At 34.9% G+C, this 72,089-nt stretch overlaps 1 protein-coding gene and 1 non-coding gene across 2 annotated transcripts in view; both read left to right on the top strand.

Moving 5' to 3' along the window:
- Nucleotides 1-33,546: 33,546 nt before the first annotated feature.
- On the top strand, nucleotides 33,547-33,653 carry LOC139903266 (small nucleolar RNA R71). Its single transcript, XR_011778098.1, has one exon. It is a non-coding gene; the product is annotated as a small nucleolar RNA R71 (small nucleolar RNA).
- A 37,514-nt stretch (nucleotides 33,654-71,167) lies between these two features.
- Nucleotides 71,168-72,089, top strand: part of LOC139900606 (uncharacterized) — a 2,313-nt gene continuing 1,391 nt past the window's right edge. Inside the window, exons 1-3 of the mRNA XM_071883371.1 lie at nucleotides 71,168-71,482; nucleotides 71,588-71,837; nucleotides 71,952-71,995. Coding sequence (XP_071739472.1) covers nucleotides 71,168-71,482; nucleotides 71,588-71,837; nucleotides 71,952-71,995 — 609 coding nt within the window. The remainder of the gene's footprint in view (nucleotides 71,483-71,587; nucleotides 71,838-71,951; nucleotides 71,996-72,089) is intronic.

Here is a 72,089-nt window from a genome sequence, read left to right as displayed (position 1 = left end):
CCGCGAGTTGTTGAGGTAACTCAAGTCGGTAAGCTACTGGTCCGACACGATCAATAATTTTGAATGGTCCAATATACCTTGGATTTAATTTCCCTCGTTTACCAAATCGAACAACACATTTCCAAGGTGCAACCTTAAGCATGACCATCTCTCCAATTTCAAATTCTATATCTTTTCTTTTAATGTCGGCGTAGCTCTTTTGTCGACTTTGGGCGGTTTTCAACCGTTGTTGAATTTGGATGATCTTCTCAGTAGTTTCTTGTATTATCTCCAGACCCGTAATCTGTCTATCCCCCACTTCACTCCAACAAATCGGAGACCTATACCTTCTACCATAAAGTGCTTCAAATGGAGTCATCTCAATGCTTGAAAGGTAGCTATTGTTGTAGGAAAATTCTGCTAACGGTAGATTTCGATCTCAACAATTTCTGAAATCAATAACACATGCTCGTAGCATGTCTTCAAGCATTTGTATCGTCCTTTCGCTCTGCCCATCAGTTTGTGGATGATAGGAAGTACTCATGTCTAGACGAGTTCCTACTGCTTGCTGTAATGTCTGCCAGAACCTTGAAACAAATCTACCATCCCTATCAGAGATAATAGAGATGGGTATTCCATGTCTGGAGACAACCTCCTTCAAATACAATCACGCCAACTTCTCCATTTTGTCATCTTATCTCATTGGCAGGAAGTGTGCTGACTTGGTGAGATGATCAACTATTACCCAAATAGTATCATAACCACTTGCAGTCCTTGGCAATTTAGTAATGAAATCCATGGTAATGTTTTCCCATTTCCATTCCGGGATTTCGGGTTGTTGAAGTAGACCTGATGGTTTCTGATGCTCAGCTTTAACCTTAGAACACGTCAAACATTCTCCTACATATTTAGCAACATCGGCTTTCATACCCGGTCACCAAAAATGTTTCTTGAGATCCTTGTACATCATCCCCGTTTCAGGATGTATTGAGTATCTGATTTTATGAGCTTCTCTAAGTACCATTTCTCTCATATCTCCAAATTTTGGTACCCAAATTCTTTCAGCCCTATACCGGGTTCCGTCTTCTCGAATATTAAGATGCTTCTCCGATCCTTTGGGTATTTCATCCTTTAAATTTTCCTCTTTTAAAACTCCTTGTTGCGCCTCCTTTATTTGAGTAGTAAGGTTATTGTGAATCATTATATTCATAGATTTTACTCGAATGGGTTCTCTGTCCTTCCTGCTCAAGGCATCGGCTACCATATTTGCCTTCCCCGGGTGGTAACGAATCTCAAAGTCGTAATCATTCAACAATTCAATCCACCTACGCTGCCTCATATTCAGTTGCTTCTGATTAAATATATGTTGGAGACTTGTGTGGTCGGTATATATAATACTTTTGACCCCATATAAATAATGCCTCCAAGTCTTTAATGCAAAAACAACAGCACCCAATTCCAAATCGCGAGTCGTATAATTTTGCTCGTGAATCTTCAATTGTCTAGACGCATAAGCAATCACCTTCGTTCGTTGCATTAATACACAACCGAGACCTTGCTTTGATGCGTCACAATAAATCACAAAATCATTATTCCCTTCAGCCAATGACAATATAGGTGCTGTAGTTAGCTTTTTCTTCAACAATTGAAACTCCTTCTCTTGTTCATCCTTCCATTCAAATTTCTTCCCTTTATACGTTAATGCAGTCAAGGGTTTTGCTATTTTGGAAAAATCTTGGATGAATCTCCTGTAGTAACCAGCCAATCCTAAAAATTGACGTATATGCTTCGGAGTTTTTGGGGTTTCCCACTTTTCAACGGTTTCGATCTTTGCTGGATCCACCTGAATACCTTCTTTGTTCACTATGTGACCTAGGAATTGAACTTCTTCCAACCAAAATGCACACTTTGAAAACTTAGCGTACAGTTTTTCTTTCCTCAATACTTCTAGCACTTTTCTCAAATGTTCTTCGTGCTCTTGATCATTCTTTGAGTAAATAAGTATGTCATCGATGAAAACAATGACAAACTTGTCAAGATATAGCCCACACACTCGGTTCATGAGGTCCATGAACACAGCTGGTGCGTTAGTCAATCCAAACGGCATAACCATAAACTCGTAATGACCATAACGCGTCCTAAAAGCAGTTTTTGGAATATCATCCTCCTTTACCCGCATTAGATGATATCCAGAACGTAAATTGATCTTCGAATAAACCGACGAGCCTTGTAGTTGATCAAACAAGTCATCGATTCTCGGCAGTGGATAACGGTTCTTGATGGTAAGTTTGTTCAACTCTCTGTAGTCGATACACAACCTAAATGTACCATCCTTCTTCTTGACAAACAAAACAGGAGCTCCCCATGGTGATGTGCTTGGTCGAATGAAACCACGTTTTAATAGTTCTTGTAGTTGTCTTTGCAGTTCTTTCATCTCGCTGGGTGCGAGTCTATAAGGAGCACGAGCTATTGGTGCAGCTCCTGGTACAAGATCTATTTGAAATTCAATAGATCGATGTGGAGGTAGTCCCGGTAATTCTTTCGGAAATACATCGGAAAATTCTTTTGCGACGGGAACATCATTGATGCTCTTTTCTTCAGTTTGTACTTTCTCGACATGTGCTAGAACAGCATAGCAACCTTTTCTTATTATTTTTTGTGCCTTCAAATTACTAATAAGATGTAGTTTCGTGTTGCCCTTTTCTCCGTACACCATTAAGTGTTCTCCTTCTTCTCATACAATGCGAATTGCATTTTTGTAACATACAATCTCTGTTTTCATCTTCTTCAGCCAGTCCATGCCAACTATTACATCAAAAATCCCTAACTCTACTGGTATCAAATCAATCTTAAATATTTCGCTACCAAGTTTAATTTCTCGATTCCGACATATATAATCTGCTGAAATTAATTTACCGTTTGCTAATTCGAGTAAAAATTTACTATCCAACGGCGTCAATGGACAACTTAATTTAGCACAAAAATCTCTACTCATATAGCTTCTATCCGCACCCGAATCAAATAAAACGTAAGCAGATTTATTATCAATAAGAAACGTACCTGTAACAAGCTCCGGGTCTTCCTGTGCCTCTGCCGCATTAATGTTGAAAACCCTTCCGCGCCTTGTCCATTCATATTCTCCTCGTTCGGGCAATTTATAATAATGTGGCCTGGTTTTCCACATTTATAACAAATTACATCGGCATTACTTGCCCTGACACTACTTGTTCCGCCATTACTCATTCCGACACCATTTGTTCCTTTTGTTCTATTAACCCCTGGTCCATAGACCACACACTTCACCGCGCTATGACCATTTCTTTTACACTTGTTGCAAAATTTGGTGCAGAACCCCGAGTGATACTTTTCACACCTTTGGTATAGCTGCTTCTGATTGTTGTTGTTGTCGTTGCGGTTGTTATTGTTGTTGAGATGATTGTTGTAGTTGCTGTTGTTGTTGTTGTTGTTGTTGTTGTTGGGCCGTTTGTTGTAGTTGCGATTGATGTTGCGATTGTTGGGATAGTTGTTGCGATTATTTTTGTAATTGCTGTTGTTGTTGTATTGGTGATTCTTATCACCGTTTTCCTCCCACTTTCTTTTGACTTGCTTTACGTTGGCCTCTTTGGCCGCCTGTTCTTTAATTCTTTCCTCAATTTGGTTCACTAGTTTGTGAGCCATTCTACATGCCTGTTGTATGGAGGCGGGCTCGTGTGAACTTATATCTTCTTGGATTCTTTCCGGTAATCCTTTCACAAATGCGTCGATCTTCTCTTCCTCATCTTTGAACGCTCCCGGACACAATAGGCACAATTCTGTGAATCGTCTTTCATACGTGGTAATATTAAATCCTTAGGTTCATAACCCTCTAAGTTCTGTCTTGAGCTTATTGACCTCGTTTCTGGGACGGTACTTCTCGTTCATCAAGTGCTTGAATGCTGACCATGGTGGTGCGTAAGCATCATCTTGTCCCACTTGCTCTAGATAGGTATTCCACCATGTTAACGCAGTACCTGTGAAGGTATGCATAGCGTACTTCACTTTGTCCTCTTCAGTACACTTACTTATGGCAAACACCGATTCGACCTTCTCGGTCCACCGTTTCAATCCGATTGGTCCTTCGGTCCCATCAAATTCTGAAGGTTTGCATGCAGTGAATTCCTTGTAGGTGCATCCTACACGATTTCCTGTACTGCTAGATCCAAGGTTATTGTTGGTATGTAGCGCGGCCTGTACTGCGGCTATGTTTGAAGCAAGAAAGGCGTTAAATTCCTCTTAGCTCATATTCAAGGTGTGTCGAGTAGTCGGTGCCATTTCCTTCAAAATAGTCAAATGAAACAAGTTAATCATACAGAATATTGAGAGTAGTTAATAGTATTTCGTAGCATAATATGAACTCATTTATAAAAGCCTTTTCTTCATATTAGCGTTTTATAAGTTTTAAATTCGGGTAGTACCTACCCGTTAAGTTCATACTTAGTAGCTAATATACAATTCAACTACTACAATTCTATATGAAAAACTGATTATAATAATATTTCGCGTTCAAACTTTTACACAATATTTTACAAACTTACAATACCGCTTATTTTACATATAGCATGAGATATAGCACACAATAAATTTGATACAAGATAGTTGTGAACATAATTCTAGCTAGTACACAAGTTGTTCAGCAAAGGCAATAAAGACACGTAATTCATACGTCTAGAAACAAGTCATGCATTCTGGTTTTATTAGGACTACTTCCCATCCTTGGTCTTGTGGAACATAACCGTTATGGCCGTTGATAAGACAGCGTGTTGTAACGTCGTCAAAGGGACGAGGGTTACGTAATGTCCAACAGTCCCGTAACAATTTAAAAACCTCATTTCTTACCCCAATTACCGACTCCGTCACTTGTGGGAACGTTTTGTTTAATAGTTGTAGCCCGATGTTCTTGTTCTCACTTTGGTGAGAAGCGAATATTACTAACCCGTAAGAATAACATGCTTCTTTATGTTGCATGTTAGCCGCTTTTTCTAAATCACGAAGTCCTATATTCGGATATATTGAGTCAAAATAATTTCTTAACCCGTTGCGTAAAATAGCATTTGGGTTCCCCGCAATATATGCATCAAAATAAACACATCGTAACTTATGGGTTTTCCAATGTGATATCCCCCATCTTTCAAACGAAAGTCTCTTATAAACCAAGGCATTCTTGGAACATTCTTCGAATGTCTTACAAACTGATTTTGCCATAAATAGTTGTGCCGAAGAATTCTGACCGACTCTAGACAAGATTTCATCAATCATGTCTCCGGGTAGGTGATGTGTGAAATCTAGTATATAATTTATCTCTGGAAAATGCTGGTTTAAAGATTACTACACACTAACGGGCAGTGTACCCGATCGTGTAATAGTATAAAATTGGTAATTCCGAAATCGTTCCAAGGACAGTTTAAACGTGAGAATTAAGATTGTATTAATAAAAGTAAACTAAGTTAAACTATGAAAATCGAAAGTACGAGATAGTTTGTTTTCGGTGGCTATTTAATGATTAGCCAAATAAAGATTGATTAAAAGTAAAGACAATATTTTTGGGTTTTTAAGTTTAAATAAATCAAATAACAGACTCAACGGAAAATAAAGATAGTTTGAATTCAATAGATAAAAGAATGTTCGCCTAGATCTCCTATTTGCAGTGTTGGATGATTTGTTATTAAGCACTAGTTCTATTTATCAATGCATGCAATTACAGAGTCGGTTTACCCAGAGTTCTCTTTTAGCAAACACATCAAACTAGGATTTATTGGCGTAGGGTTCCCTTTTACCAAAGACCTCTTTCGTTTGTGACTTAGTAACTAGCTAATTATAAGATTAAGATTTAATTGGTTACGCGTTCGCTCCACACAATTCACCCCTGCTTTGTTCAATCAATGTTACCCGGTTTACCCCCTTGGTCCAGTAAGCACCCAATCGGTTAAGACAAATCAATTGGAAATTAGATCACTAAATTGGAACAGGGTTCCCTTTGTCCAAACAAGATTCACTAATCAACCTAGTAACAATAATCAACTCCCACAAGAATGGTTCTTAATCAAAACTCATAATTATCATGTATTAATTAATAAAACTACAAAGTATCATCCAAACACATGCAAATATTCAATCTAGACAAACATTAAAAGTTTAGCCAAAAATCATGGCTAGAACAAAAATCACAATCAAAGTAATAGAAGAATTCATTGTTTTAAACAAAGAGATTAACCTAATTAATGATTGAATCTTGAACGATAGACGGATCGAGACTTGTTTCCGGAATGATTGATGTGTTAGAATGACCTTGAGAAACCCCAAAAATCACCTAAGTTCGTCAAAAAGCTGCTGGAAATCGTCTGGATGCGAAAGTGATAAATTAGGGTAATTTTCGGGCTTTAAATAAGTGGAAATCTGAACCCGGCTGACAACCCACGCGACGCGCAATAATCCGCGCGGCGCGCCACTATCTGGATAACTTAAATCTGGCCTTTTTTAAAATGCTCGAACTGAATTTTATGCCTAATGGCACGGCGCGCGCCCTTTTGAAGCGGCGCTCCAAACCCCATTTGCTGAAACTGAGCTGAAAACCTGCTAAAATCACCCAAAACTCGAATCGGACCAAACCCTTTCACTCGTTTGCATAGAAAATCATCCAAAACCATCAAATAACTTCAAATTTAACCTTCTTGGTCTTGGAACTCAAACTTTCATAACTTTCACCGAAATAACTCCAAATCGTATCCAAAAAGGACCAAAATGTACCCGATATCGCTAAGGAAAACTCGTATGAAATATGCGATATCAAACAACCCCAAACTAGAGTTTTGCTTGTCCTCAAGCAATTAAACTCGATAATCATCTTCTACCATATAATAACGTCTTCAAACATGTATGTAGAACCAAACGAACAAGAACCCAAACTAACAACTAGCGTGGGCACGATTTGGAGTAAATAACCACCATGGTTCCCACTTGCATTCCCCTAAAATAACTTCCCAAACCGCAAACAATATGTAACTGATATAGCAACCAAAATTAATCTCGATTAACGTACCATACTAATGAAGTAGAGAATCTCGAAAAATAAGTCTTCAAAGTAAACGGGAATCAAGTGGAAACCAAACACCAACAAGTATAGCAATCGAACAAATGTGCCAAAAGAACGTACGGGCTACCCCGCAATTGGTCAAGCCAAGCCTCCCACAGTACCTAACATCGCGAGATGTCGGTAAGAAAATAATGTGCTTAGGAGGATACACATTACGTCCAGATATCATCGATAATCATGAGGTGATCATCTAATCCGTTAAGTCAATCATAAAGATTGAGGTTCATCAGGCTTAAAAGCTGATATCTTACCTTTCCGGAGGTTATCCACTGGGAATCTGATCAATCACTGACATTTTGTGTATCATGGTGCGCTTCTCATTTGGCTAGCAAATCTCCCTCATTGAGATAAGATTTGACTACCAGCTTCCTTGTTTGATGTTGAGGCCTGGTAGATTTCCAGTCGATTTTAGCAATGACTTTTCAAGACTTTTCGTCACCCTACAACTGGTCTGGACTACATCTTCTGAAACAAATCAGCAAGTGTGTCATTCGGGAGACTTGACTCCCTTAAGGATGGAAAAGATACATCCTATGTGGTTAAATAAGGTGATCGGGCGCAACATTGTCCTTGTTAGGAGAAACAATGAGGATCGCCCTATTTGAGTTTTCGATCTAGCGTATGGCCCGGTTTCGACTACACGCCACTATCACCGTTCATACGGTTGACCCCCGCCTTGGTGCAGATGACCTACGTATGAATTTTTATGTTCATGTAGGATTTCACATTCAAAATAATGAACATGTTTTGAAAGTTCAAGACTTTCTCCTCTAACAGTACTTCATCGTGAAATGATGGGTAATGAAATGGCACGCTTAAGAGGTATACGTACCAAGTGAAACGGTCAGAAGACTTTACTTCCTTAATGAGTGGATCTGAATCACTCAGAAGTGCCAATCTGTTTCAATTGTCACCAGTTTGTCTACTTCCCACATGACAAGCTTTTCTGCTTGTTTTAAGAAAGGTAAGAAGTAGATACTACCCTTCCAATAATTCCTAAAAACCTTTGGGTGCCATAGCTTTTGGCTATGGGTTGTGTTGTCTAAGCAAACACAAGCACGTAGCTATTGCTCCTAAAAAGGACAGCACTGTTGAAACTCGAGGTTCGTCTTCCCACAGTATCACACCATTAGATGATGTAATAATAAAATGATATAGTTTCGGAAGTCTGCTATACCAAGTAACCAAAATATTTTGATCTGGCACGTGATTCGGTCACAATCACGCTATGCAATCACCGCTCTCTCACGGTTTACACCCGTTTTGGTACAGGTGACCTACTATTGAGTTCTTTGAACTAGTAGGATTTCATGTTCAAATGGTAATGAACATGTGGAACACTTTTGGCTTCTTTGAAAACACGAAATATACCATAAAATACCAAGCCAATTTTCAGAATAAAGGTTTTGGCCGAATTTTTAATTGTTTTTCTATTTTTTTTATTTTTGAACTAACTTTTCTATTTTTTTTTATATTTTACCCTAAATTTTTCAATTTTTTTTACGACCAAAACCCCGTGAAACGTCAAGTCTTTTTTAATATCAAAACTAATATGATGATGATTCCATTAACAACCAACCCGAGAGATTTTACATCCCCACCCCACACTTGATATCAAGTAATGTCCCCATTATTTGAGATCAAAAATTAGATAAAAATCGAAAGGGTAAGAAAAATAAAAACTTATCGAGTTAACCACTGATCGTGGAATGACAGAGACAGATGGCGCTGAACTTACTACCAGCATAAGAACATCGTCCATTCCCGATCCTCACACCAATATCATCACTCAAGTAGTTTTGCTGAACTTAATGCTAGACTTGAAAAACCGTTTCACCAACATACCTAAGAAAAAGAAAAACAAACAAACTACATAAATGGGACAAGGTGGCACCACCCGGTAACCTAAACGCCTTGCCCCTAAATAAGGTTTCAAAGTACATAATACGAAAAATAAAATTATTTACGTACAACCCAACCAAACGGAAATAGTTTCAAACAAATTACAACAACAATACGTGCAATAAATCAATCACTTTGTGGCCAAAAATCTCTCATCGGGTCCCAATCCACGCCATAAGTATTCTGGCACGCCTGATAAGGGTCGTAGTATGGATCCGGTCTCGGAGGAGTCACGGCTGTATAATCCGGAATGGTAGCGCGTGTCGGAATGTATGCTTCCGGCACCTGACGCATCTGCCGCTGAATCTACCTCTGATGGATTTCCCACTGATTGTGGGCCCGAATCCCCCTAACATCATACTCAATCCTGTTAACACGTTCGCCCAAATTACCAACCTCCGTGCGAACCTGACCCAACGTGGTGTTAAGCGACCCATAATTACCCTGGTGCCAAGTCATCAATTCCTCATTTTGACGGCGCTGCTCATCGTACATCCGCTGATTGTGCCCAACCTGAGCATCATAAACTGATCTACTATTTCGGAACTCAAGATGCAACCCATCAACACTATTAACCAAAGAATTAAAAGTCTCCTCATCAGGAGTCCATGTTCCCTGAACATTAGCACTTGAACTCCCCGCTTCATACGTGGACCTACTAGCACCACGTCCTCGACCTTGACCTTGACCCTGACCTTGACCCGGTTGTTGCTGTTCATCATCCACCAAAACCCATCCTGATGGACCTCGTCGAATAAACTCAGCTTTCAAGAAAAATAAAATATTCGTGGGCATTGCTTCAGCCCCCGACACAGTGCAGCTATCAGTAGGGACTGAAAATGCCCTAGCCAACTTGTCACTAAGTGACCCCCTAACAACGGGCGCTCTGGACGGTTATCGATGCCAATTTCTTGAAACCAAGCCCCCAACATACACGGAACATCTATTGACTCTCTTGCTTTAATATGTTGAAGAATCAAAAGGTCTCTTCGCTGAATCTTGTTTGTGTTTTTACGGGCCATAAACATGCTAGCAATCATCTTAAAAATAATCCGGTCCTCAGGACGTCGAAGCATTGATTGAATACTTCGACTAGAACTAAAAGCACCAACCCCTGGATTTGCCACCATTGGCCAATAAAGACTTTCACTAAAAGCTTCCTCACCAAAAACTCTGCAACCCATCAAATGGTACTGTAAATCAGTATCATCAGTCAACTCGGGATATAAACCTAATGCCCTTGCCAATCCTATTTTACTCATGCGGTGCTCCATCCCACCAAGCCTAAATGTTAAGAAGTCCGACTCGGTAGGAGAAGCTCTAGGCCGACAACTGATAATGCTAAAAACGAACATATATTTCATAGCATTATTCCTCAAGAAAGACAAGCTTTTAGTTGCAATTGTTCTATTTACAAGTGATATTCGTTTAAATAATAAAAGGTGAAGACAAAAGACAGATTCGACGAATTGAAGACGCAAACGACCAAAAAGCTCAAAAGTACAAAAGACAATCAAAGAGGTTCCAATTATTGCCAAGAAACGTCTCGAAATTACAAGAGTACAAGATTCAAAACGCAAAATACAAAATATAAATTTGTACGCAAGGACGTTCGAAAATCCGGAACCGGGACATGAGTCAACTCTTAACGCTCGACGCAACGGACTAAAAATTACAAGTTAACTATGTATATAAATATAATATAATATATAATTAATTATATTAATTATATATATATTATGTTTATAAATAAAAACCGTCGGCAGAGAAAGACTCGAAGGGACTGAGCTGTAATTTCATTCTCCGCGACTCGCGGAGTTTGAAGGCAAAAATGCCGCGAGTCGCGGAGCCCCCAGTTTTGAAACTCCCTATAAAGCAAACCGAAATCTGATCTTTTTCATGATCTTTTTCTTCTTCTCCTCATACGTAAAATATATATATATATTTATATTTTAATTTTAATTTTAATTATAATTCTAATAATAAGGGTATGTTAGCGAATGTTGTAAGGGTGTAAGTCGAAATTCTGTCCGTGTAACGCTACGCTATTTTTAATCATTGTAAGTTATGTTCAACCTTTTTACATTAATGTCTCGTAGCTAAGTTATTATTATGCTTATTTAAAACGAAGTAATCATGATGTTGGGCTAATTACTAAAATTGGGTAATTGGGCTTTGTACCATAATTGGGGTTTGGACAAAAGAACGACACTTGTGGAAATTAGACTATGGGCTATTAATGGGTTTTATATTTGTTTAACTAAATGATAGTTTGTTAATGTTAATATAAAGATTTACAATTGGGCGTCCCTATAAATTACCATATACACTCGATCGGACACGATGGGCGGGGTATTTATATGTACGAATAATCGTTCATTTAACCGGACACGGGAATGGATTAATAGCCACTAGAATAATTAAAACAGTGTAATTATTAAACAAAGTATTAAAATCTTGTTACAGTTTAAATCCCCAATTAGTTGGAATATTTAACTTCGGGTATAAGGATAATTTGACGAGGGCACTCGCACTTTATATTTATGACTGATGGACTGTTATGGACAAAAACCAGACGGACATATTAAATAATCCAGGACAAAGGACAATTAACCCATGGGCATAAAACTAAAATCAACACGTCAAACATCATGATTACGGAAGTTTAAATAAGCATAATTCTTTATTTCATATTTAATTTCCTTTATTTTATATTTAATTGCACTTCTAATTATCGCACTTTTATTTATTGCTATTTAATCGCACTTTTAATTATCGTACTTTTTAATTATCGCAACTTTATTTTATCGCACTTTTATTGCAATTTCATTATCGTTATTTATTTTACGCTTTAAATTAAGTCTTTTATTTATTTAATATTTTACATTAGGTTTTAACTGCGACTAAAGTTTTAAAATCGACAAACCGGTCATTAAACGGTAAAAACCCTCCTTTATAATAATAATATTACTTATATATATGTTTGTATTTTTATAAAAGTAAACTAATATAGCGTTGAGCTTTGTTTAAAAAAGATTCCCTGTGGAACGAACCGGACTTACTAAAAACTACACTACTGTACGATTAGGTACACTGCCTATAAGTGTTGTAGCAAGGTTTAAGTATATCCATTCTCTAAATAAATAAATATCTTGTGTAAAATTGTATCGTATTTAATAGTATTTCCTGCTAAAATTAATAACTATTTTATATACACCCCGCTGCACATCAAGTATTTTTGGCGCCGCTGCCGGGGACATCTTCTTAAAAGCCGGAAGCGCAACGCTATATAAAAAAAAAAGATTTTTTGTTTACTTTTATTAAAATTCGCTTTTGTAAAAATACGTTTTGAATATTCGAAAATATAAAAAGAAAAACAAAAAAATTTATATATTTTTAAGAGTTTGTTAAAAGTTTTATAGTTTCTTTATTTTTATTTTAGTTTATAAAAATATAAGTTTTATTTAAATATCTTTTATTTATATTAAAACAGAAAATTAAAAAAATAAAAAAAAAATAAAAAAACGCGTCGAATTTAAATAAGCTGTCATCTGAATTTCTGAACCCCGCGACTCGCGGGGTTTGATGTTTTAAATACCGCAACTCGCGGAGTGACTCTGACACGCGACAGAACCCTAATTCAGCATTAATTACGGGGTATTTAATAAATATTATTATTATTAACCCTAATTATTATTATTATTATAATTAATTTTATTTTAACTTTTACTTTTTATTTAATTTATGTATTTAGTATTAATTAGTTTAATTAAATTATAAAATTAATAGATTTAATAAACAAATAATATAAAAATAATATTTTTATAAAAATTGTATTTTTTACAACTTTTTGTATATTTTTATATTTTGTCCCTTTTTAATCGTTGTAGCGTAATATTTGTATTTTTTCGCTCATATTTAATTTTAAACTTAGTTTTTGCCATAGTCATTTTTACTCCTAGATTTTTAGGCTTTGCCGTAAAACCCCTTAAGTGCTTTTTCTTTAGACTAAGATTTAGGTACTTTAGAATTTTGCGACGCCTTTTTAAGTTTTAGTTTCTTTTTAAGTTATTTCCATTTGGGATTTAGTTTTTCTTGTAAGCTTTAATATTTTTAGACGACTTTTACCTATGTATCAATTATCATTCCAATTAGTAATTTCAATTTGCGATTATAATTTTAAGTTAGTTGTAGTAATAAGGTTAGGTTAGTCAAGTATTTTTAAGTTTTTATAAGTTTCTTTTATTTTTCCGTCACCTTTTATTTTTTTTCAACCATTTTTCTTTTTCAATTTTTTTTCTACGAACTCTTTTTCTTTCTTATTTCTCGCTATTCTAGTTTTAGGACATAGATTTTTATTCTACTTCTTATCTAAATTTCTTAAAATTACGAAAATTTATTTTAAGTGGTTAAATTAATAGACATCAAAATTTTCTGGTTCGTAGTAATAGTTGGATTTGTACGTGGACCGGGTTATTGGAGCCAAACAGTCCTCAATTATATTGAGACCAAACGAATCCTGCCCCTCTGCTGCATCTTTTGGCTATTCGAAACGTGGGCAAAATCAGAAAAGTCTATTGATTGGATAACTTATTATAATTTTTCTTTCCTTTTAAAAACTAATAGGATATTCAGTGAATGCACCGAGCAAGACGTTCATCACCTTTTGTACGTTCACCACCTGTAACTCGATCAAGACATCGTTTAACAAAAATCGCCGCCGTTGATTTTTCTTTAGAATCGTCATCCAGTCGACCAAGTACTTCAGTTCAAATTTCCGATAATCCATTTTTTGAACCCGACCTCACAATTGAGAATCCGGAAAATATTCAGGAACGGTTCGTAGATCCTGAACCATTAAACTTTCCCCCGGAACCACCAATTATTCAAACAGAGATTGTTGAGGAACGAACCATTAAATCAGAATCATCTAGTGATACCGATTCAACAAATTCAATTATGGAGAATCTGGAACCTTTAAGTATGGAAGACCGAATGAGAGCTAAACGCACTGGCCAAGGAAACGCAATTACTCATCCAGACATTAATGCGCCAGATTATGAAATCAAAGGACAAATTCTACATATGGTGACTAATCAATGCCAATTTAGTGGTGCACCGAAGGAAGATCCAAATGAACATCTACGTACCTTTAATAGGATCTGCACACTATTTAAAATCCGAGAAGTGGAGGATGAACAGATATATCTCATGTTATTTCCCTGGACTTTAAAGGGAGAAGCCAAAGATTGGTTGGAATCGTTACCTGAAGGGGCGATTGATACATGGGATGTTTTAGTTGACAAATTTCTTAAACAATTCTTTCCTGCATCTAAAGACGTAAGACTTCAAGCAGAAATTGTTACGTTTACACAGAAACCAAATGAAACTCTATATGAGGCATGGACAAGATATGGAAAGTTGTTAAGATGATGTCCGCAACATGGTTTAGACACTTGTCAAATAGTACAAATATTCTACCAAGGATGCGACATCACTACAAGAAAAGACATAGATATAGCAGCTGGTGGTTCTATTATGAAGAAAACCGAAACTGATGCTTACAAAATTATTGATAATACTGCTTCCCACTCACATGAGTGGCACCAAGAAAAAGACATCGTTAGATCATCTAAAGCAGCTAGAGCCGATTCTAGCCATGACTTAGATTCCATTTCCGCAAAGATAGATGCTGTGGAGAGACGAATGGAAAAGATGACTAAAGATATTCACTCAATACGAATTAGTTGTGAGCAGTGTGGAGGACCACATTTGACAAAAGATTGTCTCAGTATTGAATTAACAATGGAACAAAGAGAGAATATTTCATACATAAACCAAAGGCCTGGAAATAATTATCAGAATAATTATCAACCGCCAAGACCGATTTACAATCAAAACCAGAATTATAACAGAAATATTCCATACAACAACCAACAAGGTCCTAGCAATCAACAAGTATCCAATAATACTTACAATCAGCAAAGACCTAATTTTCAAAACAAGCCACCACAACAAACCGATGATAAAAAGCCGAATTTAGAAGATATGATGACGAAGCTAGTTGAAACTCAAACGCAATTTTTCACATCTCAAAAACAAACCAATGAACAAAATGCTCAAGCATTTAGAAATCAACAAGCTTCTATTCAAAATCTAGAACAAGAAGTAAGTAACCTAGCAAGGTTAATAGGTGAAAGAAAACCGGGAAGTCTACCTAGTGATACAAATGCTAACCCCTGGAATGAAACAGCTAAAGCTATTACCACAAGAAGTGGTACAACACTTAAACCACCTGAAATACCTGTAACTTCTGATGAAGCTATTCCTACTCCACAAGAACCACAACCTGATCAAGATAAGGAAAAAGAACCGGTAGTTGAAAAGGTTAATGAAGATAACACAGTTAAGGATAAACATTATGTTAAACCATACCAACCACCACTTCCTTACCCGAGCAAAATGAAGAAAGAGAAACTTGAAGCCGAGCAATCCAAATTCTTGGATATGTTTAAACAGATAAATGTAAATCTTCCTTTCATTGATGTGATTTCAGGAATGCCTAGATATGCTAAATTCTTGAAAGATCTAATCTCAAATAGAAAGAAAATGGAAGAACTCTCGGCTGTTACTATGAATGCTAATTGTTCAGCAGTGCCGTTGAATAAGATACCAGAAAAATTATCTGATCCAGGAAGTTTCACAATTCTATGTTTTTTGGGTAATCTTAGTTCAATAGAAGCATTGGCAGACTTAGGTGCTAGTATAAATCTAATGCCGTATTCACTATACGCTAAACTAGACCTTGGAGAATTAAAACCAACCAGAATAAGCATACAACTAGCCGATAGATCAATAAAATATCCTAGAGGGATAATGGAGAACATGCTAGTTAAAGTTGGTACTTTAGTATTTCCAGTAGATTTTGTTGTTCTGGACATGGAAGAAGATACTCAAGTTCCTCTCATATTAGGAAGACCATTCTTAAACACGGCTAAAGCAATGATAGACGTGTTCGGTAAGAAACTGACCCTAAGTATAGAGGATGTGAGTGTTACCTTTTCAGTTGATAGAGCAATGCAACAACCACAATCTGCAGATGATACATGTTATTATATTCAAACTATAGATGCACATGCAGAATTATTAGAAGAATTTCCAGAATTACAAGGAACAGGAGAATGTTCTTTAGGAGAAGGTAATGAACCAATTGATGAAGCTGAAATGTTAGCTACACTTATAGCTAATGGATATGAACCAACAACAGAAGAAATTCAAATGCTAAAAGAAGAAGACAGATATCGATACAAATCATCGATAGAAGAACCTCCGAAATTAGAGTTAAAGCCACTTCCAAACCATTTGGAATACGCTTATTTACATGGTGAATCTGAATTACCTGTAATAATATCGTCTTCTCTTACTGAAAATGAGAAATCACAACTCATTTCTATGTTGAAAGCTCATAAACCAGCCATTGCATGGAAGATTCATGATATTAAAGGAATAAGTCCTTCGTATTGCACACATAAAATCCTTATGGAAGAAGGTCATAAAACATATGTGCAACGCCAACGAAGACTAAATCCTAATATGCAAGATGTAGTTAAGAAAGAGATTATTAAACTGCTAGATGCAGGTTTGATATATCCAATTTCTGATAGTCCATGGGTAAGCCCAGTTCAATGCGTACCTAAGAAGGGTGGCATGACTGTCATTACAAATGAGAAAAATGAGCTTATTCCAACTAGAACCGTAACAGGATGGCGTGTGTGTATTGATTATAGAAAATTAAATGACGCCACCAGAAAAGATCACTTTCCCTTACCTTTCATAGATCAAATGTTGGAAAGATTAGCCGGAAATAGTTACTATTGTTTTCTAGATGGATTTTCCGGATATTTTCAAATTCCAATAGCACCCGAAGATCAAGAGAAAACCACATTCACGTGCCCTTATGGTACTTTTTCTTACAAACGCATGCCATTTGGACTTTGCAACGCCCCTGCAACCTTTCAAAGGTGTATGATGGCGATTTTTCACGACATGATAGAAGAATGCATGGAAGTATTCATGGATGACTTTTCAGTCTTCGGTGATACATTTAAATCATGTCTAGTTAATCTGGAATGAATGCTAATTAGATGCGAAAAATCAAATCTAGTACTTAATTGGGAGAAATGCCATTTCATGGTTAAAGAAGGCATCGTTCTTGGACATAAAATTTCAAAAGAAGGAATTGAAGTGGATAGAGCTAAAGTAGATGTAATTGCTAAACTTCCACATCTCACCAATGTTAGAGGAGTTAGGAGTTTTCTAGGGCATGCCGGTTTTTACCGACGTTTCATAAAAGATTTTTCTAAAATTGCCACTCCTATGAATAAACTCCTAGAAAAGGATGCTCCATTCATCTTTTCAGATGAGTGTATCAAATCTTTTAATATTCTTAAAGAAAAACTCACTAATGCGCCGATCATGATAACACCAAATTGGAATCTACCATTTGAACTAATGTGCGATGCAAGTGATTTTGCAATGGGAGCCGTTTTAGGATAAAGGATTGAAAAACGATTTCAACCTATATATTATGCTAGTAAGACGTTACAAGGAGCACAAACAAACTATACAACTACTGAAAAAGAACTCCTTGCTATTGTCTTTGCTTTTGACAAATTTCGATCATATCTCGTTCTAGCAAAAACGGTGGTCTATACCGACCATTCTGCTCTTAGATACCTATTTTCAAAACAAGATGCTAAACCAAGATTAATCCGTTGGATCTTACTCTTACAAGAATTTGATATTGAAATCCGAGATAAAAGAGGAGCAGAAAATCTCGCCGCTGATCATCTTTCTCGTCTTGAAAATCCCGAATTAGAAGTTCTGAATGAATCGGCCATACAAGACAACTTTCTTGATGAATATCTATTGAAGATAGATTATAAAGAAATCCCATGGTTTGCAGACTATGCAAATTATTTAGTATGTGGATTCCTTGAAAAAGGATTATCGTACCAAAGACGAAAGAAATTCTTCAGTGATATAAAACACTATTTTTGGGAAGATCCACATCTGTTTAAAAGTTGTCCCGATGGAATAATACGCCGATGTGTATTTGGAGATGAAGCTAGTAAAATATTAAACCATTGTCACACAGGACCAACAGGAGGGCATTATGGGCCTCAACTAACAGCAAGAAAAGTTTATGAAGCTGGATTCTATTGGCCTACAATTTATAAAGACGCACATCGTCTTTGCAAATCCTGTGATGCATGTCAAAGGGCCGGAAAAATAAGTCAACGTGATGAAATGCCACAAAATGTCATCCAAGTATGTGAAGTATTTGACATTTGGGGTATTGACTTTATGGGTCCATTTCCAAAATCTCATAATAATCTATATATACTCGTAGCCATTGATTATGTATCTAAATGGGCGGAAGCACAAGCTCTCCCAACTAACGATGCACGAGTTGTAGTCAACTTTTTAAAACGTCTTTTTACAAGGTTTGGAACACCGAAAGCTTTAATAAGTGATCGGGGTACTCATTTCTGTAATAATCAACTTGAGAAAGTTCTTAAAAGATATGGAGTAACTCATAAAATCTCCACCGCATATCATCCACAAACAAGTGGACAAGTTGAAAACACCAACCGAGCTTTAAAACGTATTCTAGAGAAAACCGTAGGATCAAATCAGAAGGAATGGTCTATTAAATTGGAGGATGCACTCTGGGCTTTTAGAACAGCCTACAAAACTCCAATTGGAACCACACCTTTTAGACTTGTTTATGGAAAAGCATGTCATCTTCCAGTAGAAATTGAACACAAAGCATTTTGGGCTTTGAAGACATGTAATCTTGATTTACATGAAGCCGGACGTCTACGATTAAGTCAACTAAACGAATTAGAAGAATTAAGACATGAAGCATACGAAAGTTCGTTAATCTATAAAGAAAGAACGAAGAAATGGCATGATAAAAGAATCAGAAGTTCAAAAGAATTTAAAGAAGGAGACAGAGTTCTTCTTTTCAATTCACGATTCAAGCTATTTCCTGGAAAATTGAAATCAAGATGGTCTGGACCATTCATAGTCAAAAGAGTTTTTCCATACGGAACGATAGAATTAATAAATTCAAATGGGATTGAATTTAAAGTTAATGGTCACAGAGTTAAACATTACATACATGGTCCGATGGAAGTCGACAACGAAGTTAATCACAATTTCGACACCACAGCTAACGAAGTGTGGGGAGAATCAAGTCTTTAAAGGATAATATGTATTTCTGTTAGAGTTAGATTGTCTGTTTTCGTATAGTTCTCGAAAATGGAACCCGAATGGTCTTTCCCTAGCAGACCCTAAAGAACTAGTCTTCTCCCCCCATTCTGAATTTTTATTTTTTTTAGGTTTTTACGAAATGAAGACTGCCTGTGAACTAAACCATGGTCTAATGCTACACGCTTTAATCACTAAACGTAATAATGACATACTACCAAGTGAAATAGTATCAGTAATCAGAGAAAGAATGGACGGAGTTAGAAAAGAATCCAGACGCGAAGATAATAAGTTACAATTTGGTAAAGGAAAATCAAAATCCGCAGCGAAAAGAAGAGCACGACACCTAGAAAGATGTCACAAATGCGGAAAATGGTCACATGGAGGTAAATGTTCAAATAATCAAACCTATTCAAATACCGAATTTGTTACTTTATGCAGAGACGGACCGTTCATATGTTTAGAAGAAAAGACACTGAATGCTCGAGGTTACGCCTATGTAGCCATGGAAAACCAATTAAACCGACTATCTTATGAATGGGATAGATCATATAACTAAGAAATTTATCTCACAGGTATGTCTGTATAGTTTTTATTTTTATTTTTAACCTTTTGATAATAAACGCTAATTTGTTCGCTAAAAAGTATTAAATTGGTATTGAATAAAATTAGGTTTGGCGACCGAAATTATTGATATCATTCAAAAATTTATTACATCACTGCGAAATTTAACGTTTATTCTTAAGGTAAAAATATCTTTAAACAATCAACCCAAAATATTTCAAAAATTCGTCATGAGTTAAATTAGGTCTTGGAACCGAAATTACTTTACCGAAAAGAGGGGCGCATATTTTTGATAATATTTGATTGATTAAAGTGGGATAAAAAGACAAAAAGATTTTTAATATTATTTTTACCATGTTTTTAAAATTAATATTTGAACCCTTTATAAATATTGTAAACTTTGTAAAATCAATATTTTTAAAATTGCAAATATTTAAAAAAAAATTAATATAAGTTTGGTGTGAATTTATAATATGAATTTTTAAATTAAGATTGGTGTGAACTTTTAATTTTTAAAATATAAATTTTTAATTTTATGCATTTTAAATTTTAAGTTTGGTGTGAATTTTTAATATTAATTTTGAATTTCATATTTAAATTGTGTGAATTTAAAAACAAAAATTTACTTTATCTTATTAAGTTAAAAATATGATTTTTAAAATTCGTCGTAAGTTGAAGACTAGGTCTTTGAACCGAAATTGCTTTACCCAAGGGAGGGACGAGAACTTTTATTATCATTGTTTTTAATCTTATTGAATTAAAGTATGCCAAAAACATTAAAAAAACCGAAAAATCTTAGCTTTTAAAACAATCGCTACAAAAAGACAAATTTTAAAATTTTGTCGAGGGACGGACTAGGACATCGATCCGAAACGACCTCGTCCTAAATAACAAAGGAAACAAAATTTTAAAATTAAGTACTTAATTGTTTTATAAGTTATTGATTATATATAAAAAAAAAATATATCAAACTCCGCGACTCGCGGAGTTTGAAGGGTTAAATGCCGCGAGTCGCGGAGGGACCAAAACCCAGAAAAAAAATAAAACGTAAAAAAACAGATCAGTGCACTCCACAACTCAAAAACACAGCGAAATACCCACGAAAAACCCTGCGAAATACACCCCAAAATCACAATTTTTAACCGTTAATCATCAAATCTTTTGCTAAAATCATGTTGAGAAGGATGATATCTAAGAATTACTCAAGAAAAACGGTAAATTTCTACACCTAAACACCATTTAATCCGAAATTTGGTGTTCTTGAGTCATTTTTTTCCCAATTTGATTTTGATGCTTTTTAGTGTAATTAGGCTTAAATTGTTTATGTATTATGCTTGTATAACCTAGATTGATGCTGTTTAAAATGATTAGAAGCCTTAAACTTCAAATTTTGAGTAATCTAGGGTTTGTGTTCTTGAGCAAATTTGGGGCTTTTTGATATAAACAGGTTATGGCCAATTTTTGTCATGAATTGTTGCTAAATTAAGTAGTGTAACATGTTTAGGTAGTTAAATGATCCAAACTTTGAGCCTAAACATGATTTTGAGAATTAAAGTGGACTTTTTCAAGTCTAAAAATTCATGAACTTGATTTTTGAAAGATAATGCCATTTGAGACTTGTTTGATTGCTAGTAATGATTATTTTGACATGTTGTTTGAGTTGAATGCTTATGAACTTGGCGAACATTTTCGTATATGCTTATTTGAAAAAGTGTAGATTTGATGAAAATATGAAAATAAGTTTAAGTTTGCTATAAATTGATAATGTCATTGTAATTATTTTGATTGATGATTTTGCTGACACTAATGCATATTTGGATGCACAAAAATTGTGTTTGATGTGTTTTGCAGATTGAAAGGGGTGAATCTTCATCCCAAGCCCGCAATGCTCCTGCTGAGAATATGGAACAACAGGAGGTGGATAACTACTACAAGCAGGATATACCTCATCCAGTCATGACCTTTTCTGATATGCACTTGGAAGAGTTGCACCCGAACCTGAGATTTGACAGACTTTGGATAGATTATCCAAAATATCAAAGGGGTTTGCATACTCTTCATTCTAAGGTTGTTGAGGTACCGAGGGTCATAGAATGAGGACCCTTAGAAGCTGTAGAATTGGCCGGGCCAATTAGGGAATTACTTGTACAGAGGTATGGTAATTCTACTTTTAATGACTGGGTACGTTTATTCACCATGCGTAGACCTGTATATAAAGTATGGTGTGAAGAATTGTTATGTAGTATAGAGTTGAATGATCGGGTAGCTAGTTTAACCGATCGTTCTTTTATTAGATTTTTGTTAGGCGGTTCGATGCGCCACATGTCTTTACTGGACATGGCTCAGGCTTTACGTATATATACGCCTGAGGAGTTAGCGTCTGCCGATTGTAGAGGATTGATACTAAACGGTAGAAAGATAGATGAAAATTTTGATACACAAGGTGTGTGGAGTCAAATGACAAGCCATCACAGTTTCAAAGGTGGAAATTACTCTTATTTGGATATAGATAGAGCCGAATTAAGAGTGATACATAGGTTTTTAGCTAATTCGATTACACAAAGGGGTAAGAACAAGGAAAAAGTAAATGAACAGGATTTGTTTTACCATATGTGTATTCGAGACCCACAAAGCGCTGTAAGTATACCATATTGTGTGGGTTATTATTTATCAGCTATGGTTCGGGGGATGCGACCGCATAGCATAATAGGAGGTGGTATTTTTATTACTTTGATTGGTGAATATCTCGGTGTGGATATAAGTCGGGGGGGATTATTAGTAGAAGAACCAGAACCCCGCGATACTATAGGTTTAAATGTATACCATGGTGCGAAAGTTTTGAAGAGGCGAAATAATGCCGCAGTACGATACCATGGTAGACATCCACAGGTGGAGAGAAACCAACAGCAAGGTAATGTAGGAGGGGGGAATGAGATGCAAGAAATGCAAAGGTTTATAGCTTCTCATGAATACGAAAATGCTAGACAGAGAGCATTTGAAGATTGGCAAGTTCATCAGAACCAAATCATAGCTCATTGCCAACATATAGGTAGAAACTATATTCCTACACCGAAACCCATCTTCCCTCCCTGGTCTATAGAGATGCAGCCACCGTATCCTACGTATGACCCTGCCGAAGCATTCTATAGCACCTATGGTTATGCCTGGAACCCCTATTGGTACCAGTATCATCCCTAGTATACTTAGTTTTATTTATTTTGTAATTTGTAATTATTGATACGTTTAATACTTTTGTTAATATTGTAATCATTTTTATAATTATCTAACTTTTATTATTAGATTTTAATAATTTTTGAATGTGGGGTAATATACCAAACTTCAAAAATATGTATATATGTTTGCAGTTTATCTTATGTACAAAACAGGGTAAAACAACGCATTTTCAAAGACTGGCATTAAGTTCAGCAAAAGCAACTAATTTTGACGACAAGATGCAAAATATATGTGAAATAACAACAAGACGGAATGAACAAATGATGTGCACCATTTATCATTCAGCAAACAAACGCCAATATATTTGGAAACTTTGGTAAAAATTTAATCATTTTCACACAAATCACCCTCAATAATTTAAATTGTTACTGATTTCTTGCAAATGAGGGCATTGCAAGATCTTAAGTGTGGGAAGGGGTTAAATTCTTTCGGATTTTAAAAAAAAAAATTTACTTTATACACTTGGTTACCATTAAAAATACTAGTAAAGCAGTAGTTGTATTAGAATCTAGTGCTCTCTGATAATAAAGAACAGCCCTGGTCTTATATACTGACTACCCAATTCTAGTAAAATTTTTCAAAATTTTCAATTAAATGAACTAAAAATCATGTTTATACATATTTATGAACGATAAAACTAGGTTTTTAACACCGAAATTATTGTTACCTCAAAAAGGACATAAATTGAGAAACAAACCAAAATGTTAAAATTCATTTAAAATGGAATAGAGGACGATAAAAAGGAAAATAAAAGCCAAGTGTGGAAAAATTTACCAAGTTATCTTAAACATATGTCACATATATCTGTAACAAATAAAAATACTTTTGCTTTGGACTAACCTAAACTGTTTTACCCGATGAAAGAAAAGAAGAGATGGATCTACACGATGAATCAATTCCATCATTAAAAGGAAGTAAAGTCTTCCGAAAAAGAAACGCGCTTCTTGATTTAGGTCATGAAGTTGTCGTCCAGACCAGCTGTAGGTTGACAAAAAAATCTAGAAAAGTCATCACTAAAATCAGCAGGAAATCCACGGACCTCAGCATTAAACAGGGTCGCCAAGTGGTCAGATTTATCCTAACCATGAGAAGGATTTATCTCGTACAATGGGGGGGCACCATGCAAATTAGCTGGATAAGACTAATGAATCAGATCCCCAGAAAGGATAATCTCCTTAAAGATTAAAAATTAGCTTTTAAGACTGATATTACTCAATCCTAGAGATTGACCTTAAAGATTGAGAATTACAAACTCATGAAATTCAATGATATCTAAACTCGAGCTTGAACGAGAAAATATTTTGATCAAAATTACAAACCGATTTATTTTCTGAAAACCCTATTTTCAATGCGTTCATTACCATTGAACGTAAAATCCTAGGAATTCACCTGGAATTCATTAGGTCACCTGAACTAAAACAGGTGTCAACCGTAAGAACGGTGGTGGCATAGTGGTCAAAGACAGGACCTTGTGCCATACCGAAAAATTATAAGGGTGAGCTTTACTATTGCTCCTACCAAGGATAGTAATTGCGTCCGACACGTTATAGACCATAATTAAAAGCATGTCAGGGGACATTGCCTTAACAGTTGCTTGTTCAACGCTTTCCTTTACAATCGGACGGTAGTTTACCGAAAGGTAATATACGGGACAAGTAAACTGGACGTGTTGCTTTCCAAATACAAGGTTAGCAAGTGGGTGAGCTAAAATTTTCAAATCTGAAACCCACCAAACCCACAAAAATATTTTGCAAACACCGGTAAAGGGTTATCCCGGAAAACTTATCTAGGGAAAAAACTAGATTTAATTTTCAAAAGATCAAATGTTTTCATAAAGATCCAATTTCCTTAATGGATCTAAATTTTTATAGTCATGTGGGACTGTAAACCATATCGTTACTACCATTGTTCATACCACCGTATAGAAATCACTGATGTACAAAGTGTGAAGAATAAAGAAGTGATTCTAGTATTTCAAGACGATATTGCTTGAGGACAAGCAACGCTCAAGTGTGGGAATATTTGATAATGCTAAAAACGAACATATATTTCATAGCATTATTCCTCAAGAAAGACAAGCTTTTAGTTGCAATTGTTCTATTTACAAGTGATATTCGTTTAAATAATAAAAGGTGAAGACAAAAGACAGATTCGACGAATTGAATACGCAAACGACCAAAAAGCTCAAAAGTACAAAAGACAATCAAAGAGGTTCCAATTATTGACAAGAAACGTCTCGAAATTACAAGAGTACAAGATTCAAAACGCAAAGTACAAAATATAAAATTGTACGCAAGGACGTTCGAAAATCCGGAACCGGGACATGAGTCAACTCTTAACGCTCGACGCAACGGACTAAAAATTACAAGTTAACTATGTATATAAATATAATATAATATATAATTAATTATATTAATTATATATATATTATATTTATAAATAAAAACCGTCGGCAGAGAAAGACTCCAAGGGACTGAGCTGTAATTTCATTCTCCGCGACTCGCGGAGTTTGAAGGCAAAAATGCCGCGAGTCGCGGAGCCCCCAGTTTTGAAACTCCCTATAAAGCAAACCGAAATCTGATCATTTTCATGATCTTTTTCTTCTTCTCCTCATACGTAAAATATATATATATATATTTATATTTTAATTTTAATTTTAATTATAATTCTAATAATAAGGGTATGTTAGCGAATGTTGTAAGGGTGTAAGTCGAAATTCTGTCCGTGTAACGCTACGCTATTTTTAATTATTGTAAGTTATGTTCAACCTTTTTACATTAATGTCTCGTAGCTAAGTTATTATTATGCTTATTTAAAACGAAGTAATCATGATGTTGGGCTAATTACTAAAATTGGGTAATTGGGCTTTGTACCATAATTGGGGTTTGGACAAAAGAACGACACTTGTGGAAATTAGACTATGGGCTATTAATGGGTTTTATATTTGTTTAACTAAATGATAGTTTGTTAATGTTAATATAAAGATTTACAATTGGGCGTCCCTATAAATTACCATATACACTCGATCGGACACGATGGGCGGGGTATTTATATGTACGAATAATCGTTCATTTAACCGGACACGGGAATGGATTAATAGCCACTAGAATAATTAAAACAGGGGTGAAATTATGTACAAAGGACACTTGGTATAATTGATAACAAAATATTAAAACCTTGGGTTACACTCAGTCAACATCCTGGTGTAATTATTAAACAAAGTATTAAAATCTTGTTACAGTTTAAATCCCCAATTAGTTGGAATATTTAACTTCGGGTATAAGGATAATTTGACGAGGGCACTCGCACTTTATATTTATGACTGATGGACTGTTATGGACAAAAACCAGACGGACATATTAAATAATCCAGGACAAAGGACAATTAACCCATGGGCATAAAACTAAAATCAACACGTCAAACATCATGATTACGGAAGTTTAAATAAGCATAATACTTTATTTCATATTTAATTTCCTTTATTTTATATTTAATTGCACTTCTAATTATCGCATTTTTATTTATTGCTATTTAATCGCACTTTTAATTATCGTACTTTTTAATTATCGCAATTTTATTTTATCGCACTTTTATTGCAATTTCATTATCGTTATTTATTTTACGCTTTAAATTAAGTCTTTTATTTATTTAATATTTTACATTAGGTTTTAACTGCGACTAAAGTTTTAAAATCGACAAACCGGTCATTAAACGGTAAAAACCCCCCTTTATAATAATAATATTACTTATATATATGTTTGTATTTTTATAAAAGTAAACTAATATAGCGTTGAGCTTTGTTTAAAAAAGATTCCCTGTGGAACGAACCGGACTTACTAAAAACTACACTACTGTACGATTAGGTACACTGCCTATAAGTGTTGTAGCAAGGTTTAAGTATATCCATTCTCTAAATAAATAAATATCTTGTGTAAAATTGTATCGTATTTAATAGTATTTCCTGCTAAAATTAATAACTATTTTATATACACCCCGCTGCACATCAACAACTCACAGTTGAAAAGAATTCTACAGTTAACTGCTCGAAAACGTCTTCATTAACTTCAAACAACCGCTCATAAGGTCTCAACTCAATACCCGAATAAACAACCCATAAGTAACCACTCAATCTTCGAAAAGCATGAACATTTGCCGCTAAAAGTTGCGACCAATCCAAATAGAACGTTTGCTCAATCGGACGAGCAATATTAATCGTAAACCTCTATTCCAAATCCTCATTATTAGCAATGTGGGACAACCATAGTTCCGGATTGTTCGGTGGTTGCTGTGGTTGTCCTTGGTTACCTCTTGTTCTCTACATTCATGAAACAAGTAAAGAAAACAAAACACAAAACTCAAAAGTTAGTGTTAGAAATGATAATAAGCACCGAATACCCTTAACAACCAAACCATGTTTCATGCTAATCCACCTTTTAAAACAATCACCAAATTAACAAATAACTCTTGTAAAAACATGTCAAGAACTACAATCTCAACCATATCACATTATCCCTTAAGACATAACAACTCATGAATCCTACTCATATATCAACACTACCAAAACATGACAAACATGATTACTTATCACTCTTTTAATTTCCAACAATCCAATAAACTTCACCACATTTGCAAACTTTTACCAATTCCAACAACCATTTACAAAATCTTCATCACAATTCAAAATCATATGTTTAATCCATACTAGCATGGCATTATACATAATTAAAACAATATAGCTCAAGTCATTCAAAACAATTTGACCCACCCATATGGACACAACCCCACACTAGCTCAAAAACACATGAACAATTCAAGAACTACCACACTTTCAAGCAAATATCCCCTTTCTCACTTACAAAATTCGGATTTTTAAACCTACAACCCTAGGTTCATGTAAAACTTATAAAAACACAAAATTCATCATGAAATCAAAGCATAGAAAGATAATCTAACAAAACCCATGACTAATTGAATCACATAACCCAAATTAAAGCAACCCACACACTAATTCATCATGATAATCAAGAATTAAACAAACAATTACACATAATAAGATGAAATTAGTTAGAAAGAAACAAATTCGGACCTTGGTGGGAGCCATTCTTGAAAGATTGAAGTTAATTGAAACAAGAAATCAAAGTTTTGAGAATTAGGGTTTTGAAGATCTAGGTGTTGTAGGTGTAAAAATCTTGTAAAGAATGAAAATAATTGAAGGGATTGGGAATAAAAACCTGCTGGAACCCGTGTCTTATTATTTGTGGTGGAGTAAATTCGTTTTTATTTCCATTTAAAAACTAAACAGCTGGCCGACAGGATATCGCGTGGCGCGCCAGGTTATCGCGCGGCGCGCCAAAAGGCGGCGCGGCGCTCCGAATAACTGAAAAACCAAGTCGAGCATATTTGAATATCTGGTACATCAGGTACCACAGGTTTGCGCGGCACGCCATAAAATGGGGCGGCGCTCCAAATGGCTGGTACACCAGAATTTCACATTTTTTTAAACCTTTTAAACCCATTTTCTCAACCTAAAACCAACAAACAAACCCCAACAAAAATCCAAGCATGATTATATTGCACATATTAACAAACAAGCACAAAAATATACAAACTATACAACAATGTGAAGTTTATTACCGAGTCATTCACAAGACTCGTTTCCAACTTCAAGTAAACTTAGGATCGGGTTCAACGTGAACTCCATCATCGATCTCCAATGGACCATCGAAATATTTCTTCACACGATGTCCATTAACCTTAAAGGTCGTACCACTAGCATTTTTCAACTCAATCGCACCGTAAGGGTACACCTTAACAACCTCAAATGGTCCCGTCCACCGGGACTTAAGTTTTCCCGGTAAAAGCTTTAATCTAGAGTTAAACAAAAGCACTCGATCGCCTTCATTAAACTCTTTTGGACCCTTTAACCTCCTATCATGCCATAGCTTGGTTTTCTCTTTATAAATTAACGAATTCTCATACGCATCAAGGCGTAATTCACCAAGCTCATTCAAATGCCCCGCCCTTAGGCGTCCGGCCTCCTTCAAATCTAAATTGCACTTTTTAAGTGCCCACATAGCCTTATGCTCAATCTCCAATGGAAGATGGCACGCTTTCCCATAAACAAACCGATAAGGAGTGGTACCAATTGGCATTTTGTAGGAGGTTCGAAATGCCCACAAAGCTTCATCGAGCTTGTTCGCCCACTCCTTCGGATTCGACCCCACTGTTTTCTCAAGAATCCCTTTAAGAGCTCGATTGGTGTTCTCAACTTGTCCGCTCGTTTGGGGATGGTATGAAGTAGAAACCTTATGGAGAACTCCATATCGCTTCAATACCTTCTCCATTTGGTCGTTACAAAAATGAGTACCCCTATCGCTAATTAAAGCTTTAGGAGTTCCAAATCGAGAGAATAAACGCTTAAGAAAGGAAATCATAACTCGTGCATTGTTTGTGGGTAAAGCTTGCGCTTCGGCCCATTTAGACACGTAGTCAATGGCAACGAGTATGTAACTATAATTCTGAGATTTCGGAAATGGCCCCATAAAGTCAATTCCCCAAACGTCAAATACTTCGCAAACTTGGATGCTTTGTTGAGGCATCTCATCCTGTTTGGTGACTTTACCGGCCCTTTGGCAAGAATCGCACGACTTGCAAATCCGGTGGGCATCCTTGAAAATTGTCGGCCAAAAGAAGCCGGCATCATAGACTTTACGCCCCGTGATTTGGGGTCCAAAATGCCCACCGGTAGGCCCACTATGGCACTCGGTCAAAATACGCATACACTCCTCACCGGAAACGCACCGGTGGATAACCCTATCGGGACAACAACGAAAAAGATAAGGAGCCTCCCAGAAATAGTACTTAAGGTCACTGAAAATTTCTTCCTCTTTTGATGCGACCACTCTTTTTCCAAGAATCCCCCAACCCGATAATTAGCAATGTCCACGTACCACGGCTCGTCCACCTTGTCCATCGCCATGAGATATTCATCGAGAAAATCATCATGGATACTCGATTCGTGAAGGACTTCGAGATTTGGGTTCTCGAGTCTAGACAAGTGGTCAGCCGCTAGATTTTCAGCACCCTTCTTATCCCGGATCTCGATGTCGAATTCTTGCAAAAGCAAGATCCATCTAAGCAGTCGAGGTTTCGCATCCGGTTTCGCAAATAGGTACTTCAGAGCAGAATGGTTCGTAAAAACGATAGTCTTAGACAAGACTAAGTAGGACCTGAACTTATCAAAAGAAAAGACCACTGCAAGGAGCTCCTTTTCAGTGGTAGTATAATTCAATTGGGCTCCCTACAAGGTCTTGCTTGCATAGTAGATGGGTCGGAAATGTTTCTCGACCCTTTGACCCATAACAGAGCCAACAGCAAAATCAGAAGCATCACACATAAGCTCGAATGGAAGGGACCAATTCGGAGCAATTATGATTGGTGCATTGATCAATTTCTCCTTCAGAAGATCGAATGTCTTTTGGCATTCGTCGGAGAAATTCCACGGCGTGTCCTTTTCAAGGAGTTTGTTCATCGGGTTAGCGATTTTAGAAAAATCCTTAATAAACCGCAAGTAAAAACCGGCGTGACCGAGAAAACTCCGAACACCCTTAACATCGGTGGGAGGTGGAAGGTTCTTAATAGCCGTTACCTTCACAGGATCCACCTCGATACTGTCTTTGGAAATCTTGTGCCCGAGAACTATGCCCCCTTGAACCATGAAATGGCACTTCTCCCAATTGAGCACAAGATTAGACTTTTCACACCGTTTCAACATCCGTTCTAAATTCAGAAGGCATGAATCAAAAGTGTCACCGAAGACCGAAAAGTCATCCATGAACACCTCCATACAATCCTCTATCATATCGTGGAATATGGTCATCATGCACCTTTGAGAAGTGGCCGGAGCATTGCAAAGGCCAAAGGGCATGCGTCGGTATGAATATGTGCCATACGGGCATGTGAAAGTAGTTTTCTCTTGGTCCTCGGGCGAGATAGGAATTTGAAAATAGCCCGAAAAACCATCAAGAAAACAATAAAAGCTATTTCCCGTTAACCTCTCTAGCATTTGATCCATGAAAGGTAACGGGAAGTGGTCTTTGCGTGTGGCGTCGTTCAACTTTCGATAGTCAATACAAACACGCCACCCCGTGACAGTCCTAGTGGAAATTAACTCATTTTTATCATTGGTGGTAAGAGTCATACCACCTTTCTTAGGTACATAGTGTACCGGGCTAATCCAAGGACTGTCATAGATCGGGTAAATCAGACCTACATCGAGGAGCTTAATGATCTCTTTCTTCACGACATCTTGCATGTGAGGGTTCAACCTCCTTTAACGTTGCACCACAGGTTTGGAGTTATCCTCCATTAGGATTTTGTGGGTGCAATAGGAGGGACTAATACCCTTAATGTCGTGAATTTTCCACGCAATGGCCGGTTTATGGGCCTGCAGCATGGTTACAAGCTCAGTTTTCTGACCTGTAGTAAGAGAAGAAGAAATAATTACCGGGAGCTTAGATTCCTCCTGCAAATAAGCATATTCCAAATGATCTGGAAGTGGCTTCAATTCTAACTCGGGAGGTTCTTCAATTGAAGACTTACTCCGGTACTCCGCATCACGCTCGAGTTCTTTGAACTCCTCCTCAGTCGGCTCATAGCCGTTTTCTATCAAAGTGGTCAAGATATCCTCCTCCTCAACCTGCAAGTCTTCATCAATTTCAACCAATGAACACTCTCCTGAACCCTGTAACTCTGTAAATTCCTGCAACAACTCAGAGTGGACATTCACAGTGTTAAGAAAATAGCATACATCATCGGTGTACGCAGGGTATTTTAAGGTATGGTCGATTGAGAATGTCGCATGCAAATTATCTATCCGAAGGGTCAACTGTTGGCCATATACATCAATGATACACCTAGCAGTATTTAAAAATGGCCGACCCAAAATCAGTGGAATCCTATCATCCACCTCCATATCTAACACCACAAAATCGGCCGGAAAAACCAACGACCCGGTCTTAACTAGCATATTCTCGATAATTCCACGGGAGAATTTAATAGAGCAGTCTGCTAGCTGAATAGCCATTCGTGTGGGTTTCAACTCCCCGGGCTCTAGCTTCAAATAAATAGATTAGGGCATTAAATTTATGCTAGCCCCCAAATCTGCCAACGCCCGCATACAATCCAAGTTACCCAATAAACAAGGAATGGTAAAACTTCCAGGATCCTCAAGCTTCTCGGGAAGCTTGTTTGCAACTACCGCTGAGCATGCGGCATTCAACCTGACTGAAGACATGTTCTCCAGCTTCTTCCTGTTAGTTAGCAAGTCCTTAAGAAACCTTGCATACTTGGGCATACCTGCAATCACATCAATAAAAGGCAAATTAATGTTAACTTTTTTAATCAAGTCCATGAACTTGGACTTTTCTGCCTCTAGCTTCTCTAGTCTCTGCTTCCTCGGGAATGGGAGCGGTGGTTGATACTCTTTAACTACCGGTTTAGCAGCAATAGTTTCCTGTACCCTCACAACCTTCTCAATCACCTGTTCCGACTCCTTATCCCTCCCCGGTTCACTAACAACTACCGGCTCACTATCTTTAACCAACGGCATTCGTAAATCATCCTCATCGGGCTTACTCGGTGAATCATATGCCAAACCACTGCGGGTAGTGATAGCATTAACGTGCCCATTCTTCGGGTTGTTATCAGTCTTACTCGGTAATTCCCCCGGTTTCCTCACATTATTCTGACTAGCAAGCTGACCAATTTGTTTCTCAAGATTCTGAATCGCTGCTTGTTGATTTCGAAACATTTGGTCATTCTTCTCATTGTTCTGAGTAACAGTAGTAACAAGCTGAGTTTGAGATATCACAAGCTTCTCGATCATAGATTCAAGGTTGGACTTTTTCTCTTCGGCTTGGGGTTTCTGAAAATACCCGGGAGCTTGCTGCTGATATCCTCCACCAGAACCTGGCTAAAACCTCGAACCCTGATTACCTTGAGGATTATAGGGATTATTGAAATTCCTATTAAACTGCGCACGTCCCTGAAACTGATTATTGTTCTGCTGACTAATATAAGCAATCTCTTCCTTCTGATTCATAGTCAAACCTGCATCACAATCTTTCGCCAGATGTAATCCCCCACAATACTCACAACCAACCTTCATACCATGAATATCCTTATTTATCTTCTCCAAATTCCTACCAAAGGAGTCCAACTTAGCACTTATAGATCCAAAATCGTCATATGCACCATGGGTTTCGGTCTTCTTAACTGAAGCTGAATGGAATGAGTCATGATCTTGATGCCATTCGTGAGAGTAAGCAGCTTGCTTTTCAATTATCTCTAGCGCCTCTTCTTTGGTCTTATCCATTAACGTACCACCTGCTGCTTGATCAATAGTCTGACGAGTTGGGATATCACAACCCTTGTATAAAATCTGGACCTTCTGTAAATCATTCAACCCATGTTGCGGACATGAGCGTAAGAAAGTAGCAAAACGGTCCCAAGCATCAAACAATGTCTCACTGCTCTTTTGTCTGAATTGAGAAATTTCTGCTTGAAGTCTAGCAGCTCGAGACGCAGGGAAAAACTTCGATAAAAACTTATCCTCCAAAGTCTCCCAAGAGGTAATCGTGCCCTCTGGTTGCTTATCTAACCATCTCTTGGCTTCTCCCTTAAGAGTCCAAGGAAAAAGCCTTGTCTTGACTGAAGTATCGGCAACCTCATGCAACTTAAACAAATTGCAAACATCATTAAAATTACGAAGATGCTCGTTAGCATCTTCAGTATCCTTGCCATAAAATCGGCAATCAGAAGAAATCAAATTCAGGATCGGCCCTGTAATTTGAAAAGGCCGAGTGATGTTCGGTTGAGTAATCGAATTGCCTTGGCCCCCTCGTGTGGCCTTCGACTTTTGTGCCATAGTCTGAGGACGAGGTGGTTGTTCTTGATCAGCCATATCTTCAGTTTCAGAAAGATCTAAGGAAATGTAAGATTCTTCTTCTTCTCTGATTTCAGGTGGTGTATCGGGCACCACAGTCTCAGAACTACTTCCCAAATTAATTATATTAGCACTTGAAGAAAAAGATGAATCCACTGTAGACTGTTGTTCGTGACTTAATGCTATGAATAACTCTCTTTCAGGTTCTGCAAATGGTTGAAGAATCGAAGAATTAGAAGAACGCGTATGTGGCATGCACTACCTGTTACCTGCGAAATCACAACTAACAACTGATTAAACGCACCGATTCAACTTGAGAATAACGAAAAGAAATAATAAACAATAACTAAACTAAACTAAGAACAATTAGATAACAATCTTAATTTTCGACACAACTGTCCCCGGCAGCGGCGCCAAAAACTTGATGTGTGAAATCTAGTATATAATTTATCTCTGGAAAATGCCAGTTTAAAGATTACTACACACTAACGGGCAGTGTACCCGATCGTGTAATAGTATAAAATTGGTAATTCCGAAATCGTTCCAAGGACAGTTTAAACGTGAGAATTAAGATTGTATTAATAAAAGTAAACTAAGTTAAACTATGAAAATCGAAAGTACGAGATAGTTTGTTTTCGGTGGCTATTTAATGATTAGCCAAATCAAAGATTGATTAAAAGTAAAGACAATATTTTTGGGTTTTTAAGTTTAAATAAATCAAATAACAGACTCAACGGAAAATAAAGATAGTTTGAATTCAATAGATAAAAGAATGTTCGCCTAGATCTCCTATTTGCAGTGTTGGATGATTTGTTATTAAGCACTAGTTCTATTTATCAATGCATGCAATTACAGAGTCGGTTTACCCAGAGTTCTCTTTTAGCAAACAAGTCAAACTAGGATTTATTGGCGTAGGGTTCCCTTTTACCAAAGACCTCTTTCGTTTGTGACTTAGTAACTAGCTAATTATAAGATTAAGATTTAATTGGTTACGCGTTCGCTCCACACAATTCACCCCTGCTTTGTTCAATCAATATTACCCGATTTACCCCCTTGGTCCAGTAAGCACCCAATCGGTTAAGACAATTCAATTGGAAATTAGATCACTAAATTGGAACAGGGTTCCCTTTGTCTAAACAAGATTCACTAATCAACCTAGTAACAATAATCAACTCCCACAAGAATGGTTCTTAATCAAAACTCATAATTATCATGTATTAATTAATAAAACTACAAAGTATCATCCAAACACATACAAATATTCAATCTAGACAAACATTAAAAGTTTAGCCAAAAATCATGGCTAGAACAAAAATCACAATCAAAGTAATAGAAGAATTCATTGTTTTAAACAAAGAGATTAACCTAATTAATGATTGAATCTTGAACGATAGACGGATCGAGACTTGTTTCCGGAATGATTGATGTGTTAGAATGACCTTGAGAAACCCCAAAAATCACCTAAGTTCGTCAAAAAGCTGCTGGAAATCGTCTGGATGCGAAAGTGATAAATTAGGGTAATTTGCGGGCTTTAAATAAGTGGAAATCTGAACCCGGCTGGCAACCCGCGCGGCGCGCAATAATCCGCGCGGCGCGCCAATACCCCGCGCGGCGCGCCACTATCTGGATAACTGAAATCTGGCCTTTTTTAAAATGCTTGAACTGAATTTTATGCCTAATGGCGCGGCGCGCACCCTTTTGAAGCGGCGCTCCAAACCCCATTTGCTGAAACTGAGCTGAAAACCTGCTAAAATCACCCAAAACTCGAATCGGACCAAACCCTTTCACTCGTTTGCATAGAAAATCATCCAAAACCATCAAATAACTTAAAATTTAACCTTCTTGGTCTTGGAACTCAAACTTTCACAACTTTCACAGAAATAACTCCAAATCGTATCCAAAAAGGACCAAAATGTACCCGATATCGCTAAGGAAAACGCGTATGAAATATGCGATATCAGTAGGTCTTCTAAAATATTGGGTTGTCTATCCATTTTATGTTTTTATACTGTAAAATAGACAAGAGTTAGATTCATAAAAGATAGTTATTAATACAAGCAGTTTTTACATATATCATAAAGCATAAGCACCCTATATTACATATATTACACCGCACGAATACAATTATCTTATTCCGACTCGCTCGTTTCTTCTTCTTCTTTTTTGGTTCGTTTTGCCAAGTTTCTAGGGATATATGATGTTCCCCTAATACGAGCCGTCGTTTTCCACATTGGTTTAGAAAAACCTGGTGGTTTAGAGGTTCCTGGGTTATTGTCACAACTTAAGAAATACGGGTGTTGACGATACATATAAAGTTCATCGGGTTTGGAATCAAATTTCTCTATTTTTATGCCCTTTCCCTTATTATTCTCTTTTGCTGTGAGGACCCGTCCTTATACACCTGGACAAAGTCTTCAACATTTGGTTCCATTGCGATGTTCGACTCCAAGTAATGTCTTTAGTATGAACTAATGCACAGCGGAAGACTTAATTCGTACCTGAGAATAAACATGCTTTAAAACGTCAACATAAAGTTGGTGAGATATATAGGTTTGATGCTAGCAGCGTTATAACAATGGACCACAAGATTTCATATTTATACATAATACACTCCTCGTGTATAGAAAAGACGTTGAGCACTTGGTAACCATACTTAACTAAAAGTCACAGCAGCATAGTCTTAAATAAACCCTACACCGTACCAAAGTGTAGTAACGAGAACGAAGTACTGTGCAACCGTTAAATGCTGGTCGTCCAGCCCGGTTGGGGATGTCATCCCGATAGATCTATCAACAGGATTCGCATTTACGCTCCTCACGTAATTAGCAGTTACCAAGTATAAAGAGATATGCCATGGTACAACTCAACGTAGAATTTATTTTTGATCACTTGTGTCCATAACGTAAATCATTTATAAAAACAGCGCATGTATTCTCAGCCCAAAAATATTTAGAGTTTAAAAGGGATCTATATACTCACCATACTGTATTTTGTAGTAAAAATACATATAACATCATTGACCACGAATAAGGTTGGCCTCGGACTCATAAACCTATATCATTTATGTATATATTAACACTCATGTTGTAATCGAACAAATATATATGTATTTTTTTTTTTTAGTGATTTTTAATTATTACTTAATCATGTGTTTCATTAACAACTTAATTAAACGTATTTATTTTATCTTTTTAAATAAATAAAGATATAAATATAATTTTGTTAAGTATATTTTAATATGACAAATTTTCATTGTGATGGTAATAATAATATTAGTAAAAGTTTTGATAATTAAAATAAATTTTTTTTTTTATTAATGACGATACTAGTAATAATAAAAATAATTATAATTCTTAACAAAAATAATAGTTTTAATAATAAAGTCAATGATAATAATAATAATACTATTAATAATAATAATAATAATAATAATAATAATAATAATAATAATAATAATAATAATAATAATAATAATAATAATAATAATAATAATAATAATAATAATAATAATAATAATAATAATAATAATAATAATAATAATGTATATGCTAGTAACTACCTTATAATGAAGTTCTAAAAAAAATAGGCCGTTGCAAGGCTCGAACCCGAGACCTCTCGATTAACACAAACCGCCTCAACCATAACACTGCCTTGGGATTTCAGTTTTAATTCATAACTTAAATTCATTTAACCCATATTCGTATATCTTGTATCATTATCGATATTTTTAGTCCAACCACAAACAAACACGGCCCAACAATAAATGTTTGTGATATTCGGTCCAATCTAGGGAAAACTTATTTATGGCAGTCCAAAAACAAATCCATAGCACTTCAAATAAGGCCCAAGTATAATCAGATATTTAAATTGAACGATAGATCGTGGTGGGGTTCGTTCGTTTAGGTTTTGTCGGCCACAAATATCGATTATCTTCTCTTTATCATTGGATTCCCTTCACCGAAATTTAAAACAGAAATAAAGTAGCCACAGATACAATTCGATCACCAATTCATAACACAGAAGATAATAACGGTTTTGTTGTGGTTGGCTTCGTTAGGTCTGTGGTGGTGATTATAGTCGATTAGATGCAGTAAAACAGCCTGAAGTAACAGTTAGCAGGCATCGAGAAAGAAGGAAAATAAAAATGGCGGTTAGGGTTTCCTGGACCTGAACAGAAGATAGTTTTATAATTGCCAAGTAACACGATTAATCTTATGGCAGCAGCAGGAGGTTGATTTGCAGGTGGGTTTCAATGGTGTTACTTGCATAAAAAGAAGGAAGACAATGGTGGTTATCGTTAGAGAGAGAGTGATGGTGTCGTGGTCGTTTGGTGAAGAACCGAAAGAGAATTAATAAAGGAAAACAGTAGTAGCGATGGTTTATAGGTGGCGGTTGTGTAGGTGATGGATTTTACATGGTGGTCTCTCGGTGATAGGGTGGTGGTTATATGGTTTAAAGATGGTGAGAATTCACAAAACCCATCGACACAAAAATATAGCAACAATTGTGAGTAGCAGCTGGTTTATATTTGATGGTGTGGTGATTCGAACCAAAACAGAAATATTAAGTTGTTAATGGATTTTTAAAGAGTGTGGTTTGGTTTGGGTCTAACATGTCGAGCAAACAGGAATCAAATATACAAGTGTGAGCTTAAGGTTTTATGAAGTGAAGTGATAGTTTAAGGTGGTGGTTACCATGGTTTGTGTTTAGGAATGATCAAGAACGAAACAGTTTAGATAGTTGAACTTGTATTTGGTGATTAATGGTGGGTTTTGCAGCAACAGTGATGGGTAATTGGTGATTACTGGTGGGTTCAAGGTGGTGAAAAGTGGTAGAGTGGTGGTGACGGTTTTGATAGTCGAACATAATAATAGTAGTAACATCATGGTGCTCGGGTTTGGGTCTAATCGATGATAATGGTGGTAGAGTTGGTCACATGGGGTTTGGTTATAATGATGTCGTGGTGGTTCTAGGTGGTGATGGATGGTGAGGTCGAGTAAGTTACGAAGGATAAGAAGAACAAAGAGTTGTAAGGATGTTGTTCATGTTTGTGGGTGGAAGATAGAGATGATCGAGGGTGGTCATCGAATGGGTTTTGCAGTGGTTTGTTGGCTAGAAACACATATATTTAAGAAGTGGGTTTAAGTTGATGGTTGTGATAATTGTGAAAATGATGAAAGTTTGTTTCACACAAAATAGAAGTAGTAGGTGGGTTTTATAGAGAAATGAAAGAGAGATTTTGGTTAAGCATATGCATATGTGTATGTATCGTGTTTATTTATATTAGAAGATATCAAAGCAAATAGCAACCAATATAGTATACATCTTGTGTTATAAATCTATTAGCTGTAAAGTTGATCAACAAACACAGTTCCTAATTTATAATATCAATCACGGGTTTTAGATTTCTTACCATATAAATAATATAATACTAATGAACAAACGTGGATCTAATAAGAATATCCTACCGACAATTGAATAGGGGTAATATATATATATATACATATATCTATATAATTAAATTCATTTACAAATAATTGTTCGTGAATTGTCAGGCTTGGTCAAAAGGGTAACTAATTATCCAAATATAGATTTCAGACTTTCTATACTCAACATTAGGGTTTTTGCTTATCGTGTCGGAAACCTATAGAGTTTAAGGTTTAAATTTGGTCGGAAATTTCTGGGTCGTTACAGTACCCACCCGTTAAAGAAATTTCGTCCCCGAAATTTGATCAAGATCGTCATGACTAACAATAAAATGTTTTTATGACGAATATGAATTGATAACTAGAGTTTTATCACCATTTAATAATAGTGGTAAAACAATTCGATTATGTGAAACGTATGAGTGAAGCTGTCACAAGAGATTGAGATAGAGAGATTTAACTTTTTGACGTAGTCACATTGAATTTCCGGAATTTAAAGGATTAAAAGAAAATCTTGGAAATCTAAAAGATTTGATTCTTCGGCGAATAGGGAAATTATGATCTTCTTTGATCTAATGCGCCAATCTGTTTCGATTTCTCTGTCGGATTTCTCACTATAAATCCACCTCCTTCCTTCCTTACTTCCATACCTTACATCTTCTATCCTTTCCCCCTCAATTCATACTTTAGAGCATTCGTTAATATGCTCCATCCCATTCTGATCCTTGATATACTCTTAATTTTTATATCTGTCATTCTTCTTTTTCATCTACCACCAGAAAATCTATTCACTTTTATGATTTTCTTGGAATTATAATGTTTCTAATTCTCCCGTGTCTTTACGTTGCAATACGTATTGATATACACGGTTTGAAATTTCAGGGTGGTTGTTGGGTTTTATATTTTCCCTTATATTTCGATGTTCCTACTTCTGTCTTTTATAATCATTGTCATCCACAGTTAATGATTTCTCCTATTTGCTGCGATCTATACCCTAAATTTCTATTTCTAAGCTTCATTCTTTCGTTTCCTCTTCTTACGGTTAAACGTCTCTTCTAATGATCCGAAATTCGTAGGTATGAGATTTGAAATGAACACAACTAATGTTCTCAGAAAGGAATGGTAATGGCACGATTTTGATTTGTTAAATTACCAGAATATCCAGGAAAATAGAACTATCAAGATGATTTGTTCTTAATATGTTTTGGAATTGGATAGAATGTAAGAGCCGTGTAACATGGCATATGATGATGGTACTGTGAATCATCACATTCCATTAGAAACTTAACATGACTTACTGTAATATAATGAAGTTGATCAAGTTTCATTATATTATACTAATTCATGCATCAGTCCCCAACACTACTTCAAAACATTCATATTTTAACTTCAGAGGTTTCAGAATTTAGAAACTAACACAGTTTCTTTTATGTTGTAACACAGATATTACGGAGGGATTCATGATTTTAAGTTGTGAGTATATCTTCAGAAATATTGAGGATATTTACAATGAAAGGCATAATGATATCGATAGATAACGAGGAAGATTTGTCTGTGAAGGTTTATAATGAGGAATAGGGTTCTTACTAACGATTTTAGCAGGCACTGAATCGTTTGGATTCTTTGAAAGCAGGTTCAGCCCTTGTGATTTATCCATAGCCTCTTTCATACTTTGCTCAATCCGTCTTCCGGTTTCAATCCTTCTCTTTTCTTAGCTTTACCACCATACCATTCTTTATCATCAATCTTTTGATTGTTAAAGTCGTTTACAGTTTTTGCTGCTTCATCAGCTTTTCAAGAACTACTTCATAGTTTAGGGTGTTTTTCAGAAACTTCACATTCGAAATATATAACTGAGAGAATTTCTACGAGATTTTCAAAATACTAATTGCGGATTCCACCGAAGAGATAACGAGCTACTGGTATATCTGCTGTTGATGTCGGGGATATAAAAGGTTCTCCAGTAACGACGGCGAAAGGACAACGTATTTATATCGAGATGATAGTAAGACTAGTTTTACTGAGAAGTCGAAGTGGAGCTGTGACAAAATTGGCTACTTGAAAAGGAATCGTAGGGTTACTTTTACTAATGGATGATAAGGAATTTTGACGCGGATACGTTTTAACGATACCTTCGGTTTTTGAAAGTTTTTCAGGTGCATAACTGTATGCATGAATCTCTCTTCCATAAACGAGGTGTGGCTGGTTCAATTTCTCAATCGAGGTGTTCTCAAGAATCATGAAAGATTTGAACGCGAATTGTAATTGTCAAGATACGAATGAGGTTTAAGATAGAATCAAGTGGCAAACTTGAAGATTAGTTTAGTTTCATATATTGTAATCAATATTTTAATTCATTTTAGTTGTCCATAGTTAGCAGTCTATTGTCCGATTGTCCAATGGTCCAATAACAGTTCAATATATTCATATATAATTTAATATACATAATTAATACGTATCGTGACCCGTGTACCGGTCTCAGTGTCGATCACAACTCAAACCATATATATATTTTTGAATCAACTCCAACCCTGTATAGCCAACTCCCACCTTCACATATAGAGTGTCTGCGGTTGTTCCGAAATATATATATAGATGGGTCGATATGATAAGTCGAAACCTTGCATACGTGTCCCGTTATTTAAAGTGCTTAAAATAAATAAATATATATCATGACCCATTATACAACGTGTTGTCTCAGAATTAATCCGACGTATTGTTGTACATGTGTCCCGACAGTATGTACAGTGCAGAAATTAAAATTGCGAGAATGTAAATTGCGAGAATGTAAATTGCGATAAATTAAATGTTAGCCGGGAACAGTTAGCTAGGAACAGTTAGCGTGGAATCCTAACCAAATTTCAATTAGTTAATCCGTTTGTTTCTAACAAATTTTATTTTGTCCAATGTTTTCTTCGTTATGCCACTTGTTGGATTCGGATAGGTAAAAATCCAAATATGAAATTTAAATGAAAATGGTTAATCTGAGGTGAACGGATACCTTTATCGGTGATTGTAAGTAGGATAGTAAATGATCGTTGAATCAGATTCGAAGAATGTACAGTGTAACTTATTAATGTGAATTCTAAATATTCCTCGGGTACTACCCACCCGTTAAAATATTCTCATCATTAACAGTTTGTACGAAAGAAGTTTTAATTACAATCTTTATTAAAATATACATGCATATATATTTTCTTCGGATGTAATTATGAATTGAATGAGTCAATAGAATATTATACTCATTTGATTTATTGTTGGCACCTGATTACATGATCTCTAAAACATTAGAGATTACATAATTGCCATGTCGAACGAAGGTAAATGAGGTAGAACAATACGTAGAACGAAATTAATCGATGTAGAACGATATGTAGAACGAAGATCATACTCTAAATACAGATGGTAATATTGAGGAGTGTGATGTTGATATTCGAGGTACAGATTGTGATGTTGAGAGTTACGGCGCGGTTATGGTTTAGGGATGATAAGGGTACTGTCGACGTCGATGATGGTGGTACTGATTATGCTGCTGGTGCTGCTGCTGGTGTTCGTATCCTTCGCACCAGGTTCTCCAAAGTCGTCACACGAGCGCGTAGTTTGTTAACTTCTTCTAGTACTACAGGATGATTGACGGTTGGGGTGAGCGAATGAACAAGATTCGAAATATGGGATAGTATGTAATCGTGACGAGATACTCTAGAAATGAGAGAGAAAATGGTTTCTCGAACAGGTTCGTCGGTAAGTGCTTCAGGTTCATCGCCAAGAGGGCAATTTGGTGGATGGAATGAATATTCGATGTGAAATGCTTTTCGGATAACAGATGATATTCTAACTATATAGAATATCTATATACGTAATACTAAAGATTTCGTATACTACAGAGGAACCTACGGCATATGTCAGGCAAGTCTACAGATGCGCTAAGATATGAATTTTTGTCTATACACTATCAATGCAGTAAGACGTGTCTAGACTTATGAATGATAAGCAGGCAATTTCCTAAGGATGATAAACAGATAATTTCCGACTAGAAATGGTGAACAAAACTTTTTGACATGTAGACACGGTCGAAGTCCAGACTCACTAATGTATCCTAATAACTACCAGTTAGACACACTAATGCAAGACCTGGTTCGCTAAGACCACCGCTCTGATACCACCTGTGAGGACCCGTCCTTATACACCTGGACAAAGTCTTCAACATTTGGTTCCATTGCGATGTTCGACTCCAAGTAATGTCTTTAGTATGAACTAATGCACAGTGGAAGACTTAATTCGTACCTGAGAATAAACATGCTTTAAAACGTCAACATAAAGTTGGTGAGATATATAGGTTTGATGCTAGCAGCGTTATAACAATGGACCACAAGATTTCATATTTATACATAATACACTCCTCGTGTATAGAAAAGACGTTGAGCACTTGGTAACCATACTTAACTAAAAGTCACAGCAGCATACTCTTAAATAAACCCTACACCGTACCAAAGTGTAGTAACGAGAATGAAGTACTGTGCAACCGTTAAATGCTGGTCGTCCAGCCCGGTTGGGGATGTCAGCCCGATAGATCTATCAACAGGATTCGCGTTTACGCTCCTCACGTAATTAGCAGTTACCAAGTATAAAGAGATATGCCATGGTACAACTCAACGTAGAATTTATTTTTGATCACTTGTGTCCATAACGTAAATCATTTATAAAAACAGCGCATGTATTCTCAGCCCAAAAATATTTAGAGTTTAAAAGGGATCTATATACTCACCATACTGTATTTTGTAGTAAAAATACATATAACATCATTGACCACGAATAAGGTTGGCCTCGGACTCATAAACCTATATCATTTATGTATATATTAACACTCATGTTGTAATCGAACAAATATATATGTATTTTTTTTTTAGTGATTTTTAATTATTACTTAATCATGTGTTTCATTAACAACTTAATTAAACGTATTTATTTTATCTTTTTAAATAAATAAAGATATAAATATAATTTTGTTAAGTATATTTTAATATGACAAATTTTCATTGTGATGGTAATAATAATATTAGTAAAAGTTTTGATAATTAAAATAAATTTTTTTTTTTATTAATGACGATACTAGTAATAATAAAAATAATTATAATTCTTAACAAAAATAATAGTTTTAATAATAAAGTCAATGATAATATTAATAATACTATTAATAATAATAATAATAATAATAATAATAATAATAATAATAATAAAAATAATAATAATAATAATAATAATAATAATAATAATAATAATAATAATAATAATGTATATGCTAGTAACTACCTTATAATGAAGTTCTAAAAAAAATAGGCCGTTGCAAGGCTCGAACCCGAGACCTCTCGATTAACACAAACCGCCTCAACCATAACACTGCCTTGGGATTTCAGTTTTAATTCATAACTTAAATTCATTTAACCCATATTCGTATATCTTGTATCATTATCGATATTTTTAGTCCAACCACAAACAAACACGGCCCAACAATAAATGTTTGTGATATTCGGTCCAATCTAGGGAAAACTTATTTATGGCAGTCCAAAAACAAATCCATAGCACTTCAAATAAGGCCCAAGTATAATCAGATATTTAAATTGAACGATAGATCGTGGTGGGGTTCGTTCGTTTAGGTTTTGTCGGCCACAAATATCGATTATCTTCTCTTTATCATTGGATTCCCTTCACCGAAATTTAAAACAGAAATAAAGTAGCCACAGATACAATTCGATCACCAATTCATAACACAGAAGATAATAACGGTTTTGTTGTGGTTGGCTTCGTTAGGTCTGTGGTGGTGATTATAGTCGATTAGCTGCAGTAAAACAGCCTGAAGTAACAGTTAGCAGGCATCGAGAAAGAAGGAAAATAAAAATGGCGGTTAGGGTTTCCTGGACCTGAACAGAAGATAGTTTTATAATTGCCAAGTAACACGATTAATCTTATGGCAGCAGCAGGAGGTTGATTTGCAGGTGGGTTTCAATGGTGTTACTTGCATAAAAAGAAGGAAGACAATGGTGGTTATCGTTAGAGAGAGAGTGATGGTGTCGTGGTCGTTTGGTGAAGAACCGAAAGAGAATTAATAAAGGAAAACAGTAGTAGCGATGGTTTATAGGTGGCGGTTGTGTAGGTGATGGATTTTACATGGTGGTCTCTCGGTGATAGGGTGGTGGTTATATGGTTTAAAGATGGTGAGAATTCACAAAACCCATCGACACAAAAATATAGCAATAATTGTGAGTAGCAGCTGGTTTATATTTGATGGTGTGGTGATTCGAACCAAAACAGAAATATTAAGTTGTTAATGGATTTTTAAAGAGTGTGGTTTGGTTTGGGTCTAACATGTCGAGCAAACAGGAATCAAATATACAAGTGTGAGCTTAAGGTTTTATGAAGTGAAGTGATAGTTTAAGGTGGTGGTTACCATGGTTTGTGTTTAGGAATGATCAAGAACGAAACAGTTTAGATAGTTGAACTTGTATTTGGTGATTAATGGTGGGTTTTGCAGCAACAGTGATGGGTAATTGGTGATTACTGGTGGGTTCAAGGTGGTGAAAAGTGGTAGAGTGGTGGTGACGGTTTTGATAGTCGAACATAATAATAGTAGTAACATCATGGTGCTCGGGTTTGGGTCTAATCGATGATAATGGTGGTAGAGTTGGTCACATGGGGTTTGGTTATAATGATGTCGTGGTGGTTCTAGGTGGTGATGGATGATGAGGTCGAGTAAGTTACGAAGGATAAGAAGAACAAAGAGTTGTAAGGATGTTGTTCATGTTTGTGGGTGGAAGATAGAGATGATCGAGGGTGGTCATCGAATGGGTTTTGCAGTGGTTTGTTGGCTAGAAACACATATATTTAAGAAGTGGGTTTAAGTTGATGGTTGTGATAATTGTGAAAATGATGAAAGTTTGTTTCACACAAAATAGAAGTAGTAGGTGGGTTTTATAGAGAAATGAAAGAGAGATTTTGGTTAAGCATATTCATATGTGTATGTATCGTGTTTATTTATATTAGAAGATATCAAAGCAAATAGCAACCAATATAGTATACATCTTGTGATATAAATCTATTAGCTGTAAAGTTGATCAACAAACACAGTTCCTAATTTATAATATCAATCACGGGTTTTAGATTTCTTACCATATAAATAATATAATACTAATGAACAAACGTGGATCTAATAAGAATATCCTACCGACAATTGAATAGGGGTAATATATATATACATATATCTATATAATTAAATTCATTTACAAATAATTGTTCGTGAATTGTCAGGCTTGGTCAAAAGGGTAACTAATTATCCAAATATAGATTTCAGACTTTCTATACTCAACATTAGGGTTTTTGCTTATCGTGTCGGAAACCTATAGAGTTTAAGGTTTAAATTTGGTCGGAAATTTCTGGGTCGTTACATTTGCCTTATTAAATTATGTTGGGGTAATTTCTATAACATCATCGGAATCCTTGTCGGGATCCGATTCATCGGAGAATTGGTAATCCTCTCAATACTTTGCTTCCTTGGCGGAAACACCATTGACCATAATTAACTTTGGTCGGTTGGTTGAGGATTTTCTTCTACTTAACCATTTTATTATTTCCCCCACTGGTTCTATTTCTTCTTCCGGTTCTGATTCTTCTTCCGGTTCCGACTCTTCTTCCGGTTCCTCTTCGGGAACTTGTGAATCAGTCCACGAATCATTCCAATTTACATTTGACTCTTCATTATTATTAGGTGAGTCAATGGGACTTGTTTTAGAGGTAGACATCTATCACATAATATCAAACACGTTAAGAGATTAATATATCACATAATATTCACATGTTAAAAATATATAGTTTCCAACAAAATTTGTTAAGCAATCATTTTTCAAGTAAACACGGTCGAAGTCCAGACTCACTAATGCATCCTAACAAACTCGATAAGACACACTAATGTAAAATTCTGGTTCTCTAAGACCAACGCTCGGATACCAACTGAAATGTCCCGTTCTTATTGATTAAAAACGTTCCATATTAATTGATTTCGTTGTGAGTTTTTGACCTCTATATGAGACGTTTTTCCAAAGACTGCATTCATTTTTAAAACAAACCATAACCTTTATTTCTTCAATAAAGGTTTAAAAAGCTTTAAGTAGATTATCAAATAATGATAATCTAAAATATCCTGTTTACACACGACCATTACATAATGGTTTACAATACAAATATGATACATCGAAATACGTTTCTTGAATGCAGTTTTTATATAATATCATACAAGCATGGACTCCAAATCTTGTCCTTATTTTAGTATGCAACAGCGGAAGCTCTTAGTATTCACCTGAGAATAAACATGCTTTAAACATCAACAAAAATGTTGGTGAGTTATAGGTTTAACCTATATATATATATATCAAATTGTAACAATAGACCACAAGATTTCATATTTCAATACACATCCCATACATAGAGATAAAAATCATTCATATGGTAAACACCTGGTAACCGACATTAACAAGATGCATATATAAGAATATCCCCATCATTCCGGGACACCCTTCGGATATGATATAAATTTCGAAGTACTAAAGCATCTGGTACTTTGGATGGGATTTGTTAGGCCCAATAGATCTATCTTTAGGATTCGCGTCAATTAGAGTGTCTGTTCCCTAATTCTTAGATTACCAGACTTAATAAAAAGGGGCATATTCGATTTCGATAATTCAACCATAGAATGTAGTTTCACGTACTTGTGTCTATTTTGTAAATCATTTATAAAACCTGCATGTATTCTCATCCCAAAAATATTAGATTTTAAAAGTGGGACTATAACTCACTTTCACAGATGGAAATAAGACTTGGCCACGGATCGATTCACGAACCTATACAAATATGTACATATATATCAAAGTATAATCAAAATATAATTACAACCATTTTTATTATGTTTTAATGATTTGAGTGTATTAAGTCAGCTGTCCTCGTTAGTAACCTGCAACTAGTTGTCCAAAGTTTGATGTACATAAATAAATTGATATAAATTATCTTGGATCAATCCATGACCCAGTGTATACATATCTCAGTATTGATCACAACTAAAAGTATATATATATTTTGGAATCAACCTCAACCCTGTATAGCCAACTCCGACATTCACATATAGAGTGTCTATGGTTGTTCCGCAATATATATATTTATATGGGTCGACATGATAGGTCAAAACATTGTATACGTGTCTATGGTATCTCAAAATTACATAATATACAATATAAGTTCATTAAGTTATGGTTGGAATAGATTTGTTACTAATTTTCACGTAACTAAAATGAGTAGTTTTTACCAATCTTGTTTTACTCGCCATTTCTTCGTTTCTAATCCGTTTTAAGTGATTTAAGCGGCTACGGTTTCGTATTGAACTTAAATTTATGAAACTAAACAGAAAAATTATAAGTTTATAGTCGGAAATCCAAGTTACAAGTCGTTTAGTAAAAGGTAGTCATTTCCATCGAAAGAACGACATCTTGATGACCATTTTGAAAAACATAATTTCACTTTGAGTTTAACCATGATTTTTGGATATAGTTCCATGTTTATAAGAGAAATCATTTTTACAGAAGTATAGCTTTTAAATCAAAGTTCTTCATAGCTTTTAATTATCCAAACCAAAACAGCCCCCGGTTGTACTATGACGGCGTATATCCGATTTTACGGTGTTCTTCGTGTTTCCAGGTTTTTAATCATTAAGTTAGTATATCATATAGATATAGAACATGTGTTTAGTTGATTTTAAAAGTGTAGTTAGAAGGATTAACTTTTGTTTGCGAACAAGTTTAGAATTAACTAAACTATGTTCTAGTGATTACAAGTTTAAACCTTCGAATAAGATAGCTTTATATGTATGAATCGAATGATGTTATGAACATCATTACTACCTCAAGTTTTCTGGATAAAGCTACTGGAAATGAGAAAAATGGATCTAGCTTTAAAGGATCCTTGGATGGCTTGAAAGTTCTTGAAGCAGAATCATGACACGAAAACAGTTCAAGTAAGATTTTCACTCGAAATAAGATTGTTATAGGTGTAGAAATTGAATCAAAGTTTGAATATGAATATTACCTTGAATTAGAAAGATAACCTACTATAAATGACAAAGGTTCCTTGATCTTAGATGATTACTTGGAATGGATTAGAAAGCTTGGAAGTAAACTTGCAAACTTGGAAGTATTCTTGATTTTTATGAAACTATACTTATGGAATTTATGAAGAACACTTAGAACTTGAAGATAGAACTTGAGAGAGATCAATTTGATGAAAAAAATTGAAGAATGAAAGTGTTTGTAGGTGTTTTTGGTCGTTCATAATGGATTAGATATAAAGGATGTGTAATTTTGTTTACTTGTAAAAAAGTCATGAATGATTACTAATATTTTTGTAATTTTATGTAATCATTCATGCTAGTTGCCAAATAATGATTCCCACATATGTTAGGTGACTCACATGGGCTACTAAGAGCTGATCATTGGAGTGTATATACCAATAGTATATACATCTAAAAGCTGTGTATTGTACGAGTACGAATACGGATGTATACGAGTAGAATTGTTGATGAAACTGAACGAGGATGTAATTGTAAACATTTTTGTCAAGTACAAGTACTTTGATATATGTCTTTAAGGATTTCAAAAGTGTACTAATACATCTCAAAATACTACATGTATATACATTTTAACTGAGTCGTTAAGTCATCGTTAGTCGTTACATGTAAGTGTTGTTTTGAAACCTTTAGGTTAACGATCTTGTTAAATGTTGTTAACCCAAAGTTTATAATATCAAATGAGATTTTAAATTATTATATTATCATGATATATATACATTTAAATGTCGTTACAACGATAATCGTTACATATATGTCTCGTTTCGAAATCCTTAAGTTAGTAGTCTTGTTTTTACTTATGTAGTTCATTGTTAATACCCTTAATGATATATTTAATTATCATTTTATCATGTTAAACATAGTGTAACAATATCTTAATATGATTCATATGTATTTAGTAAGACGTTATTATAACGATAATCGTTATATATATCGTTTTCGTGTTTCTTAACTCAATAATCTCATTTTTATGTATATAACACATTGTTAATATATTTAGTGAGATACTTACTCATCATAATCTAATGTCAACCATATATATATATGTCTATATATACCACAACATGTAGGTTTTACAAATTTGTAACGTTCGTGAATCGCCGGTCAACTTGGGTGATCAATTGTCTATATGAAACTTATTTCATTTAATCAAGTCTTAACAAGTTTGATTGCTTAACATGTTGGAAACATTTAATCATGTAAATATAGTTTTCATTAAACATATAATCATATAAAGGTTCGGAAAAGTTCTGGTCACTACAGTATTTCCGAAAGAATTACCGGGATTACCCCCACATCGATCTGTTGAATTTCAAATAGACCTTGTACCAGGAGCTGCACCAATAGCTCGTGCTTCATACAGACTCGCACCCAGTGAAATGAAGGAACTTCAGAGCCAATTATAAGAACTTTTAGAGCGTGGTTTCATTCGACCAAACACATCACCGAGGGGAGCTCCTGTTTTGTTTTTCAAGAAGAAGGATGGTACATTCAGGTTGTGTATCGACTACCGAGAGTTGAACAAACTTACCATCAAGAACCGCTACCCACTACCGAGAATCGGCGACTTATTTGATCAACTACAAGGCTCGTCTGTTTATTCGAAGATAGATTTACGTTCTGGATATCATCAAATGCGGGTGAAGGAGGATGATATTCCAAAGACTGCTTTTAGAATGCGTTACGGTCATTACGAGTTTATGGTTATGCCGTTTGGACTGACTAACGCACCAGCTGTGTTCATGGACCTCATGAACCGAGTGTGTGGGCCATATCTTGACAAGTTTGTTATTGTTTTCATCGATGACATACTTATTTACTCGAAGAATGATCAAGAGCACGAAGAACATTTGAGAAAAGTGCTAGAGTTGCTGAGAAAAGAAAAACTGTACGCTAAGTTTTCAAAGTGTGCATTTTGGTTGGAAGAAGTTCAATTTCTCAGTCATATAGTGAACAAAGAAGGTATTCAGGTGGATCCAGCAAAGATTGAAACCGTTGAAAAGTGTGAAACCCCGAAAACTCCGAAACACATACGCCAATTTTTAGGGCTGGCTGGTTATTACAGGAGATTCATCCAATATTTTTCCAAAATAGCAAAACCCTTGACTGCATTAACGCATAAAGGGAAGAAATTTGAATGGAAGGATGAACAAGAGAAAGCATTTCAATTATTGAAGAAAAAGTTAACTACGGCACCTATATTGTCATTACCTGAAGGGAATGATGATTTTGTGATATATTGTGACGCCTCAAAGCAAGGTCTCGGTTGTGTATTAATGCAACGAACGAAAGTAATTGCTTATGCATCTAGACAATTGAAGATTCACGAACAGAATTATACGACGCATGATTTGGAATTAGGCAGGGTTGTTTTTGCATTAAAGACTTGGAGGCACTACTTATATGGGGTCAAAAGTATTATATATACCGACCACAAAAGTCTTCAACACATATTTAATCAGAAACAACTGAACATGAGGCAGCGTAGATGGATTGAATTGTTGAATGATTACGACTTTGAGATTCGTTACCACCCGGGGAAGGCAAATGTGGTAGCCGACGCCTTGAGCAGAAAGGACAGAGAACCCATTCGAGTAAAATCTATGAATATAATGATTCACAATAATCTTACTACTCAAATAAAGGAGGCGTAACAAGGAGTTTTAAAAGAGGGAAATTTAAAGAATGAAATACCCAAAGGATCGGAGAAGCATGTTAATATTTGGGAAGATGGAACCCGGTATGGGGCTGAAAGAATTTGGGTACCAAAATTTGGAGATATGAGAGAAATGGTACTTAAAGAAGCTCATAAAACCAGATACTCAATACATCCTGGAACGGGGAAGATGTACAAGGATCTCAAGAAACATTTTTGGTGGCCAGGTATGAAAGCCGATGTTGCTAAATACGTAGGGGAATGTTTGACGTGTTCTAAGGTCAAAGTGGAGCATCAGAAACCATCAGGTCTACTTCAGCAACCCGAAATCCCGGAATGGAAATGGGAAACATTACCATGGATTTCATCACTAAATTGCCAAGGACTGCAAGTGGTTTTGATACTATTTGGGTAATAGTTGATCGTCTCACCAAATCAGCACACTTCCTGCCAATAAGAGAAGATGACAAGATGGAGAAGTTAGCACGATTGTATTTGAAGGAAATCGTCTCCAGACATGGAATACCAATCTCTATTATCTCTGATAGGGATGGCAGATTTATTTCAAGATTCTGGCAGACATTACAGCAAGCATTAGGAATTCGTCTAGACATGAGTACTGCCTATCATCCATAAACTGATGAGCAGAGCAAAAGGACGATACAAACGCTTGAAGACATGCTACGAGCATGTGTTATTGATTTCGGAAACAGTTGGGATCGACATCTACCGTTAGCAGAATTTTCCTACAACAACAGCTACCATTCAAGCATTGAGATGGCGCCGTTTGAAGAACTTTATGGTAGAAAGTGCAGGTCTCCAATTTGTTGGAGTGAAGTGGGGGATAGACAGATTACGGGTCCGGAAATAATACAAGATACTACTGAGAAGATCATCCAAATTCAACAACGGTTGAAAACCGCCCAAAGTCAACAAAAGAGCTACGCCGACATTAAAAGAAAAGATATAGAATTTGAAATTGGAGAGATGGTCATGCTTAAAGTTGCACCTTGGAAAGGCGTTGTTCGATTTGGTAAACGAGGGAAATTAAATTCAAGGTATATTGGACCATTCAAGATTATTGATCGTGTCGGACCAGTAGCTTACCGACTTGAGTTACCTCAACAACTCGCAGCTGTACGTAACACTTTCCACGTCTCGAATTTTAAGAAATGTTTTGCTAAAGAAGATCTCACTATTCCGTTAGACGAAATTCAAATCAACGAAAAACTTCAATTCATCGAAGAACCCGTCAAAATAATGGATCGTGATGTTAAAAGACTTAAGCAAAACAAGATACCAATTGTTAAGGTTCGATGGAATGCTCGTAGAGGACCCAAGTTCACCTGGGAATGAGAAGATCAGATGAAGAAGAAATACCCGCACTTATTTCCAGAAGATACATCAACACCTCCAACTTCTTAAAATTTCGGGACGAAATTTATTTAACGGGTAGGTACTGTAGTGACCCGAACTTTTCCATGTTTATATATATTAAATGAAATTGATATTTACATGATTAAGTGTTTCCAACATGTTAAGCAATCAAACTTGTTAAGACTTGATTAATTGAAATAGGTTTCATATAGACAATTGACCACCCAAGTTGACCGGTGATTCACGAACGTTAAAACTTGTAAAAACTATATGATGACATATATATGGATATATATATATATATATAGTTAACATGATATTATGATAAGTAAACATATCATTAAGTATATTAACAATGAACTACATATGTAAAAACAATACTACTAACTTAATGATTTTGAAACGAGTCATATATGTAACGATTATCGTTGTAATGACATTTAATGTATATATATCATATTAAGATATATTAATACATCATGATATCATGATAATGTAATAATTTAAAATCTCATTTGATTTATTAAACAATGGGTTAACAACATTTAACAAGATCGTTAACCTAAAGGTTTCAAAACAACACTTACATGTAACGACTAACAATGACTTAACGACTCAGTTAAAATGTATATACATGTAGTGTTTTAATATGTATTCATACACTTTTGTAAGACTTCAATACACTTATTAAAATACTTCTACTTAACATAAATGCTTACAATTACATCCTTGTTCAGTTTCATCAACAATTCTACTCGTATGCACCCGTATTCGCACTCGTACAATACACAGCTTTTAGATGTATGTACTATTGGTATATACACTCCAATGATTAGCTCGTAGCAGCCCATGTGAGTCACCTAACACATGTGGGAACCATCATTTGGCAACTAGCATGAAATATCTCATAAAATTACAAAAAATATGAGTAATCATTCATGACTTATTTACATGAAAACAAAATTACATTTCCTTTATATCTAATCCATATACCAACAACCAAAAATACCTACAAACACTTTAATTCTTCAATTTTCTTCATCTAATTGATCTCTCTCAAGTTCCATCTTCAAGTTCTAAGTGTTCTTCATAAATTCTGCAAGTTCTAGTTTCATAAATTCAAGAATACTTCCAAGTTTGCTAGCTTACTTCCAATCTTTTAAAGTGATCATATAACCTCAAGAAATCTTTATTATTTATAGTAAGATATCTTTCTAATACAAGGTAATACTCATATTCAAACTTTGATTCAATTTCTATAACTTAAACAATCTTATTTCGAGTGGAAATCTTACTTGAACTTGTTTTTGTGTCATGATTTTGCTTCAAGAACTTTCAAGCCATCCAAGGATCCTTTGGAGCTAGATCTAATTTTCTCATTTCTAGTAGGTTTATCCATAAAACTTGAGGTAGTAATGGTGTTCATAACATCATTCGATTCATATATATAAAACTACCTTATTCGAAGGTTTAAACTTGTAATCACTAGAACATAGTTTAGTTAATTCTAAACTTGTTCGCAAACAAAAGTTAATCCTTCTAACTTGACTTTTAAAATCAACTAAACACATTTTCTATATCTATATGATATGCTAACTTAATGATTTAAAACCTGGAAACACGAAAAACACCGTAAAATCGGATTTACGCCGTCGTAGTAACACCGCGGGCTGTTTTGGGTTAGTTAATTAAAAACTATGATAAACTTTGATTTAAAAGTTGTACTTTTGTAAAAATGATTTTTATTATGAACATGAAACTATATCCAAAAATCATGGTTAAACTCAAAGTGGTAGTATGTTTTTCAAAATGGTCATCAAGACGTCGTTCTTTCGACTGAAATGACTACCTCTTACAAAAATGACTTGTAACTTATATTTTCGACTATAAAACTGTACTTTTTATGTTTAGATTCATAAAATAAAGTTCAATATGAAACCATAGCAATTTGATTCACTCAAAACGGATTTAAAACGAAGAAGTTATGTGTAAAACAAGATTGGATAATTTTTCTTGTTGTAGCTACGTGAAAATTGGTAACAAATCTATATTAATCATATCCTAGCTAAATTATATTGTGTTATACATGTATTCTAATATATTATGTAATCTTGGGATACCATAGACACGTATGCAAATGTTTTAACATATCATATCGACCCATGTGCATATATTATTTGGAACAACCATAGACACTCTATATGCAGTAATGTGGGAGTTAGCTATACATGGTTGAGGTTGATTCCAAAAATATATATACTTTGAGTTGTGATCTAGCCTGAGACGTGTATACACTGGGTCGTGGATTGATTCAAGATAATATATATCAATTTTTTTCTGTACATCTAACTTTGGACAACTAGTTGTAGGCTACTAACGAGGACAGCTGACTTAATAAACTTAAAACATCAAAATGTATTAAAAGTGTTGTAAATATATTTTGAATATACTTTGATATATATATGTACATATTTGTTATAGGTTCGTGAATCGACCAGTGGCCAACTCTTACTTCCCGACGAAGTAAAAATCTGTGAAAGTGAGTTATAGTCCCACTTTTAAAATCTAATATTTTGGGATGAGAATACATGCAGTTTTATAAATGTTTTACGAAATAGACACAAGTAATTGAAACTACATTATATGGGTGAATGATCGAAGCTGAATATGCTCCTTTTGCTTGGTAACCTAAGAATTAGTAAACCGATCTACTAATTGACGCGAATCTTAAAGATAGATCTATTGGGCCAAATGAACCCCATCCAAAGTACCGGATGCTTTAGTACTTCGAATTCTTTTTTATCATGTCCGAAGGATTTCCCGGAATGATAGGGATATTCTTATATGCATATTGTTAATGTCGGTTACCAGGTGTTCACCATATGAATGAATTTTATCTCTATGTATGGGATGTATATTGAAATATAAAATCTTGTGGTCTATTATTATGATTTGATAATATATAGGTTAAACCTATAACTCACCAACTTTTTTGTTGACGTTTTAAGCATGTTTATTCTCAGGTGATTATTAAGAACTTCCGCTGTTGCATGCTAATAAATGGACAAGATTTGGAGTCAGCATGCTTGTATTATATTGTTTAAAAACTGCATTCGAGATTTATTTTGTTGTAACATATTAATATTGTAAACCAATATGTATTGGTAGTGTGTAAGTGTGATATTTTTAGATTATCATTTCTGGATAATCTAAGTGGGGTCTTTTTAACCTTGTCGATAAAATAAAGGTTATGGTTTGTTTTAAAAACGAATGCAGTCTTTGAAAAATGTCTCATATAGAGGTCAAAACCTCGCAACGAAATCAATTAATATGGAACGTTTATAATCAATATGAACGGGACATTTCAAAATCAAGCTTACTTGACCCAAAAATACCCACTTGACCCATTTTGACCCAAAATGGGGTTTTCAACAAAAATCAACTTACATACACACTCAAGAACACTAAATCACAAGTAATCTAGTGTTTAAACAACACATTCAAGCTACAAGACCTACAAATTTGTCACCTAAAACCCTAGGTCCCCAATTAGTGTTTACACACATGAATCATACTCAAAACCCCCAAATTTCACACTAAGTGGGGTTTATAACCCTAACTAGCACAAACCCTAAACCCAAATCAAAATCAAAGTAAATAAAGTCGGAGTTAAGACTTACCACCACTACCCAAACGTAGCTAAGAGCAAGAAGAACAACTTTAATTCTTGCGCTTTCACCCGATTCGAGCTTTTTCTTCCCCGATTGAACTCTCTCTCTCTCTAAAAATGGGTTTCTCTCATTAGGATAGGATGAGAGAGTTTTGTGGATGAGAATGGAGATTAAATGAGGATAAGGATCTGCTCCTCACTCTTTATCCCATCCCCATGTGAATTGACCAAAATGCCCTTCATTTACACTACTACATTCCGGCTCATTTAGAGCCCGTCATTTTGACGTGTTCACTATATAACATGTCTAATTTATCACACGGAACACGTCTAATTAAGATTTCTACCTAAAAAACACGGAACACGTCTAATTAAGATTCGCAACACGTCTAATTAGATATCTTCAACACGTCTAAATAAGTTTAACACCTCTAATTGGTAACCACGTCTAATTACTTTTACCGGGAACACCTCTAATTGACAACACGTCTAAAAAGTATTCCAACTAACACGTCTAATTGTGTCTACCAGCAACACATCTATATGAAACAACAACACGTCTAATTGACAACACGTCTAATTAGATTTGCCAGGAACACGTCTAAATGCTTAACACGTCTAATAAGTTTCAAAACATACGTCTAAATAGTTTGTAACTAACGCCTTTAACTATGACACGTCTAAATAAGTTAACGTGATATATATGTTAACGATCTCCATTTAATCAACCTAACCCTTAAAGTTCTGTTATTTAGTCTACCTAAATTACCGAACACGTCTAATTAAACAAACAATGTAACGGGTTATTTAGGGTTCCATATTGAACGGGTTAATAAACAAGCACGTCTAATTAATAGGAAGTTAGTTAGTTACAGAAGAGTTAGGAAATAATTTGATAACTAGGAATGGATTTTGATAAGTATATATAATATAATTATAATATTATAAAATTTTATATACCTTAAATAAATAAGATTTATATTGAAGTTATAAATAATATAAAATATAAAAAATCTTTTCATAAATATAAAAACACACGTTTTTTAGTTTTTTTTTCGGCTTGCTCTTGTTTGCTTGTTTAGCTTCGTCGCAGGATTCAAAGATAATGGAGACTTCAAAATCATCAGAGGTAATTGAATATTTCTTTTTCTTTATACACTTGGGCGTTTGTTCTGAAAGTTTGTATAAATATATCACATGATTCACACATGTTTGAATCAGGCTTATAAATCAGGTTTATAACACATGTTTGATTGGATCTATATAACACACCATGATTCACACGATTACCCAACACGATTGTAGACATGTAGTACAGACCTGGAGCAGAACTGGACAAACAAATGACACACAACCATCTAACTGTTTTAACACGCCAGATTACACAACACGATTCTAAACATCATACAACACTATATTAACAACATATAAACTTTATTAACATCATATAAACACACTATATGTAACATATAACATATAAACCCTTATTATGCAATGAAAGAAAGTTATACTATATAGTAACAATAGGCAAACACAACCTGATAGTAGTAGCAGAACCAACCGGGTCAGCTTAAACAAAACCTGGATAACAACTCAATGCTATGTTTGGTGAAGTAATAACAACTCAAAACCTGTATAACAAAACCTGGATAACCTGGTTATTTACCTGCTGCACAATATGGCAACCAAAAGAAAACCAAACATATAAACCTATTCTAATATATATATGCCTAATTCAGAAACCAACCTACGTTTGGTGAAGTAATAACAACTCAACGCTCACTCCAATTTAGGAAAAAAAACCCATGAGGTAGTATACATGTCAAATCAGACCCAATAACCAATATGATACGCAATGTTGACCTTATAACCACCTTCAGTGGCAATCATAACCCAAAGTACAATCTTTACCCTAATCATAACCCTATGTCCAGTTGCATTGGCAAATTACCATAAACAAAGACAGTTATATTAGCAGATCAAAACTTCATACAAAAGGAGCATCACAAATATTCATTAGCTCCAACATAAAGTAGAATCACAAATATACATTAACAAACATAGTTATATTAGCATCAATAATATTCATCACATATTACAATTTTATTGGATTGTTCTCACTCATACCTGTGACATCTTTGACGAAAACATTTTTTGAAAGCTTCTGTAATAAGATTCTTTTAGACTTCCTTCTTCTTGGTGGAGGACTGAGTTTCATTCTGAAATTTGTTAGCTCTGCATCAATATGTCTAATCAGTGGATCTTGCTCTGTATTAACTTCTTCCATCAACATTTCTTCATCAACATCGTCAGAAAACTCTGCACCTTTTTCTGCTTCATTAACCTTTTTAGACACTCCATCTTTTATTTCTTGAACCAAAAAATCTTCTTCTTTATCCACATTTTCTTCTTTGTCTTCATTCATCACCATCTGGACATCATCATATGAAACATACTCTGCATCTTCTTCAATCACTGCATCTTCTTTTTCATTGATGTTGTCATGAACATTTAAATATTCAACAGGCTTTTCTTTTTCAACATCCTGTTCATTAACAAACATGAATAACTAAATGTGGTAAGTAATTTAAAAGTCTAGAAAAAAACAACATTTAGTTAAATCAGTTACCTTTATGTGTTTCGATTGTTTCACTATTTTTTGGTGAATTTCTGATGTTCAACATCCTCATCATCAACATCCTTTTCATTTTCACCTTCCCCTTCATCAGCACCTTCCACTAAATTATCAACTTCCCATTCATCAGCACCTTCCACTTCATCTTCATCATCAGCCCTCTCATCAACATCTTTTTTATCTTCATCATTCTCTTCATCATCAACATCTTCTTCATCATTATCTTCATCATCAACATTCTCACCATCATCACTCTTTTCATTTTCCTGAGCCCATTCATCAGCACCTTCCACTTCATTATCACCTTCATCTTCATTATCAGCCTTCTCATCAACATCCTTTTCATCTTCATCATTCTCTTCATCATCAACATCTTCTTCATCATCATCATCATTCTCTTCATCCTCTTCATCATCAAGCTTTTCCTTTTCCTAAGACTTCTCATTAGCACCTTCCACTCCATTATCACCATCATCTTCATCATCAGACTTCTCTTCATCATCAACATCATCTTCATGATCAGAATTCTCATCAACATCCTCTTCATCATCTTCTTTCTCTTCGTCATCTACATCTTCTTCTTCATCATCATTCTCTTCTTCATCATCATTATCTTCATCAACAACATTCTCATCATCATCATGCTTTTGGTTTTCCTGAGACTTCTGATTAGCAAACATGAAATATAAAATGTAGTAAGTAAGCATTTAAATATTGTAAGAAACATAACATCAGTTAAATCAGTTACCCTCGTTCCTTTATCGTCCGATTTCTGTTTCTTTGTGATTTTGCTGTATCCTATTGTGCTACTTATACCCCTTTTTCGACCACCGTGTTCCTTCCCCACATGAGTTAACAAGGCATCCCCGCCTTCTTTATTCGTCCTAACCTGGGGAAAAAAACACAAGTAATCAATTATAGAAAAATTATGAGTTGGTTAGTCTAAAAATTCAAATATAAATATATTACAATTTTCTCTATAAGCGGCGCAAATGTTTCTACTGCCGTCTTCCCTTTGTCATCCGGCTTCATCCTGCCCAGCACGTAATACCTCGCTGCAGGATATTTGATATTGTGGTATGGTGTACGTTTATAAGGATCATTTGCTTCTGTATCACATTGTGCTTTTTTCCCACGATATCCCGAACGATCAACTCGAGCATACTTTTCTTTTTCTTTCTGTAAAGCGTTTTTCCTGCCTTTTTCTCTTAGTTCCTACACAGTTTTAATGCAATTAAATGCCTTTTTCAAAGCGTTACAATATCACAATGTACCTCAAAACCTGATACAAATCAGGTTGAATAGCACTTACTCGTCTAGCAGGCGTATCTTCGATTTCACAAAATTTTTCCCATTTTCTGGAGTTATGAAATCGTAATCTTTTACTTCCACATAAGGAAGTTTTCCTTCATCCATATACGTTCTTAACTTGTGCTTGAATCTCGTAAACGCTGTGTTGCATTTTTTGCAGTGTTGTTTTTCGTGCAAAATCGTCTTCAATATTATAAAGTTCCTGTATAACGTAATCTAATGTAAGTGTTGAATGTTGTAACATATATAAATAAAAAGTAATTAAACAAAATCTTAGACACATGCTTCCAATCCTTTACAAGGAAATCACAAGTGCTCCTAGTTAAGACTCCAATGTTGCTCGAAAAAATAGCTTGGGTTTTTCCAATAGCTTGGCCAAACTCGTCAAATTCAATCTTCAACTGAACAACCGCTGACTTCTTTTTCAGTTTATTTACACTTCTTTTTTTATTTTTTGTTACATCTGTACACAAAATGCAATAGAAAAGATACACATCAAATGCAATAGAAAAGATACACATCTAAGCACCTGCATATACAAATTAAGATAATAGTACAACAAACACATGCGTATACACCTTAATATCATTTCAAACACATGCAGTCTTATTATTGTGTTATGAATAACACAGCAAACATATCACACATACACAATATGCAATAACAAGGAAATTGACCGAACTCATAACCAAACCCATTTCAAAGACTAAATGCGCGACAATAATATTCACGTTTTTTTCTGATAAAAAAAGTAATAAATTTAGATTATCAAATATAAAAAATTAATTATTAATTATAATTAATGATAGGAATTAACCTTTGAAATACACTCTTTTTCTCTTGTAATAAGTTGCTTCGTGTAAGGCATGGTAGCAAAGTAGAATCATGCAGAGACCGAATCTAAAATAGAACAGAAATCGAATAGGGTATCGAACAATTAGGGTTTACAGATTCAAGTGATTTGGGTTACTTCGTGGTTTTTTTTAGAACACAGACAGATAAAAAACCAATTGAGGTAACAAAAGAGAAATGATAATGAGGTAATCGGATTATGATCGATAAAAACTTAATTGATTTTGATTTGGGGTTTTTTTTAACAGTAGACGATACGTGATATTTTTATAGAAAATAAATGTAAATCAGTCAGGTTAACACAATTGCTTAGATGGTTAGGATGTTGCTTGGTAGAGAGGAGGTTGTGGGTTCTAGTCCCTTTTCCAACTTTTTACATTCTTAATTATTAATAATGTATTAACTTTTTTCAATGTTGCTTGTAGATGGATCAGAATACTTGGATGTACGAGATAGGTCGCGCTACCTCTGAGTTTATGGATAGTGTAGATGAATTTATTACAGTTGCCGAGACTGATCAACTAGAAAAAGGAAACACCGCAATTAGTTGTCCTTGTAAGAAATGCAAAAATGCACGGTGGTATGCTGATTCAACCGATATCAAAAGTCATCTAATTGCACACGGATTTATGAGAGGGTACACATGTTGGGCTTTTCATGGTGAGTCATTAGCTGGCCTTAACCCGTCTGTTTCGGATAACGAAACCAATAATGAAGAAGATTCATACAATAGTGACAATAATGTTAATTTTGATGACATGTTTGACGATTTGGATATGGAGGATAATGTTGATGATAAGTATCATGACAGATTACAACAACTATTTGTTGACGCTGAAAAACCTTTATATACCGGTTGTATGAATTTTACAAAACTTTCCGCCGTGATACAACTGGTTAATTTAAAATCAAACAATGGTTGGAGTGACACAAGTTTCACTAGTTTGTTAGAGTTGTTGAACAAAATGCTACCAGAAGGTAATGAGTTGCCGGTTTCAACATACCAAGCAAAGAAATTAATGTGCCCAATGGGATTGGAAATACAGAGAATACATGCTTGTCCAAATGATTGAATGTTATACAGGAATGATGACAAAGACCTTCATCAATGTAAGGTATGTGGTACATCTAGGTATAAACGTGGAAAACTGACTGATAATGTTGATAGTGATGTGTCGAAAAATGGACCTCCTGCAAAATTATTGTGGTACTTTGATGTGTGCGAGGCGTACTAGGAAATAGTTATATTTTTACTACGAAAAACTATTAAATACGATAAAATTTTACACAAGTTATTTATTTATTTATAGAGTGGATATACCTAAACCTTGCTACAACACTATAGGCAGTGTAACTAATCGCATTGTAGTATAGTTTTTAGTAAGTCTGGTTCGTTTCACAGGGAGCGGGCTTATTGCACACTATATTTTTAAACAATTATATTTGTACAAAATATATTATATTAATAATATATAAAAGGGGGTTTACCGTTTAATGACTGGTTTGTCGATTTTATATTTTAAGTTACAATTAAAACCTAATGCAAAATATAAATGACGATAATTAAAGTAGTGAAAAATAAATGACAATAAATAAATGACGTTAAATAAAATAGCGAGTAAATAAAAGTATGATGAAAAATAAAATAAAACAATTATGCTTATTTAAACTTCCTTAATCATGATATTTGACGTGTTGATTTTAGTTTATTACCATGGGTTAATTGTCCTTTGTCCTGGATTATTCAATATGTCAGTCAGGTTTTTGTCCATAACAGTCTATCAGTCATAAATATAAAGTGCGAGTGTCCTCGTCAAATTATCCTTATATCCGAAGTCAAATATTCCAACTAATTGGGGACTTAAACTGTAACAAGGTCTTAATACTTTGTTTAATAATTACAACAGGATATTAACTGCGTGTAACCCAAGGTTTTAATACTTTGTTAACAATTACGCCAAGTGTCCTTTTACATAATTCACCCCTGTTTTAATAAGTCCATTAACTATTAATCCATTCCTGTGTCCGGTTAAATGAACGATTATTAGTACTTATAAATATCCCGCCCATCGTGTCTGATCGAGTGTATGTGGTTATTTATAGGTACGTCTAATTGTAATTTTTATATTAAATTAACGAAATATCATTCAATTAAACAAATATAAAGATCATTAATAGCCCATAGTCCAATTTCCACAAGTGTTGTTCTTTTGTCCAAACTCCAATTATGGTACAAAGCCCAATTACCCCGTCTTTAATATTTTAGCCCAACATCATGATTACTTTGTCTTAAATAAGCATAATAATAACTTAGTTACGAGACATTAATTTAAAAAGGAGAACATAACTTACATTGAATATTTATCGCGTAGCTTTACACAGACAGAACTTTGACTTTAAAACCCGTAAAATAACCTTTACATAACCCAAACTAATCTAATATAAAACTAACCTATACTATATATATATTATATATATATTATTATTACAGAGGGAGTATTATTATTATTATTTTTAGTGTAAAACTCGGCAGACTTCGTTGCCTTTTATAGGCATTTTGGGATTTGACTGCTCCGAGATCGCGAAGCAAATGTACCTTCCAGCTCCGAGATCGCGAAGCGACGCACTCCAGCTCACCAACTTTTGGCCATTTGCTTGTCGACGTTTTTATTATATAATATAATATATATATATATATATATATATATATATATATAATTTTATATAATTATTTATATATTATATTATATTCTTGTGCATAGTTGACTTGAAATTTTAGGACCGTTGAGTTGTACGTTGATACTCGGTTCATGTCTCGGTTCTGAATTTTCGAACGCCTTTTCGTAATATCTTGTACTTCGCATTTCACAACTTGTACTCTTGTCATTTTTAGACGTTTCTTATCAATAAATTGAACCACTTGGATTGTATCTTGTACATTTGAGCTTTTTGGACGTTTGCATCTTTAAATCTTCATTTTCGCCTTTTGTCTTCGCACTTAATTATTTAAACGAATATTACTTGAAAATAGAACATTTGCAACTGAAAACTTTACATATTGGAAGGATATTGCTACTAAATATATGTTCATTTGGAGCACTATCAAATATCCCCACACTTGAATGTTGTTTGTCCTCAAGCAATACATAACTTGAAATTAAATCACACTTCACTCGAATCACTTTTTTATTCTCACACTTTATACATCAGTGATTTTGATACGGCGGTATAAACATTGATAGTAACAATGTGGTTTACAGTCCCACGTGACTATGAAAATTTAGATCCTTTAAGAAAATTGGATCTTTATGAAAACATTTGATCTTTTGAAAATTCATTCTAGATTTTACCCTAGATAAGTTTTCTGATTTGACCCACCATCGGTGTTGCAAAATATATTTGTGGATCAATATTTTAGCTAAAAACTTTTTGGTTCGAGTAATCCACTGCTATCCCTATATCGGAAAGTACACATCCAGTTTACTTGTTCCGTATATTACCTTTTGGCAAACTACCATCCGGTTGTAAAGGAAAGCGATGAACAAGAAACTGTTAAGGCAATGTCTAATGGCATGCTTCTGTTCATGGTCTAAAACGTGTCGGATGCAATTACTATCCTTTGTAGGAGCAATAGTAAAGATCACCCTATAATTTTTCGGTCTGGCACAAGGTCCTGTCTTCGACCATGCTTTGCAACCACCGTTCTTACGGTTGACACCCGATTTGGTTCTGGTGACCTAATGAATTCTGATGAATTCTCAGGATTTTACGTTCAATGGTAATGAACGCATTGAAAATAGGTTTTCAAAAAACAAATCGGTTTTAATTTGATCAAAATATTTTCTCGTTCAAGCTCGAGTTTAGATATCATTGAATTCCATGAGTTTGTAATTCTCAATCTTTAAGGTCAATCTCAAAGATTGAGTAATATCAGGCTTAAAAGCTGATTTTTAATCTTTTAGGAGATTATCCTTTCTAGGGGTCTGATTCATTAGTCTTATCAAGCTAATTTGCATGGTGCCCTCCCCATTTTATGAGACAGATCCTCTCATGGTTAGGATAAGTCTGACCACTTGGCGACCCTGTTTGATGCTGAGGTCCGTGGATTTCCTGCTGATTTTAGAGATGACTTTTCTAGATTTTTCGTCAACCTACAGCTGGTCTGGACGACAACTTCCTGACCTAAATCAAGAAGCGCGTGTCTTTTTCAGAAGACTTTACTTCCCTTTAATGATGGAATTGATTCATCGTTTAGATCCATCTTTTCTTTCAAATGTATTACAATAAACCGGGTAAAACAGTTAATTTAGTCCAAAACAAAAGCACCTGCAATAACTTTACAGAAACATGTGATAGATAGTTTTTAATTGAATAACTTGGTACATTCTCCCCACACTTGGCTTTTTTCATGCGTCTTTTTATATCTTAATAAATAAATTCAAGCGTTTTAGTTGTTTCTCAAATTATGTCCTTTTCAAGGTAATGATAATTTCGGTATTATCACCTAGTTTTATCGTTCATAAATATGTATAAACATATTTTGAATTTATTTAGTTGAAAATTTTTCAAATTTTCATAAAATTTAGAAAATAAACCAAGTATAAACCCGAGAGAATTTATAACCCTTCCCCACACTTGAGATCATGCAATGCCCTCATTTGCATGAAATCAGACTCTAATTATAAATTCATGAGGGTGATTAGTGTAGAAAAGTGATTAAAAATACCCAGTTTGTAATTACAAAGCTCGTCGAATGATAGATGGCGCGCCTCATCGTTCATTCCTTCTTGTTTTATCACACATGTTTTTCTTCAAAAACGGTTGCTTTTCTGAACTGTTTGCTAATATTTGAAAATACGTCTTTTACCCTAATCTATCATGCATTTTTATTAACGAGTTATGCACTAACCCGAATCCCGAATTTAACATTAAGTGGGGTTAGACTTCCCCACTCTTAGCTGACGACATGTGAAGTCGGTAGAATAAGTTCCACGAATTAGAATAGTGAGCCAGTTATTTACATCTCGGGTGGTGTATAATATATCAATAGGTTTAAAGTTTAGACTCACCCGATCGTCACTACTTAATTCTTTTTTAAGTGTAGCTTTTAGTAAATGGATATGTCTCTTTTCTGGTTCTTGGTCAAATGGATCGATATACACCGACAAACATACTATAGGGTGGACAATTCCTAACATTTCCTTCCGTTTATTCTCGGGATTAAAGTTTTCACATCTATTACCCAATTGGGTGAAATCCGAGGTGTCATTATCTATTACAGCTCGTGGTTCATCTTCGGTAGATGACTCGTCTATTGAGAATATTGGGTTGGAAGGTTGTGGCTGGATCGAAGTAATTTCTTCTTTATTAACGGTCCTTATTGGTTCCACCACTTTGGTCTCGGGGATAAAATTTTCAAAGTTATCGTTTTCCCAAGAGTACCAATTTGTCACCCTTACTTCTTCTTCATCCATTGATGGAACGATGATTTCGTCTGTTGAGGCTAATGTGTCGATATGTTGTGAAATTGGTAAAGCTGAATAAAAAGTATCATCGGGATAATTGGTGATTTCGGAGCTCTCGAATTCATTAAAATTCACTGATATGAGATTTTCTTGCACAATACTCCTCAGATTAACAGGTGTGTAATCTGATAGAATTTCAGCTTGCCTATTTACAAACTCTCTCATTTGTTCATTTTGAGCATCAAGTTCTTCGAGCTTGATTTTCATATTGTCTAAAAGATTTTCAGACACATAATTTTCCTCGTCTTCTGGTTGTTGAGTTTGGATATATTCTTGGGAATAATCCCAATTTGGCTTATATTCTTCATAATCATTCCATTCAGGTTCCGTGGGTGCATAATTTTCCATAGGAACGTAATAATAACATTCCCATGTTGAATGATAATCTCCACAGATTTCACAACCAGTTATTGTTTCGTTATTCGTGATCCAAGATTGACCGAACGAATTGTCATCAACACCCGATTGAGGGTATTGATTTAATTGATTTCGGATGTCATAAAGAGTTTTCAAGATATTTTCGAGGTTCTCCATACTACACTTATTACCAAATTTTAGCTACAATGTGGTGCATTTATTAATTATCCTATTAGTTATAAATATAAAAATTATATAAGTTATCAAATTAATAGACTTTTCTGATTTTGCCCACGTTTCGAATAGTCAATAGATGCAGCAGGTAGCCAGGACCCTTTAAATCGGAAGCTCACAACTCGCCACTAACAAATCCAACTATTACTACGAACCAGAAAATTTTGGATGTCTATCAATTTAACCGCTTAAAATAATTTTTTTTTTCGTTTGAAATTTTAGAGAAGAAATAGAAAATCTATGTCCTAAAAACTAGCGTGTCGAGAAATAAGGAAGAAAAAGATTACGCGTCGAAAAATGTCAAAAAATAAAAATAAGAAAGTAGCGCGTCGTATCTTAAAAGGTACTAAAATTTATAAACAGCGTCGCAAAATTCTAAAGCACCTAAATCTTAGTCTAAAGAAAAAGCACTTAAGGGATTTTACGCCAAAGCCTAAAAATATAGAAATATAAAATAACTACGGCAAAAACAAATTTTAAAACTAATTACGAACGACAAATATAAAATAAACGATACAAATACAAATTATAATAAAAATACAAATTTTATAAAAATATTATTTTTATATTATTATTATATAAAAATATTAATCTATATAATTAATAACAATAATAATACAAATAAATAAAACTTGATATTACAAATTAATAATAAAACTAGATATTAATTATATTAAATAATAAAACCCTAAAAATTAAATATTATAATAATAATAATAAATAAAACCCTACTTCGTAATTAATGTATATCAGGTCAGGCCTGTCAGACCAGACTCCGCGATCGCTATGTGGTTTGCCTATTTTTCTCCGAGATCGCGGAGATATGTAGGGAGCCAAAACAGGTTCGTTTTTTGTTTTTTTAAATTTTATATTGTTTTTCTAAAAATTATATACAAATATTTATACAAATATATATTAAAAATTATAGCGTTTCGCCGAGTCCCCGGCTGCGGCGCCAAAAACTTGATGTGTGCGAGGCGTACTAGGAAATAGTTATATTTTTACTACGAAAAACTATTAAATACGATAAAATTTTACACAAGTTATTTATTTATTTATAGAGTGGATATACCTAAACCTTGCTACAACACTAAAGGCAGTGTAACTAATCGCATTGTAGTATAGTTTTTAGTAAGTCTGGTTCGTTCCACAGGGAGCGGGCTTATTGCACACTATATTTTTAAACAATTATATTTGTACAAAATATATTATATTAATAATATATAAAAGGGGGTTTACCGTTTAATGACTGGTTTGTCGATTTTATATTTTAAGTTACAATTAAAACCTAATGCAAAATATAAATGACGATAATTAAAGTAGTGAAAAATAAATGACAATAAATAAATGACGTTAAATAAAATAGCGAGTAAATAAAAGTACGATGAAAAATACAATAAACCAATTATGCTTATTTAAACTTCCGTAATCATGATGTTTGATGTGTTGATTTTAGTTTATTACCATGGGTTAATTGTCCTTTGTCCTGGATTATTCAATATGTCCTTCTGATTTTTGTCCATAACAGTCCATCAGTCATAAATATAAAGTGCGAGTGTCCTCGTCAAATTATCCTTATATCCGAAGTCAAATATTCCAACTAATTGGGGACTTAAACTGTAACAAGGTCTTAATACTTTGTTTAATAATTACACCAGGATATCAACTGCGTGTAACCCAAGGTTTTAATACTTTGTTAACAATTACGCCAAGTGTCCTTGTACATAATTCACCCCTGTTTTAATAAGTCCATTAACTATTAATCCATTCCCATGTCCGGTTAAATGAACGATTATTAGTACTTATAAATATCCCGCCCATCGTGTCCGATCGAGTGTATGTGGTTATTTATAGGTACGTCCAATTGTAATTTTTATATTAAATTAACGAACTATCATTCAATTAAACAAATATAAAGATCATTAATAGCCCATAGTCCAATTTCCACAAGTGTCGTTCTTTTGACCAAACCCCAATTATGGTACAAAGCCCAATTACCCCGTCTTTAATATTTTAGCCCAACATCATGATTACTTTGTCTTAAAAAAGCATAATAATAACTTAGTTACGAGACATTAATTTAAAAAGGAGAACATAACTTACATTGAGTATTTATCGCGTAGCTTTACACAGACAGAACTTTGACTTTAAAACCCGTAAAATAACCTTTACATAACCCAAACTAATCTAATATAAAACTAACCTATACTATATATATATTATATATATATTATTATTACAGAGGGAGTATTATTATTATTTTTTTGGTGTAAAACTCGGCAGACTTCGTTGCCTTTTATAGGCATTTTGGGATTTGACTGCTACGAGATCGCGAAGCAAATGTGCCTTCCAGCTCCGAGATCGCGAAGCGACACACTCCAGCTCACCAACTTTTGGTCATTTGCTTGTCGACGTTTTTATTATATAATATAATATATATATAATTTTATATAATTATTTATATATTATATTATATTCTTGTGCTTAGTTGACTTGAAATTTTAGGACCGTTGAGTCGTACGTTGATACTCGGTTCATGTCTCGGTTCCGAATTTTCGAACGTCTTTTCGTACGATTTAATATCTTGTACTTTGCGTTTTACAACTTGTACTCTTGTCATTTTTAGACGTTTCTTATCAATAAATTGAACCACTTGGATTGTTTTTTGTACATTTGAGCTTTTTGGACGTTTGCGTCTTCAAATCTTCGTTTTCGCATTTTGTCTTCGCACTTATTTATTTAAACGAATATTACTTGAAAATAGAACATTTGCAACTGAAAACTTTACATATTGGAAGGATATTGCTACTAAATATATGTTCATTTGGAGCACTATCATACTTGCCTATCATACCAAGATTAAAGAGATTATTTGCGAATGAGAAAGATGCAAAAATATTACTTTGGCATGCTGAAGATCGTAAAAATGATGGTAAAATGCGACATGTGGCCAATTCACATCAATGGAAACATTTTGATAAAGATTTTGAAGAATTTGGGGATGAGATACGTAATATAAGGTTCGGACTCAGTTCAGATGGAATTAATCCATTCGGAGATTTGAGTAGCCGTCATAGCACGTGGCCTGTTCTTCTATGCATTTATAACCTACCGCCCTGGCTATGTATGAAAAGAAAATACATAATGATGTCTCTTTTGATTCAAGGCCCAAAGCAACCTGGAAACGACAATGATGTTTATTTGCAATCATTAGTTGATGAAATGATGGAATTATGGAGTATCGGCATACACGTTTATGATGCATACAAGAAAGAATACTTCCAACTACGGGCAATGCTTTTTTGCACCATTAATGATTTTCCTGCTTATGGTAATTTGTCTTGATATAGTACGAAGGGGAAAAAGGCATGTCCTATTTGTGAGGAAAATACTCACTCGATATGGCTCACAAATTGTAAGAAACCGGCATTTATGGGGCATCGGAGAGAGCTTGCTGAGAAACACCAGTATCGTAAAAAGGCGGATTTATTTGATGGTACTATAGAGGATAGAAAACTACCACCACCATTGGATGGAGAAACTACACTCTCCAAAGTTGCTAATATAAATGTTGTGTTGGGAAAGAAAGGTTTTGGTCCTTCAAAAGGTATTTGGAAGAAAAAGTCTATTTTTTGGAAATTACCCTACTGGAAGCATTTACGAGTCCGACATTGTATTGATGTTATGCATATTGTGAAAAATGTGTGTGAAAGTTTGATAGGGTTACTGTTGAACATTCCTGGAAAAACAAAAGATGGAATTAAAGTTAGAAGGGACATGGAATTAATGAATATCAGACCAGAGCTATAACCTAAAGATATTGATGGGAGGTCCACCAAGTTTCTTCCTCCGGCCTGTT

The sequence above is a fragment of the Rutidosis leptorrhynchoides genome, chromosome 3 (assembly GCF_046630445.1).
Source record: "Rutidosis leptorrhynchoides isolate AG116_Rl617_1_P2 chromosome 3, CSIRO_AGI_Rlap_v1, whole genome shotgun sequence".
NCBI lineage: Eukaryota > Viridiplantae > Streptophyta > Magnoliopsida > Asterales > Asteraceae > Rutidosis > Rutidosis leptorrhynchoides.
Note: the sequence above shows the minus strand (reverse complement) of the source record. Positions and strands in the feature narration are given on the sequence as shown.